We start from the raw sequence: 50476 nt of genomic DNA, 5'->3' as shown, positions 1-50476 counted from the left end.
ATTCTCCGGGCTTCTACTGAAGCACCTTTATCCGCTGAGCCACTTGGTGGCCCTCATGAAGTCCTTCTGAATGTCCCCCTGAAATTCCTCCTGTTCCTATAGTTTCTGACATCCCACTTCGCTTTTCCTTTCTCTGGTAACCTAACAGGCCCTGAGCTCCTGGCCCTTTAAGGTTGCCTTCGTCCCCCCACGTGCTGTCTGGTTGGGCTGGCGATGCTGACGCACGCTTGACGTCAATAGCAGCTGGTGGAGTTTGGGCACGAGGAGAGAAGTTGGGATGGGGGTTGGGGGGGAGCGGAGCAAGAAGGCGAATCATTTGCATTTAAAGGGGCCTCTCTTGAGTTAATTCGCGCTTAACAGAAATGTGTCCTGGTTAAACTTTCTGCCCTAAGCTGGGAATAGGGGCGAGAAAATGGCGTGGTACAACTTAAGTCCTAGGCGACGAGTTTGGAATGTCCTTCCGCGGAAAATGAGAAATAGTCCGTCGGTGCCCAAGCTGAAAGCACGTGACTCGGAGGGGGTGGAGGCAGGAGCTGTGGGGGAGACTACAGTAGGGTTGTGTTTGTCTGCCCCCACCCCCACATCCTGCCCACCCAACTGCAGCTGCCACCACATCCTGCCCAGCCGGGGGCAGGGAGCTCCTGTGGGGGTACACGGACCCGGGATCGCTCTGGCACCTATCGCTGTCCCTCAGCTCCAGGGGCCTCTGCTCTTCCCCCCCCCCAGGTCTGGTCCCAGGCACCCGGGTTCTCAGCGTAGGGTACTACAGTGCCACAGGGACCTCAACAACTTTCTGGTGGGCTTTGCTACCCTGCACCCCAACTCTGACCTGAAGTGGAGTTGTAGGACCCCAGACTCGACCCTTGTCCTTGTCTACCTTGGTTATCGATGCAGAAATGAGGTGTTCAGCAGAGTTTGCACAATTCTAACTCACACGGCTGTGCGAATACATTGGCTAAGCGCGTACCACGCCAGCTCTGCATCCTCGCAGGAACTCAGGAGCTGGTGACGAGTACCTTAGGAACCAAACAAACCCAGCAAGCTAGTGCGTCCTGAGGAGACAAGGGCAGCGTGGAAAGCCCCACCTTCACACGGAGAAAATGCACTCCCACCTGCTGAGGGTCCGGCTCGCAAGCTTGGAGGCAGCTGCCGGGAGGGAGTTGGGGGGTCTTTGCTGTGATCATCCAAAAACTGGAGGAAGAAGGATGACTCGGTGGCGGAGTCGCGGGTGGAGGTGGGGATTGAGAACTATCCAGATGGCGCAGGGGAAGGCAAGGTGAGCGGAGGAGGTCCTGCCAAGCAGCTCCCCAGACTAGAGGGGAAGGCAGGGGCACTTTCCTAGGTTGAGTAAGGCCTGCCAGGGTGCCGAGAGGGAAGGGGGCCAGCGGGAGGGACCTTTTCAAGCTCAGGAGACTCGGGGAAGCTTGAGAAGGGGCGGCCAGATAAAGGAGGGTTAAGTTTTGTTTGCCAGATAGGCTTGTGAAGATGACGCTACGGGTGAGTTTACAGGGTGTTCTTTTTAGGACGTCGGTGGGCATCTAAGTGTCTCAGCCCACGGGAGATTTTACAGCAGGGCTGGAAGGTGACTTTTCTTTAGAACAGATGGGCGAGATGGCTCAGCCAGTAAAGGGCTTGCCATGCAATCCTGGGCCACGGGAGTTTGGGCCGGAAACCAATGGAAAGGTGGAAGATCCACTCCGTGGAATTGTCCTCTGACCTCTAAACACACAGCATGGTGCGCTAACACAACACATTGATTGATAAGAGATGGTGCACAGCCAGAGGAGCCGTGGAAGGAGAGGAGACCTTGAAACCCAGTCTTTTGCTACCCAGAGAATTCTGGGATGGGAAATTCAGGGGCCAGAAGAAAAGAACTCAGAATCACTTTCAGGAAGTCCAGTTTTCATCCACCTTCCGACATTATCTAGGTCCTTTTCAGTCTTTGGTGGAAATCAAGACCTCCTTTCCTAAGACGTTTTCAGAGTCCAAGTTTTGTCCCACTTGTAGTGTTACTGCCCCCTACTCTGGTCTCCTGTGAGTTGTCAAGTCAGCAGTAAGCGTCCAGGGCCCCACCTTCCCGGGGCTCTGGGCTTTCTCTTCGCTAGTCCTTTAAAACCTTCCCCAGGTGACTCACCTTCCTTCCTCATTCCTCTTTAAGGGACTCAACATTCCAGGTCTAGGAGGACCAGCCAACCAATCACAGCTCTGGACGGCCCACATTTGAGATCGGCTGGGATTGTGGCTCGCTGGAGGCTCCCCAAGTTGGTCAGGGAGAGGTTGGGGAGGGGGATTGTGGGAAAGAATTTCTTCTGGCTTTGGTTATGTTTTGAGAAACAATCTTCAAATTGAGTTGGGCCAGAGGGTTGGATAGTTTGGGTAGCCTCCAAGGCTGAGGCAGGTTGAAAACTCCTGAGGGCCTAGCTGTCCCGGGCCCATCCTGTTTTGTTTTCCTACAAGCTGGGACCCAATGGCCTGAAGGCTGCGTTCCCAGGCCTGTTCCTAAGACGTCTTTTACAGCAGCCCTGAATCTCTCCAGTCTCAACATTCTGCTTTTCCCGACGTCGGAAACAGCCGGGAAAATAAACACCCTGATGACTAAACGGTTTCTCCAGCTAGAGCCTGGGGAAGCACTAAAAATAGAGGCCACAAGTGAGGGGAGGTTCCCCACTGGGAGGGCACTTTCCCATTCTGCTCCCACCATAGCCACAAGCAGGAACAGAGCTATGTTCTCCGAGTGCTTGGGAAGGGCAGATGCCTTTACTCAAGTCTTGGGGGCAAACCAGAAATACCGGCAGCTCTGTCCTGGGAGTGCCCCCGCCCCCAGTATTAGGAAGACTAGGGGGCAACATTTGGGAACCATGTGTGATACTATATAAATCAGGCAGGAAGGAGGGGCAGAGTGGAAGGGCAGAACAGGAAGACAAGGGAGCAGGAACCTTTCTTCCTGTTGAAGAAGGTGCATATATACCTCCAAGCTCTTTGCACAATAGTCCTATTGAACTCGTCCCCATGGGCCTTTTCTGGACTCACCCAGAGCCCAAAAGGGCTCATTTTCAGCTGAGTAGCCTCTGGGTCATACAGTGCAACATGAGGCACTGTACTAGTCTACTGGGAACTAAACTCACACCAAATCCACAAGTTATGTACTCGTCCTTACCACCTTCAGCTTACCCAAGAGGATGGAGAATTAAGAAATGAGCTTTGCTCTCTCCATAAATAGTGGAAAATTTTGAACCCAAACAGTCTGACTCTGAGATTAAATTTTCTAACCCACCACTTGTCTCCTCATCTCTCCCACTCGAAGCCAGAACAGGGACTTTGTTCAGTAAAGCAGACCCTAGCTTGTTGAAGAACCTCTTGCTTCTGTTTTGTAAGGCTTTGAAGTCCACGCCAGACTCTGTCATTTCCTCAAGCTCCAGGTTGAGCCAGCGGAGGACTTGTTAGTGACAGGATGCTGGACAGGAAGTCTGACGGGTTAAATGTCCAGAAGCAATGGAGCGCACAATCTTGTTGTGAAGCACTTAAAAATTCACCACGCCCAGAGGCCATCGGGGATTTTAAAAGATTTTTTTCTTTTTAGAGAGTTACAATTTCTTCAAGACAAGGTTTCTGGATGTTTCCTGTGAGGCAAGGGTGGTGGTGGTTGGGGTCCCGCCCCTTTAAATTGCCCCCTCGGTAGTTAAGAGAGCTGGGGCCCGCAGGCACTAAAAGAAGATTAGATCACTCGAGAATTATGCACTGTCGCTTTAAATGTCTGGGCGTCAACCGAGCCGGGTCAGGGGAAAGGAGGGGACCTGTCACAGGTAGAGGGAGCAGCGGAGCTCCCCAGGTAACCACGAGATAAGAGAGCGCGATCTGGCATCGGAGCTTTGTCACACAGTAAGTGTAGGAGCTGGGGCCTCCCAACACTCTCATCTCCCCAGAACTTATTTACTTAGATCCCTGCCAACTCTGGGGCTGGTGTGCTGAGGTCCCCGCAGCCTCGTTCTGTCCCGGAGGCGGAGGGATCTGGGCTCCACACGCCGCGGTCGCGCGCCCCGGAGGGGTGGGGCGCAGGCCGCGGGCAGGAGGCGGGGCTGCGTCCCAGGCCCATGCCAGGCCCCGCCCCCCGCCCTGCGGGACCTTCCTATTGGCCCCCTGCTTGTCCATCACTCTCGTCTTCCCCCCCCCGCCCCCCGCCCATCTCGCAAGCTAGGCTGCGCGGTGCCTACGTCGGCCTCGAGTCTGGGGCTGGAGGAGTTGCCTTTGGAGCCCGAAAGGAGGAAGGAAGCAAAATATCAACAACCGTCGAGGCGGCTTGGGCGCTCGGCTGCGTCCCCGCCGCCCGCCGCCGTCGCCCCCGCGCACACCAGGGGGTCCCGGCCCTGTGGCGCCGCCCAGGCCGCGTGGACGCGGCGCCTTCGCTGTTCCCCGCCAGAGCTGCGGCTTCGCGCAGCCGAGGATTCCGCGGACCGCCGAGGCTCCGGGCGCCGTGACACCCCGTTCCCCCACGGGCTGGTGAGTCACGACGCGCGTCGGCCCCTTTAAGAACCCCTCCCCCACGCCGCGCGGCCGGGCTCAGGGTGGTCTGGAGCGCGAGGGGTGTACGGGCGCCCTGGCACGAGCGTCCCGGGCCGGGCGGGGCGGCGGAGGCTGTGGCGGTGCTGGGGTGTCTGCTGTGACAGCCGCGCCTGGTACCCGAGCCCCTGTCGCCTCGCGCCTTGGCGGGCGCAACGCACGTGGCTCCGGCCGCGATTTCGCGCCCGTGGGGGCCCCCTTGGTCGGGCGTGTCAGCAACGCCAGCTAGAGAACCCCTGGACAGTAGTTTGCAGCTGTTAACATCTGGCAGGACCTCTCCGGGCCTCTCTTGGTCGGCGCGGTGCGGGCCGAGTCCGTGCGAGTGGGGTTCGAGTGGTGAGGCTGGCCCACGGGACTACAGTGCTCCCGGCCTCCCACCTCAGAGATGGGACAGGGAGGCCTCCCAGCGATTCCATCGAGCCCTCAGGGTTCCCAGTGGCCCTGGACTACCAAGCTTGTCCTGAGTGCCAGTTCTGCCTACGACTGACCGGCGCATTGGGGCCAGGCTAGGGGAGTACAGTGGGTGGATCCGGTACCCAGCCCTACCCTGTGAGTTTCCTCCGAGGCCTGTTTGGCTGTGTGAGTGGTGGATCTTCCCCCTCCCCCTTGCCCTCAGTGGGTCTGAGCTGCCTGACTGTGGGAAGTTTGCCGTCTGGGACGGTGACCTTGGGCTGCTCTGGCCGGATCTCGGAGAGGAGCCTACTGAGTGCGCTTGGCCTTGGGAGCTGTCCACCTTCTGTTCCTCTCAGTATCCGCGGTAGGTATCCGCGGAGGGGAGCATTGGCGAGTTACCTGTCAGTGTCCTCAGACACCCAGCTTCTGGCCTCTGGCCACCAAGCCCCAGTGCTCAGCCTGGCTGTCCCAGCTCCCATGGCCTTGCCTGTGAATGAATTTCCTTCCTGCGTCTTCCAGGATGGGGGTGGGGTGGGATGATTGTGGGAGTGGCTGAGAACCTTGTTATGTAGGGTGGTTGGGGAATTCTGGAGCTTCTATAGAGCACTTTTCCCATAGACCCCAGAAATGGACACTGAGACGATGGGATCTGTGGTCATGTTCTTTGTTTGTGACTCCCATGCTCTTCATACATGTACCCTGTGTGTGACTGCTGCATGTACTTTTAGGGGGTCAGGAGCTTTCATTCATTCCCATACCTATCAGAGGGGTAGAGTATTTTACTTAAGATCACTCTTCAAATTTCGAATCAGACTTTAGTCTTCCCTTTTTCTGCCACATGCAGGGAAAGACTCTTAAGATTAAGAATGAAGACATACAAGCCTTGCTTATGCAGACATGATCCTAGAGAAGAAACAGGACCCAACCAGAAAGTATGGGAAGCCTTGTGTTGGGGGATGGGCGCAGGGCTTGTGCTGCCTCTGCTAAGCCCAGTGCCTGAAACAGGGTGTGGGGGATTTGGGCAGGAGGCAGGTGCAGGTTGCCCATCCCCCTCTGTGTGGTGCTGTGGGGCTGGAGGGCCCCAGCTCTCTACTCTAGCTCTCTGGCTTCTAGTGCACCTCAGGCTGGGCGATGTGACAAGCTGGCTGGCTGCCGTTATATAATCTCTCTCCAGCAGGTTTTTTTCTTTCTTCTCCTGGTCTTCCTTGGTGGTGTGTGGGGAAAGGTAGAGGGAGTCTCTCCAGGTTGGGACTGGGCCAGGGGATGGGGTTAGGCTGAGGCCCCACTCTGACCCTGCTCTGGAAAGGGGCCTCTGCTGCAGCACCCTTGGCCCCGTCCTTAGCCTGAACCTCTGTCCATCTTCCCAACTTTATCTTCTGTGCCAGCTGAGTTTCCTGTCCTCCGTGGTTGTTCTGGCCTAGCACAGGTCCTTGGGACACTTTGCCACCCACACTAGAGTTGAGTTGGTAGGCTGGGTTTTCTCTGTTGCCTCCACTTCTCTGTCCCCTACCTAGACAGTCGTGTAGCTACAGGAGAAGAGCTGCAGCCAAGGGGACACCAAGTCACAAGTACAGTTGGTGTTGTCCAGGTTCCCTAATGAGACTGATGATTTAAGGCAGGCCCAAAGCCATTGGCCAGAGTCGGATCTAGGGCTGTGAATTTGTGGTGATGGGTTCTCCTCACACCTGGAGACCTTGGCCAAGACTTTGTAGGTTCTCTGAAGCCAACTGGCCTGAGAAAATTATCTCCCTTTACAGGGAAGTGGGAAGGAGGAATGGTCGCATGCCGCACAGCCTCCGCATCGCTGTAATCACTGGTGGCTTTTATGAGGTAGTCATGGGGCCAGAGTCCAGCTAACCCTCTCTGTCCTCCTGTCCCAGTTTGGTGACTTACTCATTGGGGAGGGGGTGGCATTAGCTGCTAGAAGCTGTGCTATATAAGCAGACATCTGGCTGCGTTGTGCCTGACGTCCTCTACACAGTTAAGAGAAGGCTGGATGGAGTGTGGATATCAGAACGTCCCATTGAAGCCAGGTTAGGGAAAAGATAGCTCTTAACTTGGCCAGGAAAAAGAGGAGAATCTCAGGCATTCTCCAGTGACTCTGCTAAAAAGGCTTTTGACCTTTGGCCTAGTGGGCCGGTGCTGTTTGGCTCCTGGAATATTTTCTCATCTCTCCCTGCCTAGAAGAAAACGTGTTCTGAGGAGTTGTCCTGGAGCTGTGGGAAGACTGACCTCTGAGCCCCTTCCCCAGAAATCATGCTGAGGGTCTCCTGTGGGCCCAGCTGCACCTGGCAGTCTGCAGCAGGTCATGGGACACATGCGGAAGGTGTGCAGTGCACCCTTGGGGGTGTGACACCCACAGAGCAGCTGTTGCACTGTGGGGGGCGGGGGCAGCGGTGGTAAAGATGATTAAAGGATTGGAGAGTGGGGGGTGGTGCGGGACTGGAGGGAGGCAGGAAGGCGAAAGGCTCACAGCTCACAGAAGCAGAGAGCCTGGGCTGGAAGCAGGGGCTGAGGTCAGAGCACAGATGGGCAGGCAGGGCCTGTCTGTGGAGAGCATGCTCTGTGAGTCAGGGAGCGCTGGCTGACTTCCACTCTCCCTTGCTGCTCTGTTCCCTGGCCTGCCACTGCCCCCCACCCTGGCCTGAGTCCTTGGGTAAGTTGTCCCTTGTCCCACCTCAGCCTCAGCTTTCCAGGTGTGCAGGAGCTCCCTTTTGGTGGCATAGGCTTCTGTGTTTGATGGTCCATGCTGCTGTCTGTCTCCATCTTCCACGAGTGAAGCTACTCCACTGCATTTTGGGGCAAATCCTTGGTTTAGGATTTCAAAGCATTCACATCTACCTTTCCTTTGTCCAGGCCCAGGCCGCATGCCACTCCTATTCCAACTGCCAGTGACAGAGTTATGCAGTACTGCTAGCATGGCATGGATTGAGGTGGCTGACTAGCTGACAGCCCTTTCTGAGTTGGGGACTAGAGGGAGTGACCTGCTCCAAGCTCTGGCCTGTGGCAAGCCACACCCAGGCGGGACCATATTTACTCATTTAAACTTACCCTCCCGGGAGGCCCTGAGCTCTAGGCTTGGTCACTGACCTTGGCTTGGTGCCCCTGGTTGTTCTGGGGCCACTCCCCTAGCATTGGGCAGACCACATGCCACAGGGAAGGCGTGTCCTGCCTGTCCCTAGCTCTCCCCTCCAGCATCACCCATGCACACCCAGTTTAACAGGGTGCATGGTTCAGACACAAAATCAAGGACTTTTGGGATTCCCAGATCTGGGGGTATTGTTATCTCTGAAGATCCTAGTCTGAGCAGGATTCTGTCTACTACAGGTCTTTGGTATTAGGGAAACTGAGGCTGAAAGGATAAGGAGTTATTTAATGAAAGTCTATTTTGAGGGGCTGAGGGCTCTTGTCAAAAAGAGATCTGATGCCAGAATCTGGTGATTCGAGACTTCCATCCCAGTCTTGAGAGACAGAGGAAGGTGGATTTTGAGTTCAAGGCCAACCTGGTCTACAGAGCGAGTTCCAGGACATCCAGGGAGAGAGAGAGAATATGTTTAAGGGTGCATTAGAGAGAGAGAGAGAGAATATGTTTAAGGGTGCGTTGTTCTGACTCCTGAGACTGTAATTCCTTCAGTTCCCCATCAACGGAAGAGGCCCCAAAGCAAAGATCTGGAGCAGGCGTCAGCAACACACAGAGGCCCTAGACCAGCTGCTTGGGGCAGACAGGAAAGGGATTGAAGGTAGCATGGGGGGCGGGGGGGGGCAGCCTAGCTTCCTCCCAGACCCTGCCTTTTCTAGAGAAAGCGGTTCAGTGGGAAGTGTTATAGATGCACCTTCCATCAGGATCTTTAGCCAAGACTTAAGGTGTGGGCATAAGGAGTTGAAGGGGCTTTGAAGGGCCACCAGACCCTAGGATGGCATGGGAAACAAATGATCTTTCCATGCCACGCCAGCTGCCTCCTGTCCTTAAAACTTGCCCTGCAGATATCCTAGGTCCTAGGTCCTTTGCTATTCCTAGTGCTGGCCTCCTCCCCCAGACTGGGTTTGAAGGCTGGGAGAATAAAGACTAAGACAAGAGGTTTAGTGAGGTGGAGGTGGGGGCAGACGGCAGGCTAGGGGACTAGACCGCTTTTCTGGGTTCTTCCTGTTCCAGTAGATGGAATGTGAAGTAGGGGCTGTGAGCAAGGGAGCTAGAGGGGCTGACCGTGGGCCTGCCTGCCAGCCTGCCTGCCTTCTCTGCCTTGTACTGTAGGCGAGGGCCATGCTTCTTGAGGGTGCTTCTTGTTCCATCCTCCCCTTGACATCTGGACCCCTCTCTTTTTGCCCCCACACCTGCCTGGCCTCTTGTTGGCAAACTCCCCTGTGTGGTCCCCGTGTCAGGCCTTTGGCTAGGCATGGGGTGGGGACAGGTGGCCTGGCCCAGCTGCTGCTGCTCTTCTCCCCCACCTGTCAGCCTGCGGCTGGGGGTGGGGGGCTAAGGCGAAAGGACATCTTCACCTGTTCCCAGGGGTGGGCCAGCTTGTAAAAGCCCCTGAGAGCTTCCCCTCAGAGGAAGGCCATGCTCAGACACCAGTCATTGCTGACAAAGTCAGAGGGTCCCTGCTGTGTTCTGGCAAACAGCGAACCCTGTTTGATGAAGATATGTTTTGATGAGAGTGTGTGTGCCCAAGGGTGCTCAGGACCCATTGGGTTAGGCCCCATCCTCACCTGGTGTCTTTCCTGAAAGCAGTAAGCTAATCCCCATAAGAGCTACCTTGCCACCTTCTGCCTAGGGCTTAGAGACCAAGCCACTGCCCAAGGCCCCTTTAAACCCTTGGTACTCCTTGAGGTCACAATAGCAGGAGGATTTGCCTTCCCTGATTGGATTGGCCTCTTTCTGGCCTGGCCTGTTGGAGTGCGGGTGACCCTTCAGTCTGCACTGCCTCACACTCCCCCATGCCAGAAGCCCAGCAATTAGGGCTCAGCTCTTGGTCTGTTCCTAGATGCTTGAACAAAAAGTATAGTGGTCCCCAAGGAGAGAGCCTTTCTGACAGTCCCCAGCCTGCTCTGTGGCCCAAGTCTTGCTCAGATTTCCCTGCTCTTCTCATTTCTGTGGGAAGTCCTTCAACTCATCTAGCTAGCATCCACTTGCACTAGCAGGCAGCCCTAAAGCAGCACTAGTAGCATGCTCATGCCAACACTGCCTATCAAAATGAACTGTCCTCAAGGTCCCAGCTGCGACTTTCACTTCTGTCTCCTGAGACCCTAGCGGGAAGTAGGGGAGGGAGGTGGAAGGTGACACACCAACGGTCCCAACTGCCCCCACCTCTTCTCAACTAAGGCATCCAGTGGCCAAGATCCCCCAAGTGCTATTCTTGCTTAGATGGCTGAAGTGGGCTTAAGATTGCCATGGCAGGATTGGTATGAGAGAAGGATGGTAGTTAGATACTAGAAAGAACTTCCCAGAGTAGGTAGACTACGGGGCCTCAGTTTGGAGAGGTTAAGTTTCCAGGAACTCAGGGACTGGTTGTCTGCTAGCATTCATGGTAAGAGCAAGCACCTTCATGACTCCCATATGTCCTGGTCTTGGTTAGCTTTGGACAAGGTGAGCTCGAGCCCCAGAGTCTGCTCTGAGTATAGGGCCCAGTCTTTAAAGTCTTGTCTGAAATGTAGTTCCTGTCCACTGTGCTGCACTCTGAGAGCTCCACATAGTGGAGGATAGGAGCAGCCTGCTGCTGCCGCCCCACCCTGAGACTACTGGCTGGAGTCTCTGATTCTTTCTCTAGACAGGAATGAAGGTCCCAAGGATGGGAGCTTCAGGCTACATCCCTGGGCTGTTTGTGAATCGAGGGTTTCTTTCTGCAACAGAAGATGGAACCAGTTCTGAGGTCCTGAGGGCCACTGGATGGCCTGCACTCTGGTGTGGGAAGTTCAGTTTGGAAGAATAAGGGTGGAGATGCTATGCAAATGACCATGCAAATGAGCATCACTGAGTCAGGCTACTTGGCCTATTAAGCAGAGCTAAAGCAAAGCACAGGCTCGGATTTCAAAAATGGGGCACACTAGTGACAGTGACCTTGGGCCTAGCCAAGGCAAGGACCTTTAGAGGCCGCGAACTCTGGGTCCTGTAGGTATTTGGGGGGACCTTGATAACTCCAACTGTCACCAGGACCTCCTGTGCTCCACCTGCCACTGTCCCCAACAGAGTGGCTCTGAGCCAACTCTCCCTCATCTACTAGGGGTGACAGTTCAGAAAACTTCCTGGATAGGCTCCAGGAAGCCTCCCTCTGGCCTCAGCAGTGCCTTTCCTCACCAACCGAAGGGTGAAGGCTGGCGCATCTTCATGACTTGGCTGACTCTTCTTCCAGGGAAGCTCACCATTCTGCCCCTCTTTTATGGGGCAGTGGGGGAGGCTGGGCCTTAATTTGCCCATCCCAGCCCCGCACGCTCATCCTCTCTTCATGGCCTGACCTCACTCACTGCCTCCCTACCAGGATGAGTAGCCCCTAATAGTTCCTTTGGCCCAGCGGGTAGCTCTGGGAACCTTATTGTGGGTGGGAGGAATTTTAGCTAGGTGGAGGAGGCCTCAGAGAGCCTCCATGACTGAACTGCTACTGGGGGAGTGAGAGCTAGACTGCAGGAAGGACAGGGAGTGGGGCATGGAGGGGAAACAGCCCCTCCTGGAGAAAACAGGATAACACTTCCCCAAAAGGTTTGCTAGATGGGAGAGGTGGGAAGCTGAGGATGGAGGATGGGAGAATTGCCCGTTGGAAGCTAGGGGATAGATAGCTCCCGGGCCTCCTGGGTGCTCCTTAAGTCCGTTTCTGGTTTTACTGGCCCCAGTGCCTGGGACCACCCCGTCCAAGCCCTGCTTTCCTGGACTGCACCCCCAGCCCCCACACCAGCCCGCCCTCAGGTCTCCTGTTGGTGAGTTAAAATTAGCTCACTGCCCAGGCTAAAAATAGCCCCTGCCCAGCCCCAAGCTGCTGTCTGGGGGAGGGGATGGTGGGACTTGATGGGAACTGGGGGTTTTAGGTAGTCAGCCTGACAGAACTTAGGCTTGGGCCTGTACTTTTGGATGGTGATGGGAACTGTGGAGAAGAAAGGCAGCTTGGGGCCAGGAGAAGAGAAGGCCTGAAGGGTGCCCCCGGCAGGCTGCTGGGGCACCCCTCAGCTGCTCCCAGACTTGTGCCCTTGCCTCACTGGCCCCTTTCTGTCTCCTTCCTCTGTCTGTGCATCTGTCCCCACCTTGCCCACGCCTCCTCCCACTAGCAAGCAGGCTGCCCGACTGTGGGGGTGACAGGTGGATTGGCTTGTCGCCCCTCCCCCGGCACATGCTGCTTATTTCATGCCCTGCAGCCCTACCAGGGAGAGGGTGGAGGAGGGTGACAGCTGTCTTCAGTGCAGCCTGCCTTCCCTTCCCGAGTTCCAGCCTGAGGCCCCCCAGCGGCCTGAAAGGGAGGGGGAGCGTCTAATGAGAGCAGTTCCCTCGTTATCTCCCACTCCCTTCAAGAAGAGCTCAGGGCTTGGCCTCTCTGGCCTCTGCTCTGCTGGAGCTTGCTGGGACAGGGCTCCAGAATCGGATGCATGCAGCAGCTTCTTAGAGCCTCGGGACACCAGGACACAGTGCTCAGGGCAGAAAGATGTGAGGGAGCAGAAAATGGGGGTGCATTGCTAAAGAGTAAAGGGAGGGTGGAGACTGCTGGGGAAAAACGCTTCCTCCCTGGCTTTTCAGCAGTGGCTATAGGAACCTGTCTTGACCTCACTCCCATCTCCACCCAGGCCCTTCACACAGGAACTGTGATGCCTCATTCTGAAACCCCAGAGTGGTTTGAGTATTGCTCAGGTACCAAGAGGTGTGACATTAGGGAGCTGGGCCTAGTCTCCATGACCCTCCATCCAACACCCCTTCAGTTTTCACTTGCCTCTCTTTTGCATATAAACAGTGCCAATTGCCATAGGATCCTAGATCTCAGACTTCCCTGCCCCCCATGGCCACCCTGCTGTTGGCTTTCTACAAATCCCATCATCTAGTGCTTTCTCCTTTGCTGCTGCTGTCACAGCCTGCGGGTAACACCACACTGCCCAGCTAGAACCTGTTGAGGGGCACTGCTGCTGTAAGGTCAGGATGGGAAGGCCCCTGGGGCCTGGCACCTCACCATGATTGCCCAGGGCTGCAGACTAGACTTCGAAGAGCAGCAGTCCAGCCAGTGAACACCATTAACCCAGCACTCAAGAGGCAGAGGCAGGTAGTTCAAGGCCAGCCTGGTCTACAGAAGACTGAGTTCCAGGACAGCCAGGGCTACACAGAGAAACTCAGTCTGGCGGAAAGGGGCAGAGAGAAGAGAGCAGCAGCCCAAAGACTAGAGGCTCAGAAAAGAGGGGCTGGCAAGGTTTGGCAGGAGCAGAGCCTGCATCTGGAGAGCAGATGCCCAGGCCTCTGGCTCCTAGCAGTTAGTTAGGTTGTTGAACAGAAGACTAATTAAGCAGGTCCAGGTGTTCATTTAAACTTCCTGATAAGAGTAGGGAAGTTTGGGCAGGACAGCTCCACACCTTGAGTGGGCTCAGCATAGGTTACTTTGTGACCATCTCAGCTCAAGACACCATTCTTCCAGAATGAAGACTGAGTTCATATTCTTGCCCTAGGGCTTCCAAAGAATCTGAAGCAACATGGAACAGACAGCAGAGGAGACTGAGCCTGCTTTGTAAGAGAGCTTGTGGTTAGCTAGGAGGAAGGACTGGCCAAGGCAGGGTAGTCCTCTGAAAGGGTAGTTCTGGCAGAGAAAGGGTAGCAGTGAGTGAGACCCTGGGAGGCATGGGGTTCTAAATGGCTGAGCTAGCATAGAGGGAGTCAGGGTTGTTGAGGCTTGATCTCCTAAAACAGACAGGTTCCCTCTGATAAAGGATACTCACTAGGTCTCTCTAGCTTTCTTGCCTTCTCAGCCATGATCTCTCTCATATCCTAGCTCCCCCAGCATGCGGCAGGGATGGGGGGGGGGCAGTGTAGGAGATCAGCCAGGGAGCTGGTTGCCAGGCGACAGTTGCCTAAGCAACCCCATCCTCTCCATCTCCATGTGCTCAGGGCTGCTCCTTAGAAGACTTAGAGTCTCACCCTTTGCACCAGCTGAGCTGAGTGTAGGGAGGGATGAGGGTGAGGGTGGCAGGGTTGGTTAGAGAGTCGGTGATGTCTGAACTAATAGGCTTTGAGGGCAGCTGGTAGAAGGTTCTAATTCAATGGATGACATTGAGAACAGCAGGGCAGACAGAGATTAGACTACAGGAAGGACTTCTATAGGCTCATAATATTTTCTTTGTATAGGCATTTCCTGGGCTCTTTCTACAGAATAGCATAGTAAAAAGACAGGTTCGGTTCCTGCTTCATGAAGTTCTAACCTTGGGGAACCAGGCACAGGAGAAGCACAATTGATAATGCTAGAAAGAATGTTGGGTTAGATTTTTGGAAAACTGAAAACACTGAAAGACAGTTCACTAGAAGACAGCACTTGTCATAAGCAGGAGAGAGGTTCTGTTATCAAGGTCTGGTGGTAGTGCACATCTTTAATAACAGCACTTAGGAGGCAGAGGCAGGCCTCCTAAGTGAACTCTGTGAGTTCACAGTGATTTCCAGGACAACCAGGGCTACACAGAGAAACTGTCGAAAAACAAAGAAAAATAAACAAATAAAAAGGGTTTGTTCATGGTCTGAAGATAGAGAGCAGGAAACAAGAAAGGGACAAGAAGGAAGACAGCTACCTAGCCAGTGGGGAGTCAGGGCACCCTGCATTGTGAGTCTAGATTGGAGTTCTGAGGCTGAGCCAGAGAGGCCCACCTAAAAAGGCCAATTTGCCGTAGCCCCCGCCACAGTGTGCCTTCTTCCTCCCCAGCCCAAGGAGGGCAGTTGTGGGTAAAGCCTGGAGGTTCCGGATGGAGCCTCTATAGTAGACTGGGCAGGGTCACAGGTCTGGAGAGAGCCCAGATTTGGGTTACACAGGGCTCTAGGCTGCCACTGCTGGTCTGGGATATGAGGAGTGGCCAGAGGAAGGCCAGGGATTATGGAACTCCTCAGATACCAGAGCAAGAGAGGGGCTGGGTCCTCTTCTGGTGGCCTTCTATACATGCAGACAAATTATCCTTCCTTCAGGGCAAGAAAGCTGAGGTGCTCTCTAGATGCTTAGGCAGAGTGGAAGCTAGATCATCCTGAGGGGCAGTCCTGCAATCTGTGATGATCTTCAGCAGGTCCAGAGCTTCTCTTCCCCACCCCATCATAGTCAGGTACCCAGTGAACTAACTACTTCACTTACTCTGTAACCTTCAGGCCTGTGGAATGGGCAAGAGAGGCAAAGGCTCTGCCCAGCAGCCAGTGGCACCCAGCTGTTGCTGAGGGGCCTCTTACCTCCTTGCCTGTGTGTCTGTTCACCATGGATGTGCAGCATCCGTGGAGGCCAGAAGATGGATGACGTCAGACCCCCGAAACTGTAATTACAGATAGTTGTAACCCTCCAAATGGGTGCTAGGAACTGAGCCCAGGTCCTTTACCAGACCAGCAGGGCTCTTACTTAAATGCTAGACCAGCTCTTCAGTTTCCTCAGTGTACCCGCTTTGCACAGCTCTCCCCTCACCATTTACTTACTTATATTTTTATTTATTTTTATTTTTTGGTTTGTTTTGTCTAGGCTGGGGCCTCACTCTGTAGACCAGGCTGGCTTCAGTTTACTGACGCCTGCCTCTGCCTCTCAAGCATTGGGATTACAGGCCTTAGCTACCATACCTACCTACCCTCCCATCGTCTGTCAGTTAAGCTGCCTGACTTAAACAGTGTGAAAGCATGTATAGCCTGCAGCACTGACTCTCTGGCCTTTTACAGAAACATGTATCTGAATCAGAGTAAATTCCAAATGGAGCATTTACCTAGGGAGTGGGACTCTTTAGCTTCCATACTTGGCAATCAGAGAAAAAAAGCCGGGCTCTGTGATGTAGGCCTGTGACCATAGCTTATCGGGAGGTGGGAGTAAGAGGATCACAAGTATAAGCCCAGCCTGGGAAACTAACAAGACCTTACCCCAAGAAAGGAAAATGGACTTGAGGATTCAGCTAGGCAGAGCACCTTCTGAGCGGCCGTAGGACCACTGGGTTTAGTCCCCAGGGTAAGGTGTTCTGAAAATACATCTGCTGCCCTCTGGCCCAGCACAGCTTGTCTCTGTCTAAGCAGCAGAACACCTTTCAAACAAAACTGTACTTAGGCAGAGCAAATGAAATACACTAACGCACACAAGCTCTGATTAGGGGTGTGTATTCTATAACTCCAGCCTCCACTGTCCCCAGATTCTGGGAGTCTGCGTACGTAAGGACTGGGATGCCAGGCACCCTTCTGAGCATTGTGCATCCTCTCTCCGCCTGCTGCCTGTAGTCTGGGAGGCATCAGCTCAATATGTTCTCATTTTGTCTCCAACATAGGAGCCTCCACTGGTCAAGGTTGTGGTGGTGGGTAGGGCTTCTGGGGAGTACAACAGAGTACAGACAAGTTCTATAGAGAATAGGGTATGTGGCTGCTCTCCAAGAAGCAGACCCTCAGAGCTCTATATCTTCTGTGTGACTAAAGCCCAAAGACAGCAGTGACTTGGGGAATCAGCCTAGACCAAGCCCTGGTCCCAGTGGGAGCCCAACTTGTATCTGGTATGGGGAAGGGGGGCATTTCCTCTGTAGCCAATATTGTTGCAATTTGGGGATGCCACCAGTCTCTCGCAGGCTGTAATGAGCTTGGCCCACATCCCAAACAAGGCTTTGGGGTCTAACAGTCATCTTATGACCCCTCCTAGGAGGCTGTGTATAGGTGTTCTGCAGACCATGAACTGATCACTAGTCCCAGACATTCATGAGCACAGTGTGAGGCTCCTGATCACCACCCAGCAGCCCCTTCCTCTCTGGCACTAAGGACCCCCCGGAGAAGATGGGGAGGAAAAAGATTCAGATCCAGCGAATCACTGATGAACGGAACCGCCAGGTGAGGAGGTCCCAGAGCCCTTGTGGTAGGTGAGCAAGAATAGAGAGCCAGCTGTCACCCATAAAAGAGAGTTTTCTTGGGAACCCAGGGACTCACTGGAGGTTCCAATAGAGGGTGGGTCTAAGCAGAGAGAAGAACACTTTGTGTGCCTCTTTAGCTCGCTGGCCTGAGATGGACCAGGGCCCCACGCCATTGCCACACCTACAGCTCCTTCTCAGCAAGCGTTCTCCCTCCTCAACTGGGAGGTATGCAGCTCTCCTCAGCCCACTGCACACAGAGATGTGGCCTCCTTTCTTGTCTGAGGCTCGCTCTAGTGCTATTTTGTTCCTTTCTAGACCATGGATTTCCATCAACCGTGGCTAAGTCACCCTGAGAGTAGCACTCTAGGGTAGGTAGAGGCTATGTCTGTGGGCAGGGGGACTCTTATCAGACCTGGCCACGCACTGCTCTCCTGCAGGTGACCTTCACCAAGCGGAAGTTTGGGCTGATGAAGAAAGCCTACGAGCTGAGTGTGCTGTGTGACTGCGAGATCGCGCTCATCATCTTCAACCACTCCAACAAGCTGTTCCAGTACGCCAGCACCGACATGGACAAGGTGCTGCTCAAGTACACCGAGTACAACGAGCCACACGAGAGCCGTACCAATGCTGACATCATCGAGGTGCGCGGGCGTGCCCACCTCTGCCATGTGCACACCCAAACCCAGGGTCCACGGAGGGAGGGGCCTGGCAGCAAAGGCGTGGGACATATGGCCAGCACCAGGCCTCTACGCAGCGTAGGCAGTCTGGGATCCGCCAGGTCCTGCTGTCTTAGGCCGGTTTACTTCCGCCTTCCTTCATCCTCTTGATATTCTTTCTTGTGTCTACCTCTTTGTTGTCTCTCCTTTCCGTCCTGTTCCTTTGTGGGTCTGTGTGGTTCTTGTCTTCTGTTTCAGAGTCAAATGTGAGATGTTAAAGGATAGGAGCTTTGGGGTGCATCTCTGGCCTTCTCTTGCCATATGACTCTAGGCACGTGGTCTGGCTCCTCATGGCTGCGGTAACTCCACAGATGGAGCAGGGCTGGCTTAAAGGGGTGTCTGTGGGCAAACAGACAGTCCAGTTCGTGCTTCTCACTCCAGAGGTTAGCAACACTGGCTTTCTTCCAGTGGACCTGAGTTCAATTCCCAGCACCCATGTGGCAGCTCATGACTGCCTGTTCAGTTCCAGGGATGGGGTCCACCCTCTTCTGACCCCATGGACACCAGGCAGTCATGTGGTACACATATATGCAGGCAAAACATACACACATGAGATAAAGTTAAAAAAATAAAAATAACCTAGACAGTGATGGTACACACCTTTAATCCTAGCACTCTGTGAGTTCAAGGCCAGTCTGGTCTACAGAGCAAGTACCAGAACGGCCAGGGCTATGCAGAGAAAGGCTGTCTTGGGAAAAAAAAAACAAAATAAGTTAAAATTAAAATAAAGCAAAGGCTGACAAATGGCTTATTCGGTAAAGGCACTTACTGCCAAGCCTGAGTTTAATTCTCAGGAACCTTGTGGTAGACAGAAGAACCATATCCTGTAGGTTGTCCTCTCACATGCACAGATAGACAGATAGACAGACAAACTGATATGATATATGATATAATATGGTATGATATGATTAAAAAACTAACAAAGCAGGTCTCTTTAAAGTTGAGTGACCACAGATAGCTTGGGTGGTAGAGCAAAAAGCTCAGTGCGCAGGTCCTTTGTGCTTCCTTGTGTTGTCCTTTCTGTCTCCATTCAGTTTCCCTCACCTAAGTAGAACCTTGGGTTTGCATGTCCCCACCCCTAAGCACTTTCTAGGGAGCTGGCAGGACCTGGCTTCTCCCTAGACAGCTGTGGAGCATGCCTGCCCCTGGGAACACTGGAGGGAGGGGAGGATGGCTCTGGGTGGGGGTGGGGGTGGGACTAGAACATCTGGGAACCACGGAAGAGAAGGTTGGAGAAGCGTAGGGGATTTGTGGGAGGAGCTTGGAGGAGGCAGGAGGCCATTGCTGGCTGGCTGACTGAGTGGTCGGTTGCAGACCCTGAGGAAGAAGGGTTTCAACGGTTGTGACAGCCCAGAGCCGGATGGGGAGGACTCACTGGAGCAGAGCCCCCTGCTGGAGGACAAGTACCGGCGGGCCAGTGAGGAGCTGGATGGGCTCTTCAGGCGCTATGGGGTGAGCCCTCCTCACCTTTTCTCTGGCCCCCTTCCGGCCCCTCCCCCAGGCGCTGCACAAGAAGCACAGGGAGTGTGAGAGCCCCGAGGTGGACGAGGCGTTTGCCCTGACCCCCCAGACGGAGGAGAAGTATAAAAAGATAGACGAGGAGTTTGATAAGATGATGCAGAGTTATAGACTGGCCGTGAGTAGTCGCATGGAGGAGAGCCTCCTGTGCTGCATGGTGTGGCTTCACCCGGCCTTGCCTGCCCGCCCGGCCCTCGGCTGCCTCTGATGGATGTACTATGCTGAGCCGTCCTTGAGCTGGTACTGACCACTGAGGAACTGCTAACCTTGGTCTTGATAACCCTCTTGTAAAGTTCTTCTTGCATAAAGTAGAGACCTGCAGTATCCTCTCGCAGCAGAAAATGCAGGTGCTGGGAGTGTCCAGAGGGAAAGCGAGAAGAGAGTGTTCTTTGTTGTCCTATTGTTTTGAGGATCCCTTTGGGGTGCTTTGGCACCCCTGCCTCAGCCATTCAGCATTATGCAGAACTGCTAAAGGGATGATAGAGAAGGGGGCCTGAGCTGCTCCTAAGGGAGGCCGGATGGGGGTGGCCATGTAGTGGAGCATATCCTCAGTACCGTGCGAGTTCGGGTCTGGACCCAGGGCACTAACTTGCTCCCGGTGTGTCCTGCCTGGCTGAGGACTAACCTACCTCCACTGGGGGTATCTAGTCCCATCTGCAGTGGCAGAGCCTGGCTCTCTTGCCTTAGGTTAGAGCTGTATTGCAAGATGCTCTCACCCTTCTGATGGGAGATAGGCAGGGCTACCAAAGGGCTGAGGGCAGGGAGCCCAAGTTTCTGGCCTTCGGAGATATAGTTCAGGAACCAAAGAACTCTTGTGTCTACCCTCTCAGGCAAAATGGGTCTGGGGGAGAGACTGACCTGGTGTGACATTACCCTCCATCTTTCTGTCTAGTCATCTGTTCCGGCCCCCAACTTTGCCATGCCTGTCACAGTGCCGGTGTCCAATCAGAACTCCATGCAGTTCAGCAATCCAAGTAGCTCTCTGGTCACTCCTTCCCTGGTGACATCATCCCTTACGGACCCACGGCTCCTGTCCCCCCAGCAGCCAGCACTACAGAGAAACAGTGTTTCTCCGGGCCTGCCCCAGCGGCCTGCTAGTGCAGGTAAGTGGGCCGGGAGTGAGCCACTGAGGTGGAAGTGAGGTGTGGAAGGGGCTCTTGACGTCTCTTTTCAATGGCGGGTCTTCCCTTTGCAGCATTTCTGCATGTGTGTGACTCTTGAGGGAAAAGGCCTAGGGCTCCTCAGAGCCTTCTCTTCTTGTCCAGTCCCCAAGACAAAGCTCATGGTAGCTCTGCTTTTCTCCCAGGAGCCATGCTGGGTGGAGACCTCAACAGTGCTAATGGAGCCTGCCCTAGCCCCGTTGGTGAGTGTAGCTGCCTCCACAGGGTGGCTCAGTCCAGGGACCTAACAGAGGGGAGGGAAAGAGCAGGGCCTAAGCGGGATGCACCAGATGTCAGCCTGCCTCCCCCTCTTTTTTTTTTTTTTTTCCTTTTTCCTGAGAGGTCTTACTATGTAGCCTTGCTAGCCTGGAACTCGCGATGTAGACTAAGATGCCCTCAAACTCATAGAATCTACCTGCCTCTGCCTTCTGAGTGCTGGGATCAAAGGCATGCACCATCATACCTGGCCATGGTCCAGCATTTTCAGATTAAAATGGGGCATCTTGTTGAGATCAGGACTCGTCTAGATGAATTGTAGGCATTCAGACAGCACCCGTGCACACGGCCTCCGTGCTCCTATGGAGTTGGCATACAGATGTGTACCTATAGGCATTCCTACTGCAGTTACAGGAAGAAACCACCATTGCCCTGTGCCCGACACTTCCAGCCACTCTTGATCTGTGCTGGTGTTTGGCTAGTGACCTCCTTCTAATGTCACCATTGACGTCACCCTGTCATTCTTGCCATTCCCAGAGTGATCTTGGAGTTGGGATAGAAACAGCAGCACACTGTGCTCATAGGGGACAGGGAAAGGTGGCATTTCTCACTGTGGGACCACTTACATTCCTGGACCTCAGGCTCTTGCAGCTCAGTCTCAGCCGAGTGCTACCCGTTGCCTGTCCTGGTCATCATGGGTCCTGTGTAAGTTGGGTGGGCGTGAGGGTGCTGTGGCAATGGTTGTGCACTAGAGTCATGAAACCGTAGATTAAGGCATACCCTTTCTCTCCAGTGCTTGCAGGCCCTCGAGCCCAGCATTGGGAACTCTGTGAGATGGCCCTGGGTGGCTGTGGAAAAGTCATCTCTCAGCTAGTGCCATGCTTCCTCTAGTACCACGAGCCCAGAACTGATAAAATGTCTATCCCATGCCCTGCACAGGACTGATGGGGACATGTGTGAGATACTGTGTGTGGAAGACCTGTACATGACAGAGTGCAGAGCAAATGTAGAGGTTGTGATGCCTTTATCACAGCAGTAGTTACGGGAGTAACCATATCATCAGCCCCCAGTGCCAGCAACACCGTTACCCACAGTCAATGGCCCGTTCCCCATGGTGGCAGGCAGCTTGTGCTGATGAAAAGCACAGAGTTCCAGTTCCTGGCAAGGAAGTAATCTAAATGGTTAGCTGGCTCTAGTAACCAGGCTCCTTAACAGAAGACCAGATCACAGCCTGCCTACCACCTGTCCCGCTTGGGTCATTCGGCTCCTGTGTGAGGCCTATGGAGGGGTCTGAGTGCCAGGCTTGGGGGAAAGCATGGCTTCAGGGCTCTCTTAAGTGCCTGGGGCTGGCAGTAGCAATGGTTGCTTGTCAGTTCTATTTCTAGTGCCATCACTGTGGCTTAGAGAATGACTTTATGTCAAGTGATTGAGGACCAAGGCTTTAGGTGGTGTCAGGTAGTTCAGCATCCATGTAGAACCCTGGCGTGCCTCTTGAGAGCCTCGGGTGACAGATACGCTTGTCTGGGGCGGTTGGCAGGGACAGAGGGCAAGCCAGCATTTTTTGTTTCTCATCTCACTTCTCAGGGAATGGCTATGTCAGTGCCCGAGCTTCCCCTGGCCTCCTTCCCGTGGCCAATGGCAACAGCCTAAACAAAGTCATCCCTGCCAAGTCTCCACCCCCACCCACCCACAACACCCAGCTTGGAGTCGCCAGCCGCAAGCCTGATCTACGGGTCATCACTTCCCAGGGAGGCAAAGGGTTAATGCATCACTTGGTGAGTGAGTTTCTGGGCTCTGGCGGGGGCTGGGGGGTGGGAAGAAAAGCAAGAAGATGAAGGTAGGTAGCAGGTAGGACTTCCTGAGAGACAGCATGGCTTTGAACACTTTCTTCTCTGAGGGCCTTTGGACCATAGCAGTGCTGACCAGAGGGCAGTAAACATGAACAGGAGATAGGAGAAAAGGGTCTATGATGGAGATGATAAAAGGAATTCACACTGCACCATGGGAATAAGAAATGGCTGGCGATATCTGGCTGGTGGAGGCCAGGATTTTATGATGGATAGCATTTTATGGCTATCAGATAGACAGAATATCTAGATATCTTTTTGGGCCAGAAAGACCACTCTGCTCTTAGGCAGATAGGGGGAGTGGGGTGACCATATGGGAAAGGCAGGAATCATAGCCTGAACCATTTTTTTGGTTTTATCTCTGCTCCCAGACTGAGGACCATTTAGATCTGGTAAGTGCAGCTGAGATGTTGCAGTGTCTCTGAGTTCCTGCTTTGCATAGTGTCATTCATTCTGCAGCATGAGTTTGTGTGCCTGTCTTCTCCCTGTGTGTTTAATGTGTGGTTGTTTGTCAGGAGCTGTGCATAGAGTTGAGTGGGATACTAAGGAGAATGGGGGTAGCGGGAAGGGTGGTTGTGGCATGTGTGTGTCATCTGCACATGCATGGATGTTTATGTATTACCACACTTATTCATGTGTGTGTGTGTGTGTGTGTGTGTGTGTGTGTGTGTGTGTGTGTAAGAGCCTGAGGCTATCCCCCAGACATACCTGAATTAAACCCTTAGTTCCCATTGGCCTCCTGACTCCATGTAGGTCCACACAGCATTGCAACCTAAGACGCAAACCTGATCCTTAAAAGAAAATGTAGCAAAGTCTGAGGTAGTCAGTACTGGACTTGTCCTTAGCAAGGACTTCCCTGCCTGCCTGTTCACTCTCCTCCTACCCCAGCCCATCTCATTGGCACTTAAGAGACGTGCACAGCCCCTCCTGTGCTTACACTCATCATCAGCCAGGAAAGAGGAGTGTGCTTCCTCCCAGCTTGCTGACAGGAGGCCAGAAAGGCTGGGAAAGGCAAGCAGGCTTTGGCGGCCAACACACCGGCAGTTTCGGCCCCAGCGTGGAGTTGGAATAAACAAGTGACTCAGCAGCAGATGGAGCTGACAGCTCTACACACGTGTGTGCATACATGCAATCACATGCCACCCCAGATCCCACGTTTCATTCCCAGATGCCAGTATACATCTCCTGGGGCATCTGTTACTGTAATCGGTATAGAGGAGACTTCAGTGCTCTTAACCCAGGAAAGACCACATCTCTTCCATATGCCTCTCCACCCAAGTACCAAGGCAGTGTTGACATTGAGCTCCAGGCTGCCCCATGCCTTCCTGTCTGTATTAGTGCAGATGTGAATTTGTGTGTGCATGTTTTACCTCTATGAGTCTTGAGGCCTTCAAACATACCAGCTGTGTTTGTGAGTCTGTGGGCCTCTGCTATGGTACCTTCCCTTGGAATTCAGGGATCTAGTTCAGATGCAGTATGGTTGACCACCTTGAAACAGCCCTCCCATTTGCCATCTCTTGATAGACAGTTTTCTCCTACAGAACAATGCCCAGCGCCTTGGGGTCTCCCAGTCTACCCACTCGCTCACCACCCCAGTGGTTTCCGTGGCAACACCAAGTTTACTCAGCCAGGGCCTCCCCTTCTCCTCCATGCCCACTGCCTACAACACAGGTGAGTGTTCATGTAATTCGGTGTATTGTGCTCTTGTGCACAGGGCACATGAGTGACCAGAGATGGCCACTGGATGCTCCTTCCAGTCTGAGGAAGGTCCTACACTAATTAGAGTTGTAATTAGTAGATCAAACAAATAAAAAACAGAATCCTGGGCTGGGGGTGTAGCTCAGTTAGTAGAGAAAGGGTTTGCCTTGCAGGCATGAAGCTTTACTTGTGCTCAGTTGCTAGCACTGTTCGTAAGCCCGATGTGGAAGCACTTGTCTGTAATCTGAACACGGAGGAGGTAGAGACCAGACAACTAGAAGTTCATCGTCACCCTCAACTACACAGGGAGTCAAACTCCAGCTCAGTTACATGAGACTTTGTTTCCAAAGACAAAACAGGGGCTAAGGAGAGTGCGCAGCAGTTAGGAAAACTCGCTGTTCTCCCAGAGTACAGTTCAGTTCTCAGTACCACCTCAGGTACTCACCACTACTTGTAACTCCAGCTCCAGGGCCCAGCCTCCTCTCCGAGCCTCTTCTAGGACATGACACATGTGGCGTGCCTAAGTACAAACATGTACACATAAAAAACATTCAATCTTTTTTTTTTTAAGATTTTATGTATGTGAGTACAGTGTAGTTGTCTTCAGACACACCAGAAGAGGGCATCGGATCCCATTACAGATGGTTGTGAGCCACCATGTGGTTCCTGAGAACTGACCTCAGAACCTCTGGAAGAGCAGTCAGTGCTCTCAACCGCTGAGCCATCTCTCCAGCTCCCTAAATCTTTTTTTTTTTTTTTTTTTTTAGATTTATTTATTATATGTAAGTACACTGTAGCTGTCCTCAGATACACCAGAAGAGGGCGTCAGATCTCATTACGGATGGTTGTGAGCCACCATGTGGTTGCTGGGATTTGAACTCAGGACCTTTGGAAGAGCAGTCGGTGCTCTTACCCGCTGAGCCACCTCTCCAGCCCCTCTTTTTTTTTTTTAAAGTTTATAAACAGAAATAACAAAATTCTTGATTGGAACTTCAGATAAAACAAGTTCTTTTTCAGTCTTAAATGTATCCCAAAGGCACTATTTGTGCTAAAGTATATCCCAAAGACATACTTTTAAAAATGCATTGTTAATGTAAAATTTACTTTTAACCAGGTACCTTTTATTTTTAACATAGGTCCTTGTGGAAGAGTAACTCCTGTCCAGTGTGAGGGGACAGGCCAGAGGTGGCCTGAGCGGTTGATTCAGGCGTACCAGGCTAATAGAGTTATGGTTTGGGGACTGGGGAAGGGAACATGGTCAGTGCAGCAGAGTGGATTTGCTAGTTTCCTAAGCAGAAATGGCTCAGTACAAAGTGAGTGGGTGGCAGGCTAAGCCTGGTAAAGGCTGGAGAGGTCTAAAGGTGAACAGTACCTGGGGACATGGCAAAGGCCTCTGGGTAGAACTATGGGGCATACAGTGCAAGCTGGCATGGCTCTGTCAGCCTCTCACACCTTCCCCAGAACAGAGTGTGATGCCCTCAGACATTCTTGGCTGCATTCAGGCTGCTGTGTCTGGCCAGGAAGAATTTGCTAGTAGGGAAGTGCTTTGTCACCTGGTCATGGAGCTTTTGTGTGACAGTGAGCTCTTTCCTAACAAGGAGGCCTTTCTCAGCTCTTTCCCACTTCAATTAGTGACCCTCACACTTGAGTGACCAGTATTCAGGCTGTTCTGTGGTGACAGTAAACTAGAGCAGAACCCCTCCAAACTCCTCCACTTCCCCTAGTCCTTTTTGATCAGAAGCATGTTAAGGTACAGACTCCACCTTTGCCCTCTTTCCCAGCCACAGGAGAAGTGCTGAGTGGCAGGCCGCAGCCTACTGCATGCTTCTGCAGAAGCCAGGCTATTGATAACTCTGGGCAGATTTCCTGTTCCAGTGTCTCTGACCCCAGTTCCTTTGGTGCCTCACATGCATACCCACCCCCTGGTTATTGAATCTTGAGGCTGGAGAGGGGCTGGCTGCTTCCGAAGTGTAGCCTGTGGGCCTGGTTCAGGGAATATAGGTAGGCAAGAGGAGGCTCCCCAGCCTGTCCTGTCATCCATTCCCAAGACAAGGAGAAAAAACAACTTCCTGAGTCTAATGGGAAAGCAGGCTGAACACAGCTCAGATCTCCTCAGAAGCGTTGTTTGTTTGGGAATTCCACTGTGGTGGCTGTCTGTGCTTTTCTCATTCAGTCTTGTGAAGTAGGAGGGAAGTTAGTTCATCTCAGCTCTCTTTGTAGACTGCTTGTGTCTCTAGGGTGTGAAAGCAGCTTTGACCCTGAGAAAGCTCCAGCTCCTGTTGCTATAGGACTAGCTGAGCAGACTTGTCAGCAGCAGACATTTGTGGGTACCCATTTGATGTGAGCCAAACTCCAGTAGGTGTTAGGTGATGATCTACTATGATAATATCCTGCTTAAGAGATGGGCCTGGCCTTTGTGGACACTACCTCTAGAGGTCTGTCTGATGACTACAAGAGCAGCTTAAGGAGGTAGCCAGGTGCTCCGGAGGTCAACTTCTTGACCCTTAGGAAATAAGCCTCCCAGTAGACAGAGCTAATGTGCTGGCATGGGGCAGGCTAAGCGTTGGGTTCTGATTTCTTCCTGAGGTCCTTAGGTAAAGCACTGGCCTATTCTGGGCCTGGTTTTCTTGTTTGTAAAATAAGCATTGTATATAGTTAGTCCTAGAAGCCACATTTTGCATTTATACTAGTTTTAAAGATGAGTAACCAGGGGGTTGGAGAGTTGGCTAGGTGGTTAAGAACACTGGCTGTTCTTCCAGAGGACTCAGGTTCAATTCTAAACACTCACTGGTGGTTTACAGCTGTTTGTAACTTTAGTTCCAGGGGATCTGACACCCTCACACAGACATACATGCCAGCAAAGCACCAATGCACATAAACTATTTTTAAAAATTCTAGAGGGGGGGGGGGAAGACTATAAATAAATAAACAAATACAAACAAAGCTTACTAGTAACTGACACTGACCAGCTAGAGTGAAGTTTTAAGGTAGTGGTAAAGCTGGGCATGGTGGTACACACCTTTAATCTCAGTACTCAAGAGGCAGAGGCAGGCAGAGGAGCTCTTTTGAGTTCAAGCCACCCTGGCCTACATATTAAGATCACCCAAGGATGCATAGTGAGACCCTGTCTCAAAACAAACAAGAAAGTGCAGAGGGCTGCAGTGCAGGTGAGATCACTGGTGGGTGCTGCCCTGTGGTGTCTTTCATCCCCAGCACTGCAGAAATGCCATGAAGAAAGGAGCGCGGTATCAGGGCTCCGGGGAGTGCTGCCACCAGCCTAGCTTCTCCTGGGAGCAGGCACCTCCCCAGACCTCGGGCTGCATCTGCTCATGTGAGCAGTAGTGCTTGCTAGTCTTGGAGTCTTCACCAGGAGCCTGATGGTGTTGCTGTCCTACATGGCTTTCCCACACGGCTTCTCCTCGGTGGCTGTGCTGTAGGAAGGAGTGCTGCCTCTGCTCTAGACAGCAGCACTTGTCCAGGAGCTCACAGCCGGGGAGTGGAGGTTGCCAAGAATCTGTCATGGCTTCAGCCGTGAATGTTGCAGAGGTCAAACCAGCTTCCTGCACAAACAGGGCTAAAGCAAGTGAGCTTGGATTCACAATGGAACATGGGTTGGGTGACTAGCATGTCCTCCCGGTGTGTATACATCTTTATGGCTCTTCGGGAGGGCATTTCTAAATACCTCAAACAGTACAGCATGAGGCACACTAGAGCTGTGTGACTAGCAGGCAAGGTGATAATAGGTCACTTGTTAACAATGCAGACATCACAGTACCCTTTTTTTTTTTTAGATTTATTTGTTTATTATATGTAAGTACCCTGTAGCTGTCTTTAGCCACCAGAAGAGGGTGTCAGATCTCATTGAGGGCCACCATGTGGTAGCTGGGAATTGAACTCAAGACCTCTGGAAGAGCAGCCAGTGCTCTTAACCGCTGAGCCATCTCTCCAGCGCGATATCACAGTATCTTAGGAAACGTGCCTAGACAGGAAGTACCCACAAGTCTCCTGGCACCGTGGCCACTTGGCCCTAGCTTAGGCCTTGAGTGAAGCCCCTTATGCTTCAGGGACATGAAGACTGGGTGTCAGACCCTTCTCTTCTGTGTGTCTGTGGGAGCGTAAGCTCTGTTTAGGGAGAGCCGAGACATGTGGGGCCAGGGCAGAAGGGAGAGTGTTTGTGACCTCCTGGTCCCATTACCCCAGGGTTCTCAGAGCTCCCTTCTGCCGCCTCTCCACTGCCTGAGGCTGGGCTGGTGAAGGGATCAATACTAGGTCTTCTCCAGTTCCCATGCCCATTTCTTTTTTGTAACTGCCCTTACAAAAGCAATACTTACACATGACTGATTTTTAAAACTGATGATATCTTAAAAACCACTTGTCCTTTCACCCTGTTAAAGAACACATGCCTGTGATCATCAGGCTTGCCTTCTCTGTCATCTTCATGAATTCGTCGTTCTTCACATCTGTCCTTAGACACTGCCTTTCCTCCCGAAGGAGTGGGTGAGGCGCTCCCCACCCAGGTCCCCCCTTTCTCTTACTGCAGATTACCAGCTGCCCAGTGCAGAGCTGTCCTCCTTACCAGCCTTCAGTTCACCTGCAGGGCTGGCACTAGGCAATGTCACCGCCTGGCAGCAGCCCCAGCAGCCACAACAGCCACAACCGCCACAGTCACAGCCACAGCCACAGCCACAGCCACAGCAGCCACCTCAGCAGCAGCCCCACCTGGTCCCTGTTTCTCTCAGCAACCTCATGTGAGTCTTTGGGAGGTTTTCCATGGGAATGGTGGGGAGTGAGGGACAGGTCTCCTTGGAGTCATGTGTGTTGAGAAAGTGGCAGTTGTGAGCCCCTCCACCCATCCAGCAGGGCTGAGGGTGTAGGCTGTAGAAGATGGACAGAGTGCTGTGGACAGACTGCAGCTAACACTCATTTCTCTTCTTTCCCTTTGACACGCGTCTCCCTCCCCCGACTCCCACTCTCATTCTGTTGTGTCTACCCTGTCTGGTGACTTCTTCCCACTCTTTCTGTTACTGTCTCTTGTGTTCCTGAACTCCAGCCCTGGCAGCCCCTTGCCCCATGTGGGTGCTGCTCTCACTGTCACTACCCACCCCCACATCAGCATCAAGTCAGAACCAGTGTCCCCAAGTCGTGACCGCAGCCCTGCACCTCCTCCAGCCGCTGTGTTCCCAGCTGCCCGCCCTGAGCCTGGCGACGGTCTCAGCAGCCCAGCTGGAGGATCCTATGAGACCGGGGACCGGGATGATGGACGGGGGGACTTTGGGCCCACACTAGGCCTGCTGCGCCCAGCCCCAGAGCCTGAGGCTGAGGGCTCAGCTGTGAAGAGGATGCGGCTGGATACCTGGGTACTGTAACATTGCCCTTCTGTCTGCCGGTGTCTGCGTCAGCCAGGGATGCCCCACATGCACTCAGCCTGTTCCCTTTCCCCGAGGCCTTGTGGCCAGGCATTTCTTTTGGATCAGTACTCACAGCCCTCGACCCCGCCTCGCAGCAGTGCCCCTGCTCAGTGACCTCCAGCCAGCCTTGCCCTAGAGTGTTACCCTTGGGAGAGGGTTGGGCGCATCCTGTAGGCCACGCTGCCCTCACACCACCTTCTCCATCTCCTTTCTTCACAGACATTAAAGTGATGGTTCCCAGTCCCTCCTCTCAGCCTCCCTGATGAAGAGTTGACAATCTCACCGCCCACCCCTCCCTGTCCTGGGCTCCTCCCGCTCGACCCCACTTCCTTTCTTCTGCTCCATGTCCTGTTGATGGTTACATTTGTGTATAATTATATTATTATTATTATTATTATTGTTATTATTATTATTATTATTATATTTTTAAATTCGAATTCTCGCTTTAAAGAGAGGGATGCTCTTGCCCCTTTCTTGCCCCCACCATTTTCACTGATGGGGACTCTCTTTATTGCGGGAAAGGGGGACACTTTGCACGTTGTACACATATGCTGCAGGAAGGGGGGAGGCGGTAGGCCTTGGAGAAGGACAGGTGCCGAGCCCTGCATGTGGAGCCCTCCCATCCCATTCCCAGATAGACGTAAAGAACCAAAAACTACCCAACAGCAAAACCCAGACAGTGGACTAAACCCAAAGCTGGCTTGACGATGGGCTTGTGTCTCAGGGGATAGGAAGAGGCAGAATTTCTGCGTCTGGGCTGTTCACCATGGCTGATACCCATCCTGGTCCCTCCAGCTTCGCATACACACCACACTCGCTGCTCCTGTGTGCTACACCCCAAGATCTGGGGGATAGAAAGGCTGCCTAGGAATCTGAGGCCAGGGCAGGGGCTTGAGGTAGGAGTCTCTAGAGGTAACGGGGAGACAGCGGTAGAAAGAGGGCTGGTGAGGACAGGACTGGGTGTGTTGAATTGGGACCCCACCCCCAGCTTTCCCTTTAAGATGTGCAGTGCAATAGCTCCCTATCCTTTAGCTACCCCAATCCTAAAGAAAGCTGGCCATGTACTGGGAGAGTTGGGAGAGGACCTTCTGTGAAGTGGCCCCAGGGTGGGCCAGAGTTGTCCTTTGGTTCCCTGGGGCACTGAGAGCAGGAGGCCTGTCAGGGGCAGGGTGGGGAGGGCCCCTCTTGGCTTTGTGCACCTGTGTCCAGAAGAGTACATACTGGGCACATGGCACGGTCTGTGGAGCTAGAGGTTCCTGCAGATGAGGCCCTGGCCCTTCCCCCGGCCTCTGAACGCCTGCCCCTGACCCACCTCCCAGCTCTTTGCGTGCTCCTTGTCTCGCTACCTCCTGTCCCTCCACCTCCAGGCCACATCCCAAACCTGCCCTCTTGCTACTGTAATTGTAAATAGAGACCTTTCAAATGTTAGTGGTGTAACCGTCCAGGAAACTGTTGTGTTTGTTGTTGTTGTATTGATATGAAATGAGATTCTATTTTTGTCAAAGTATATTGTAATAATAATGACTCAAATGGCCCGTACTGTACAGATGAGATTCTTCTGCTGTGTTCTTGCCTTCCTCTCCAGACTCCTGCTTCGGAGCCTCCTCAGTGAGGCTGCAGCGAGCACCAGGGCAGTGGGAGCACTGGGTTGGTCTCTGGGCCTCTTGCTGGATCTGAGGTCAAACTGGAGGGAATAGTCTGCCCCCTCCCCAGCCTGCTCTGTCACCACCCTGCCCTTCCTCTGCTTCCCCACCTGGGGAAAGGGCACAGGAGACAGCACACACTCCCTTGGGGCTTCCTCCCAGCTGGAGGGTAGAGTTAGACAAGGCTCAGTGTTGTAGTAAGATGGCCTTTGCCCACCTGGGACCCAGCCTTTTGTAGTATTTTGACACTTGATGCAGGGAAGGAGCCAGAAGCAGAGGGGTGTGCGCATGCTCGTGGGGGTGTATCTGGGTTCACCCTGTATTTATGTGTTCGTGTGCAGCTGTGTGGATGTACCTGCGTGACTCACGCTCCCAGGGCCTCTGTGTCGGTGAGGTGTGTTTACAAGGGATAGGCGGCTTCTGACTGGCTTCACCTCCTCCCTGGCTGCTCTCAGTCCCAAAACATTTTACTTAAGTTATGGGGGAGGGGTGCTAGTTGGCCTCCTGCTTCTCCCCACAGCCTACCTCCACCAGGGCTTTCCATTTGGAGCTCTGCCTCCATATGGCTGTCCACTAGCCCCACCCAGTCCCAGTCCGTCCCTGGGTTCTGACTTGTTCATGGAGCCAACTCAGGCTCCTCTTCCCCTGGAGCCTGGCCTGTCATGAGGCAGGGATCCTCCTTTACCCCGATTTTTCCCCAGCAGCTGACAGGCATGGGATGCTCCCACATGCCTCACCTTCCCACCCCACCTCACAATTCCTAGAGGGAAGTTTGAGACTTGCTTACGGCCTTGAAAGAAGCCAGAATGTAGTCCTGTGCTCCCCTTGACGTAGCTGGCACATCGTAGGCCCTCAGTAAATGCTGAATGGTGGATGATAGGTGCTCAATACATGTGGAATCACGGCCCTCATCTGGGGCCCAGCCTTCTAGGCTGAGCTTGGCCACCATTACACACAGCTTGGGGTGAAGCCCCTGTAGTACACAGTGTGCTACTCAACAGTTTTCTGTCTGCTTCCCGAAAGCAAACCTGGCTTGTGATTGCCATGTACAGATGTGTGCACGGTGTGTGTGTGTGTGTGTGTGTGTCCCTGATAGTAGGGGCAGTCTGAATGAATATGTGACACTTCTGCAGTTCAGTATCTCTAGGTTTCTCCTGGGGCTATGCAGGGGCTTCTGGCTGGCCAGGTAAATGGATCCCTGGGAACCCTCAAATGGGGACTTATTTTCTTCCTCTCACAAGCCAAATTTGCCTCCTATCCACTCCCTCTACAGAACTGGGTATTTGCCAAAGTAGCCTCTGGCGTCATCCAGTGCCCTTCCTGCCCGGGTTCCCCTCCGCTTTCAGGGATAGTGGGACCAAGGGCCACCCCACATGCCTCAGTGGAACACATTTCCTCCATCCCCAGCAGTGTACCCACCATCCTCCCCAACTCGAACAGGAAGGAAGAGAGAAATGCACCTTCTCTCACTCGTTATTTATTTGTTTGAAGAGACAGAAAGGATGGGAAAGTATCTAAATCTCTCTCTCTCTCTCTCTCTCTCTCTCTCTCTCTCTCTCTCTCTCTTTCTCCTTCCCCCTCCCTCCCTCTCCCCCCCCAACTCTCTGGAACCCCCTGTGGGGGAATGTAGGCTCTCCTAGAGGCTGGGAGCTCCTTGTTCTACCCTGTCTGCCTCTACATGAGCAGCAGGGATGGGGCCTAACGGGGCAGGAAGGCTGAGATTCCCAAGGAGAATCTGAACTCTACCCCATTCAAGTCCCAGAAAGAGGGAAGAGGGGAGGTGGGCCAGCAGAGAGCTGACGCATCCCCAGACTTGACAATCACCCACACTCCTGGCTCCTGGGGCTCGGGTGAGTCCAAGTGTGTGGCTGTTGATTTGTTTTCATTATTTCTTTCCGTGCTGTACGGTGATGCTTTCTAGTATTCTGCACATTAAGAAAAGTCCTCGAGATTCTTACGAGTTTGGTTTGAAAACTCTTTCACTATATTTGTTGTAAAGAGGTTTACTATTAAAAGAAAAAAGAACATGTTTCTGATACCTCAGTTTGGGTTTTGATTTCTTTGGTGCGACGAGAAGGGGAGGAAGACCTGGTGTGCCCAGCAGTGAGTGGCCATGTGGAGGGAGGCTGTGATGCCGGGTCTCTCGGGTCTCTTAAGGCAGAACTGTGGGCATCTGCTCCAGGTAGAAGCCTGAAGGGCGCCTGCATCATGGGAAGAACGAATGTTCCCAGGCCCAGATCTAGCCTTCCCACTGCAGACAGCCATTCTTAGCAGACTTCCTTGGCAGTCAAACAGATGGAGTCCATCTTCACAGCCCACCAGTGTCCCACCGGCACAGTAACATACTCCTTCCCCTTCCTGGCGCAGCCAGGGTGCAGGCAGATTTCAGCGCCTCTGGAAGCCTTGATATACTGCCCTGTACCCAGTCTGTTGTGTGCAACCAAACAAGTGAGGGGTCTTTGCTCAGTGGCTAAGACTGCCCTATAAATGCTTTTGATGACTTGGTCTCCTGATTAGGGGTGTTGGGAGAAGAGAGGAGTCAAGTCAGGCAAGGCACAGAATGTCCTCTAGCCTCAGATTTCCATATTGCAAAATACTTAGCATCTGTGTTGGCCCCGCCTTCCTCACAAGGTCACTGGATTTCACCTCACTTCTCCCACAACAGTGGCAAGGAGATGCTGTCCAAATCAAGAAAGGGTTAATAGGATGTACTTCTCTAGGCAGGGGCTGTAGCTCAGTTGATCCAGTGCTTGCCTAGTTCAGTCTCCAGTACCACATAAAATCAGGCATGGTAGTGCACACTAGATGACATTCTAGGTATAGGCAGGAGGATCAGAAGTTCAGTCATTCTCAGCTACGTAGGGACCCTGTCTAAAAGAAAGAGATTACTGTCCTCCCACAATGGCCTCCCACCATCTCTGCCTGTGCCCACACTGAGTAACCAATAGAAAAAGGCAAGTAATGGCATTGCTTTGAAATGGGAAGGGTGGCTTCTGTTTGTCTTGTTATCTGCCCCAATACTGTGCTATCCACCAGCCCTGTGGAGAGCCCAGATGCCAAGGACCAGCGGCCTCCTGCCAGCTGCCATTTGAATGAGCTCATCTTCACAGTATATCCCTAACTTCTCCAGACATTGTTCCAGGGGACAGCGGACAGGCGGATGTATTGCCCAGCTCATCCGTGCTCATGGGAAGGACTCTTCTCTGAGGAGATCTCAGATTCTTAGCAAAACCTTTCTGCTCAGTGCGTCTCCCACTTGCCTGTCTGTCTTGCCTCTTCCTACCAGCAGGGATCGTTCACTGGGGTCTGGGGTAAGCTTTACTGTTGCTCACAGAACCTTGTGTTCCCTGTCGCTTCTGGTGTTTTCTCAGCCCCTGTGTAGTTCAGGGGGGCTTGGGTTGGTTCTGGCCAATGGACTAATGAGCTGTAATGTGTGTCCCTTCTGGAATACAGGTAGTGCCCTCCTGTCCAAGTGCCGTTTTCCCCTGTCTGGAGCATGTCATTGTGAAGTGCCCTGGGTCAAATCAGCCCTGGGGGCAAGGGGCGCCTGATGCCCTCTTGTAGCCTATGCAAGCACTGCATGCAAGTGGTGTGCTAACATACCTGCAGGCAAAACAAAGCAGTCTGGATTGCCAAACCACCTCAGGGTAGTGTAAGGACCACTTTATGGAGAACTTTATGTGATAGAAATGAGACTTGCATTGTCACTATACTATCCTGGCTAGTGTGGTACGTTTCCCACTCAGTCGTGAAGCCCTGCTTAAAACACTTAAAGTGTGAGACAGAGGTCCTTGAACTACGCATAGTGTAGAGTGTGGTCTAGTTCTGACACTTGCTGGATGTTCCTATACATCGTGAACAGCTGCCTGGTTCTTTCATTTACACCTGCCCTTCTTAGGCTATCCCCCTATCTTTGGCTCTGTTGCTAATCTGACCCCTTCATGGTACTCCATAGCTCACCGCGTAAAGTATGAAGGCCTTGCTGGTTCTCAAGGCCTTTAATGGGCCAATACAAGCCTCCCTCCCAGCTCACTCCATGCAATTCCTCGGACTCTAGGTGTACATCAGAACAGAAAGGAATCAGTTGGTTCCTACTGCTAGTAGGAACAGGAGACTAAAGAACCAGCAAAAACTGAGCTTTTGAGATGAGAGACCAGGCACATCCACTCCAAACTAGTGATCTGGGAGGTATCTTAGAAGAAGTGTTTGAACTGAACATTTGAAGGCATATAGGTTCTTACAGAAATCAAACACTGGTGAAAGCCAACAAGAATGCAGTGCTGAAGGGGTAGGCAGAGGCCATGTGAAGGGCCTTCCTTAGCAAGTGAGGCTTTATTCTCCACATTCTAGGTCTTCAAAATAGTTTTAAGTAAAGAAATGACTGCGGTAAACCAGGAGCTGGAGTGACAGACAGGAAAATGGGGAGCTCAGGGCAGTTTCACAGTAGGACCTGTGTCAGGATGAACTCTGAAAACTAAAGCAGGGCAGAGATGTGTGCCTGCAATCCCAGCATGGACAAGTAGAGGCAGGAGGATCAGGAGTTCAAGGATGTCTGGATTACAGAGTGAACTGCAGGGCGGGCTGGCTTACATAAGACACTACTTCAGAAAACTGAGACAGAACACTTGCTAGCAAAAACTGACAGCAGTGCATTTTAGAAGGATTACTGAATCAGACCAGAGGCCAGAGGCCTAGTCAAGAGTCTTTCCCTCCCTTCCTCCATCCCTCCCTCCCTCCCTCTTTCTTTCTAGTCAGGAGTCTATCATAGGGTTTCTTTTCCTTCTTTCCTTCTTTCCTTCTTTCCTTCTTTCCTTCCTTCCTTCCTTCCTTCCTTCCTTCCTTCCTTCCTTCCTTCCTTCCTTCCAGCTGTTTGGGACAGGTTCTCTCTGCTCTCCTGGAACTTACTCTACTAGACTGGCTCTGAATTTACAGAGATCTGCCTGCTTCTACTGGAATCAAGTGTGTCTCACAACAAGCTCACATGGCTTCTTAAACTTTCTTTCTCACAAACCTCTCTTCAGCTGAATTTATGTTTTGTACATCCAGAACATGAAATGTGCGAATCAAACATTTGCTGGAAATGATAAGTTTGCATTTGTGTATGTGGGTGTATGTGTATATGAAGGCCAGGGCTAGTGGGTGTCCTCCTCTGTCACTCTTGATTGAATCTGGAGTTTGTCATTTTAGTCATACTAGCTAGCCACAAGTCCCAGTGATCCTCCTGTCTCTGTCTCCCCAATGTGGGGTTATAGGCACCCACAACTGTACCCAGCTTTGCTGACCTAAAGGCATACTTGTGCCATCTCCATAGCACCAAGATTTATTTTAAACAAAATTCTTTAATACACTTAAACTATATCTGATCTATATTTATAATCTTAACAGTTATTAAAGACTAAAGCTTCCAGCCCAGCTAAGACTACATGAGACCATGTCTCAAAAAGAAACTAAAGCAAATTTTCAACTAATGAGATAGATTTATTTTTATGTAACTCTTGGCTGAAGGCTAGGTATAGTGGTGCATGCCTTTAATTCTAGTACTTGGGAGGCAGAGGCAGGCAAAACTCTTTTGAGTTCCAGGCCAACCTAATCTTCAGAGTTTCAGGATAGCCCAGGCTACACACAGTGAAACCCTGTCTTAAAAATCCAAAAAACATAATCAACTAATCCTAGCTGGATATTTGACAGTTCTCCATGTAGAACCTCTTCAATATTTTTCAGAATTAATATTTTGATTTGACTTGTCAGCAGACTTGTTAGCACTAAGTCTGCTGCTTCACATATAGTACAACATGGCTGGTGTGGCCTGGTTGGTTTTGTCAACTTGACACAACCTAGAATCACCTGGAAAGAGACAACCTCCATTGAAGCGCTACCTCTAAGGGCTGCAGAGATGGCTCAGGGGTAGGACGGGGCTGTAGCTACCCCTGAGCCATCTCTGCAGCCCTTAGAGGTAGCGCTTCAATGGAGGTTGTCTCTTTTGTTGTTGCCCCCAGCAAACACTCTTAATCCAACACCCCTTCTGATCTCCTCAGGACACACGTGTGTACACACACGCCGATTTTTTTTTTTTTAAATAAAAAAATACTCCCAAGTTGCAACTTTTTGCAGCTTCTCACGGTTTTAGCTGAAGGACGAGCGCCTTGCGTACTGCTATACAACAGAACCAGGGTGTGGGTCTCTTGGACTCAGCTATCAAGGTCAGTGGTTCTTAGGAGCAATCAGCGTTGTCTTATTGTTCATGCCACGAGGTCAGTGGTAATTGTGTTCTGACTCATCCTTAAGTCCCATGGGCTATCTTTTCCAGCCTTGTGATTGTATGGGAACTTGTTCAAGGAACAGCAGATGTGGAAGGGACCCAGGCGATCCCATTCAGGCTCCGGACTTGAATGGTTGCAGCCTGAAATCACTCACCACCAGGACGAAGAACAAATCCATTCTCCTGTCCTATTTCACGGTCTTGGGTCTCAAAAGATGGGGTAGCCCTAGAATAGTTTATAGTCCTCCCCCACCCCACACCTAGCGAAGTGTTCTTTCCACCCAGCCTAGCGAAGTTCCTTGGTAGGTTTGCAGCAGGTCAGTTCCGACCTCTCGGGTGAGTCAGATTTACCCCTTAGCCCCGCATTAGCTCAGCTCCGCCTCTTGGTGTCTGTCCAGTCTCGGGGAGCGTCTCCACCCTCACAGGGTACGGGCCCAGGACTGCTCCTATTTAGGACATGTGCTGCCACGTGCCCAAAGCATGCTGGGTGCTCCTGGGGAGGGGAAGACCCTCGGAACGCCAGGTCACGCGCCCGCCACGCACCGCCCCCACGTGGCCTGCGGTGTTTCCGGAGAAGAATTGCTTCCGGGTTGCGAAGCAACCCTCCATTCTAAGGCGAAAGGGGGCGGGTATAGAAAGTAGGCCGTAGAGTCGCCTAACTCCCATTTCCGTATGCTCTGCCCCCCAGAGGTGTCGCTGGGCGCTTGGCTGCTTCTCCGGGGCTTAACGGGTGGCAGAACACGCTGCCGAGCCTCTCGCAAAGTTCCGCCGCGCGTGGAACAAAGGCCTTCAAGCCACACCCGGCGCCGCCTGCTGTTCGGGGAAAGTAGGTGACTAGGCTCATTCCATTGGCCCTTCGGGTGAGTGATGGACGCACCGGCCAACCGCTGCCTGCACAAGTCGCGTGCGTAGTGCTCAAAAAGTTCAGCACTGGGGAAACTGTGAGTGCAGCACCTGCTTTCGGCGGTTTCTCTGGGGCTTCGAGAAGGCGCGCATGTGTAAACCACCGTCGTCAACTTCCTGCATAAATTGAGAGAGAATTAGCACCCTCAGCCCTCTTGGCAGTTTTGCTCAGATTGACAGCACTGCGTAAGAGAATCCGACAGGCGAATGCAACGACTTGTCATTGTCAAAACTGTTAACTACAAAGTTCACGCTGAAAAACTGCGTGATTGAATTATAAAAACAAAAAGAAAAAAATCGCAGGGTTGGGGATGTAACTCTTTTGGTAGGCTGCTCCCCTACCATGTACAGAACCTGGAGTTCGACCTGGTGTGTGCACATAATGGCGCATGCCTGTAATCCTGGCACTTGGGAGGTGGAGTGAGGAGGATTGGGAGTTCAAGGCCAGACGACCTAGTGAGTTCAGGCTATCCCGAAATTTATGAGACTCTTGTCTTTAAAAAAAAAAAAAAAGCCTCAAATGATTTTGTTTGGGGAAGTATTCACAGATACCCTCCGCTCAAATGGACCACAGGTTGGACATATACCTGGCTGTGTTTTCCTGTCTTCTGGTGGTAAGATTAGCGAATAGCCTGAGAGCGACTGGCCGGAATCTGTGCAGGCATCCTACTACGGTAGTAAGAATATTTATTTAGAGAGGATGTTTCACAGCTTGTCTTACATTCTTTCTCTCAGGAGGTCTTCACATAACCCTTCTGTTGGATGGAGGTATAGCTTAGTTTAACGGCAGAGTACTTGCCTAGCAGGAGTTCAGTACCCAGATTACAATGGCCACCAAATCCTGTAGACAGGTCCCAAGTTGAGGATTAGGATGTTGGATTCCCCAAAACACTGTCCGGGTGAAGCAGCTGAGAGGCCCTGTCTCCCCACCCAGGGGTCCTATATTGTTAGGGACTATTACTCACAGTGTCAAGTTGGGATAGTTACTCTTAAAAAAAAAGATTTATTTTATTTGTGTAAGTACACTGTAGCTCTCTTCAGACACACCAGAAGAAGGAATCAGACCCCATTGCAGATGGTTGTGAACCACCATGTGATTGCTGGGAATTAAACTCAGAACCTCTGGAAGAGCAGCTGGTGCTTTTAACTACTGAGCCGTCTCAGGACGGAAGAGCATAGGCACAGTTAAAGTTCTTGAAGTTCAAATATAACAGAATAATAGAAGGACAGGCAGAGCAGAGGAATGGTAAAGATGGGGTCTCCTGGGGAGAGCTGGAGGCGGGGATGGCAAAGAGCACAGGCAGGGGACATGGGCCTGGCAATGGCCTGCCTTCTGCCTAAATGCTGGGGCTCTGGTGTCCATTTTATATCTATAAAGTATAATTCAGACAGTGGGCCTAGTGACAAAAATACTTGGGAAACTAAGGATTGTGAATTCAAGGCTGGCCTAGACTGCAAAGTGAGCCCAAGGCCAGTCTACTGGTTTGCTTTCTAAAGTTGTGATAAAGCATTCTAGCCAAAAGCAGTTTGGGAAGGGATGGGTTTCTTTCTGCTTACAAGTTAACATCACCAGAAGAAGCTGGGACAGGAGCTAAAGGCAGGAAGCTGGATGAAGGAAGAGAAGGGAAAACCATGGAGAAACACTTTACTGACTCCCTTCAGCTAGTATCTTTATGCTGTTTTAAAGATTTACTTAGGGACTGGAGAGATGGCTCAGCAATTAAGAGCCATCTTGTTCTTTTGGGAGTCCTGGGTTCAGTCCCAGCACCCACATGGTAACTCACAATCATTCCAACTTCACTTCCAGAAGATCTGACACTTTTTTGACCTTCATGGGCAGCAGGCACAGAAGCAATGCCCAGACACATGATGCAGGCAGAACACTCAAACACATAAAATAGATAAATCTAAAAAAAAATAAAAGATTTATTAGGTGTATGTATACCACACATGTGCAGATACCCAGTGGAGGCCAGAAGGCTGCATGGGACCCCCTGGAACTGGAGTCAGGCAGCTGTGACCCACCTGATGTGTGCTAGGGTCTCTCCGATCAGCCTCTAAAACAGCAGCAAGTGCTGGTAACTACTGAGTCATCTCTCCAGCCCTAGTTACGACTCTTTCCTTCTTTCCTTCCTCCCTTCTCCCCTTCTTACTTTCTTTCCTCCCTTTCTTTCTTTTTTTCTTTTCTTGTATTTAACTTACCTAGTTAATGTGTCTGGTTTTTGTGGTGCTGGACTAGAACTCACAGCTGTGTCCTTGCTAGACAAGCATTGCATTGCTTGTCCCACAGGCCAGTATGATGGCCGCAGTTCTTCAACTGAGGATCCCTCATTGTGTGAGCTGACAACAAAGGTTAGCTCTCACAGCCAGTCTGGGAAGTTTACCAAGACCTTATCTCAAAGTCTCACAGTGAGTTGGGTGGCAAACACAGCAAAAAGCAAATCATAGTCACCTGCTGTGGTCAGTCAAGAGCAACCCCACATGCCCATACCTGGGATCAAAACAAAATCTCATTCCCATAATACTTCTGAGTTTTCAAAGGAACCACAACTCCAAAATTGTTACTACAGTTGTGAACCACTGGGTGGATGCTGGGGTTGGAACCCAGGTCTTCTCAAGAGCAGCAAGCACTATAGACTGAGCCATCTCTTCAGCCCATACACAGATCTTTAAAGAGGGAAAAGGGGGGCTCTGGACTGTCACCAGATGGGGGTGCAGGTAGGCACTAACATAGGCCGCAGTCTTCTCAGGATAGGGCACCACAAGACCACCGCGTTCACAGATGTCAGGGAGTCAGGCGGAAATACATCTTTGAGGGTCTCCTGAAAGCAGTTTTTGAGAATCAGTGGCTCATACTGTCTACCCCCTTTCTGCCCCCCTTCCAGTTTAGTGAAATACTAAAATACACAGGGAACAGTATTGATCTCTGAGGTTAAGGATTGATTGGGACAATATTAATGAAGTTGGCAATAGACCTACTTCCCTCTTAGAGGTGGAAGCTGGCCTTGAATCGCAGTGAGTTGACAAGTGAGGTTTGTTCCCAGGACCCCACTTCAGACAGCTCACAAACACCTGTAACCCCTCCTCTGACCTCTGCAGTATCTGAATTCATGTACACAAGCCCACACGCAAACTCACATACACTTAATTGAAAATAAATATTTCAAATAATTTGGATTTCCAGGTTATTTTTTTTAATGGAAAATGGGGCTGGAGAGATGGCTCAGTGGTTAAGAGCACTGACTGCTCTTCTAGAGGTCCTGATGTACCTACATATATAAATAAAATTTTTTAAATAGATAAAATTATTTTAAAAATGGAAAATGAGACTGGTGGTGCGCACCTATATAATTCCAGCACTTGAGGCAGAAGCAGAAGGATCACTGTGAGTTCCAGGCCAACCAGGGCCAAGATCCTGCCTCAAAAAAAAAAAAAAAATCCAAACAATCAAAGCACTGGAAAATGGGCAGAACTAGAATGGGTAACTGTCCTGGTTAGTTTTAGCAGTCAACTTGATATAAAACTTAGAATCACCTGGACAGAGGGAATCTCACTAAAGAGTTGCTCAAGGGGCTGGAGAGATGGCTCAGTGGTTAAGAGCACTGACTGCTTCCAGAGGTCCTAAATTCAAATTCCAGCAACCACATGGTGGCTCACAACCATCTGTAATGGAATCTGATGTCCTCTTCTGGTGTGTCTGAAGACAGCGACAGTGTACTCATAATAAATAAATAAATAAATAAATAAATCTTTGAAAAATTATTTTTTAAAAAGACAGAAGAAATAAAAAAGGGAAAAGGAGACAGAAAGGGCTGCATTGGTGGCACAGGAGAGGCTGTTGTAGCAAAGCACTCTTTGCTGCAGTGGCTGAGGGCACAAGATTGCTGCTGGCCTGCGGGAAGTACTTCTCTTTTGGAGAGACAACTGTTCTTTGACAGCCTTCTCTTTACAGGGTAGTATCATCAGCTCCTGATTTTAAAGCAGTCCTTAAATTCCAGTGGCTCACGGTCTGTTGTATACAGCCTGAAACTCTCTAGAGCTTCACACCCTTGTATTCGGCCACTGTGGGGTTGTATTCAGGCTGTTTCACTGGTTATACCTAACAGGGGCACAGGAGCTTTAGCATTGAAGACAGCAGTTTCTCCTAAATTCCTTATTATAGTTAATGGTCACACTACTTTCTTAGATGCTCAAATTATGTATGTCTCTGTTTCCAAATGTGAGTGTGCACAGAAGTGTGCATGTAGCAGGCAGGTATTGAAGATTAGGAACAGCAGCAGGGAGATGGCTCAGGAGGTAAAAGCATTTGCTCTGCAAGCCTCATGACCCAAGCTTCATTCCTGGAACCCATGTAAAGGTGGAAGGAGAGAACTCAGCTCAGTATCATCCTTAGACCTACTCTCTCTCTCTCTCTCTCTCTCTCTCTCTCTCTCTCTCTCACACACACACACACACACACACACACACACACACACACACACACACCATATCTCAGTGGTTAAGAATACTTGCTGCTCTTGCAGAGGACCTCGGACCCACATCAGGCAGCTGACAGCCGCCTCTAACTCCTGCGCAGTTCCGTGCAATCCCTCTTCACTTCCTAATGTCATATTTATTTTGTCACAATAAGTACTTTGCTACATCTTTTTAAAGAAATATTTTAATTTTGTAGGTATGAGTGTTTTGTTTGCATGGGTGCTTATACATCACATGAATGAATATCTTGCACCCATAGAAATCGAAGGAGGGCACTGGATCCCCCAGGACTCGAATTATCCATGTAGGTGCTGGGAATTGAACTCAGGACCTCGGGAACAGCAGTCAGTGCTATTAATTGCTGAGCCATCTCTCTAGCCCCTTGTTTTTTAATTTACTTACTTAGGGTTTTTGTTTTTTTCTTTAATGTAGGAGTGCTCTGTCTGCATGTACACCTATGTGCCAGAAGAGGGCATCAGATCTTTTTATAAAAAAATGATTGTGAGCCACTATGTGATTGCTGGGAATTGAACTCAGGACCCCTGGAAGAGTAGTCAGTGCTCTTAACTGTTGAGCCATCTCACCAGCACACATTTTGAAGTTCTTGTGAAGAAAACAGAACCCACCCATGACTCAGTGCAAGCCAGTCTGTCAAAAGGCACAGTACACTTCATACACAGCCACAGTGAACAGTGCTCTTTCAGCTCACTTGATACAAGGGTCCAAAGGATATTTCTGATAAAAGCAATAAACAACTGCTACTCACACATAGCGTCACAGCGCTGCTGGCCTCACTGGCGGTTAACCTGAAAAGCCGTAAAAGCATCACTTTGTCTTCCCGTGGTAGATTACGCCTATACCCCAGCACTGGGGAACTGAAGCAGGCTTGGGAATTTGTGGCAAGTCTGGGCTAAAGAGTGAGACTGTCTCTGAAAACAGTGAGAACAAAACCAAACTGGGCTGGAGAGACGACTTGGTGGGTAAGAATATTTTCTGCTCTTGTAGAGAACCCAACTTCAGTTCCAGGCACCCATGTTGGATTGTCCAGGACATCTCCAGCTCCAGGAGATCTGACAAGGTTTCCTGACCACTGAACTCACATGCACACGCACACAAGCACACACACACACACACACACACACACACACCACATTTTTAAAATCTCTGAAAATAAACACACATTGTATTAGTCAGGATGTCTATTGCTGTAGTGAAACACCACGACCAATAACAGGGAAACAAAGACTTTATTTGGCTTATATTTCCATATTGCTGTCCATTATCAAAGGAAGTCAGGATGGGAACTCAAACAGGACAGGAACCTGGAGGCTAATGCAGAGGCCATGGAGGGGTGCTTCTTACTGGTTTGTTCTCTGTGACTTACTTAGTGTGCCTTCCTGTAGAGCCCCAGCCTGTAGGACCCCAGCCTGTGACTTACCCCACCCACAATGGGCTGGGCCCTGTTCCATCAGTAACTAATCAAAAAATGCCTTACAGGCCTTCCTACAACCAGACGTTCTGGAGGCATTGTCTTACCTGAGGTGGTTCCCTCTTCTCAGATGACTTTTGTTTGCGTCAAGTTGAATATACACACTTACACACACACACACACACACACACACACACATTTAAAAATAGGCTGGGGTGATAGCTCAGTGCGAAGAGTACTTGTATAACTATGAAAACTAGAGGGTTTTTTGATAACAGTACCCACATAAAAGCCAGTCATGGCAGCAGGGATCTGCAGCCCAGGCCTGGGAGCATGGGGACCTCTGAGGCTCACTGCTCAGTCTAGCTGAAACTCAGCATTCAGCTTCAGTGATAGAGCCTGTCTCAAAAAGACGTGTGGAGAGCAAGTAGAGGAAGACTCCTAGCATTGATCAACCTCTGGCCTCCATCACACTTTCTCTCTCTCTCTCTCTCTCTCTCTCTCTCTCTCTCTCTCTCTCTCTCTCTCTCTCTCTCTCTCACCAGAAAGAAAACACAGTAAGTGAATAAATGAATACCACTCTTTGTTAGTATGTCTGTCTTAGTTACTGTTCTATTGCTGTGAAGAGACATTATCACCAAGGTCATATAAGGTCATAAAAGAAAGCATTTAGTTGAGTGGTTTACAGTTTCAGAGTGTTAGTCCATGATCATCATGCTGGGAAGCATGGTGGCAGGCAGGTGGGCATGGCATTGGAACAATGGCTGAGAATTTGCATCCTGATCTTCAGGAAAGAGACAGAGAATGAGAGACATAGACAGACAGACAGACAGACAGACAGAGGGTATTGTGGAATTTTGAAACCTCAAAGCCCACTCTGATAGTTTGTATATGCTTGGCCCAGGGGGTGGCACTAATAGGAGATGTAGCCTTGTTGGAGTGGGTGTGGCCTTGGAGAGGGTGTGGCCTTGTTGGAGTGGGTGTGTCACTGTGGGCGTGGGCATTAATCCCTAGTCCTAACTGTCTGGAAGCCAGTCTTCTCTTAGCTGCCTTCAGAACAAAATGTGGAACTGTCAGCTCTCCCAGCCCCACGCCTGGCTGGATGCTGCCCTGCTCCCACCTTGATGATACTGGACTGAACCTCTGAACCTGAAGCCAGCCCCAATTAAATGTTGTCCTTTATTAGAGTTGTCTTGGTCATGGTGTCCACAGCAGTAAAACCTGAACTAGGACACGCACCCTAAGTGGCACACTTCCTACAACGAGGCCACACCTCCTAATCCTTCCTAAACAGTCTTTCAACTGGGAACCAAGCCTTCCAACATCTGAGCCAGTGAGGGCCACCTCTCTCAAAGCATCACGGTTCTAAACAGCTGCTGTTGAGGAATGAGGTTCCGAGCTTTTAGTCCAGCACCCAGAGTGCTCCAGGCTCCCCTCCTGGCTTCAGTGTAGCTCAGTGGTGCGCGCCTGTCACATTCAGCCAAACATCCCACAGTGTCCCTGTGAATCTTTCATCCTTTTGGCTGAAAAGAGCATCTTTAACAAGCCCCGTCCGTCTGTTCTTGGCACTGTTCCCTTCTTTAAGGCACTCTTCCTCTACCTGTCTCCCGCTGTCAGACACATCTGTTGAGATCCTGCCTGCAAGGGCTGATGAAGCCTTAGCCAGGGAAAGCACCCCAGCCTGACAACCTAAGTTCTGTCCCCAGAGCCCACGTGGCGGAAGCCGAGAACTGGCTCTCATGTTGTCCTCTGACGACTACATGCATAAGTAGCATGTGGGTGTACACACACGTTCACGGGAAGTAAATAAATGTTATAATTTTTTTTTTTTAGGCCTGGCAGTGGTGGCGCACGCCTTTAATCCCAGCACTTGGGAGGCAGAGGCGGAGGCAGATGGATTTCTGAGTTCAAGGCCACCCTGGTCTACAAATGAGTGCCAGGACAGCCAGGGCTATACAGAGAAACCCTATATCAAAAAAAAAAAAGTTATAATTTTGTTTTTTAAAGACAGGGACTCACTAGGTAGCTGTGGCTAACCTGAAACTATGTAGACCAGCATGGCCTTAAACTCATCAAGATCCACTTGCCTCTGCCTCCTGAGTTCTGGGATTAAAAGCAGAATTAAAGGTGTGTACTGCCACACATTGCTCCAAATGTTGTGATTTAAAGATTTATTTACTTTTATGTTTGCACGTGTCTTTCTGCATGTCTGTCTGTGTGTCACATATATGCAAATGCGCCAAGTCAAGAAGAGGATGTCTTGTCCCCTGGAACTGGAGTTGCAGATGGTGTAAAAAGCCACATGTGGGTGTTGGGAACCAAACCCAGATCCTTTTTAAGAGCAACAAGTGCTCTTAACTGATGAGCTGTTTTATCAATCCTGTTATTTAAGACAAACAAATAAATGAAGGTTAAAGAAATAATCCTACTTGTGCACAAAGTCCAGTCCAGATTCCCCCGTTCCATAAACTGCCTGTTAAGGCCCCTTGGGGCATCCACCTTCTGTTCCCATCATCATCACTGGGCTATCCTGCCGATGCTTGTCTTTCTCTGCAGTCTCCTACCTTCTCAGAGGACAAGGACTACCCCTGAGTTACGTTTGAACCAAGAATATTCTCTCCTCAGTGCCCATGGCTTACTGAGGGGATCTGAGTGATGGGGTGAGTACAGGGTCCTGGACTCAAACACAGCGGAACACGGAACAAGAATGTCGCCACGTGTGAGGCCTGCCTCTTAGCATGACAGAATTTTAATGAGCCAGAGAAAGTCACCAGATCTCATTAATCTGCTAACATCTGCATTTGGGCTCTGTAAGGTGAGCCGTGGTGCTATGTTTTTGAACTAATTGCATTCTGAACTAATTGTTGGAGGTGGACATTCTGGGGGGTACTGGAATATATTAGAAATACCCCTAAAAAAAGAGGGTAATTTTTCTTTTGAGCTCTGATGATAATAACTCTTGCCCTTGCTTTTCAATTTTAATTTCACTAAGCAATATTTACTAAATTTGACTATTAATTTATGTGTTAAGTTTTTATGCTTGTTTTACCTGCACATATGTAAATAAAGAAAATATCCAATAAAAAAACAAAAAAATAAAGAGAAAGAAAGAAGGAAGGAAGGAAAGAGAGAGAGAGAGAGAAAGGAAGGAAGGAAGGAAGGAAGGAAGGAAGGAAGGAAGGAAGGAAGGAAGGAAGATGGCTAGTAAACCAAGGAGTTTGAAAATTCTTAGGAGTGCAGTAACAGGAGGTGGGTTTATTAACTTCCCCCCAGTCCCAGCCTGTCTGCCTTCCTGAAGCCGAGTTGGAGCTTCCTAGTGTCCACTTCACTAGCCTCATACATCCCCACACACCCGTCTTACCAGAGGACATTTTTGTAGTCCTGGCCACCAGGAGGCGCATATGTGCCACAGAAGGCAATTCAACTGCCTCATGACAAAAAGCCAGCCTCAGTCTCCCGGACACTTCTGGTCTCTCTGGGAGGACTCCATCAGCGCCTTCCTGCTCTCCCTCTGCCCCCACTACTGCCCCACCAGTTGTAGGTTTAGCCCACTGAACAAGGGATGGTGACTCCCTTACTTTCCCTAGGAAGGGTGTGCTCCTTCCACGGAAGGCTTAGTTAAGCCATATGATAGTGAAATGACTTGACATAAGCCTGGGGTTCTGGTGCACACCTCTGATGCAGTACTCGGGAAGCTCTGGCAGGAGCTTAAGGCCAGTGGGACCCATCGCTAGGTCCAGGTTTGTCTGGACCACAGAGTGAGAGCCTGTCTCAAACAGACAAACAAGCAGCAGATATATGGGGAGGTGGATACCAAACAAACAAAACCACTTCGTGAGTTATGGAGTAAGTACCCAGAAGGTTAGACTCTTGAGGTCTCACCCCGTGTCCTCCCTCCTACCTGAGGTCTGGTTAGTGGATACTCATGCCTGTGCCTTGGGCTGGAAGGGATCCCAGACCTTGTCTCAGCTTCTGCAAATAAGAGGAAAGGAGCATGGATTCTACGTAGCACAAAGGATTGGGACACTCTGAGGGCAGAGGCTAGACTCTCTTTCCACGGTGCTGTCAAGAATGGGCAGACAGCAGACAGTTACAGAAATATCTGGACTCGTGAAATGCCTCACCTGACCAGAGGGAACGTTCGGTGTTTCTTTTCTGAAAGGTTGAGTGAATTGGCAAATAAGATAATGGATGAACTAGGGTGTGATGGCATATGCCAGTAATCCCGACATTTAGCAGGTGGAGGTTGAGAGTCAGGGGTCCAAGGCCATCATTAACTACAAGGTGAGCTCTAGGACAGCCCCAGCTATGTGAGATCTCTCTCAAAAATTAATAAGTTAATTGTGAACGAGCATGTGAGCGAATGAATGTGTGGAATATTGGGATGTGGTTCCTCCCTAGGGGATGCTATTTCAGTTTTTGTACACTAGGTGGCAGCACAAAGCAACAGAAGAGGAAACCAAGGCTTCTGAACCAGGCTGGTCCAGGGATGCCCTAGGGGAGAGCCTCATTTGTGTTCCCTGGAACTTTGATTGAGCCCAGCTTCCCTTCCCACAGTGGGTCTTCCACTCCACTCCAGTGGTTTAACACCATGGCTTCCAGTGGGGAGAAAAACCTGGCGGGACCAAATACTTAGGGGTTCTTCTCAGAACTCCTGAAATTAAAGTTCTCAAACTCTCAAGAGGAAAACTAAGACCTTGCATGAGAAATAGGAATTAGAAATCATTTAGATAGAACCCCTAAAGTACGCTGATGGGGCAGAATGAGCAACAGAGGTTTTTAAAAATCCAACAGTGGCTCCCTGGGGAGGTGTTTCCTTGGCAACCCTGCCTCAGGGCAGGTACCTTAGAGCCTCTCTTCTAATTTCTTCATATAGATAGACCATAGCTTCACTAGCCGCATCCTCCAGGGAACTTCTTCACATCGTATAGTGGACTTTGCTATAGATGAGAAGCCAGAGGCCACTGAGTAAGTTCGTCATGGCCAGGAAACTCTGAAAAGCCACACTTGACTATAGGCGGCCACAGGGAATTGATCCAGCCACCTCTGCCTTCTGAGTCACAACACAGCACCACTCCTTGGCTTCACTGTCTGTGGGCTTTGGGACACTACAGTGAAATCATCTCTTTCCCGCCCCAGCCAGCCAGCCATTATACAGACTTTTCTAAGACATCCACTATGTGCTCGGCCTGAGTTAGCCACCTGATAGAGGAGTGAACTGAAGGAGCACGGTCCCTGCCTGCACAGTCCCTGCCTGCACACTGCCAATGAAGAATAACAAAAAAAAAAAAAAAAAAAATCCTTGGAAATTTCTTCTTCAGACCTTACTTGGCCACTTATGGTCTTTTCTGGTGGCTTCTGTGGTTTTTGTTTGTTGTGTTTTGAGACAGAGTCCCATGCAGCCCTAGGCTGGCCTTTGAGGATGTCTGTCTTAGTCACTGATCTGCTGCTGTGAGGAGACCACGACCAAGGCAATTCTTATGAAAGAAAGCACTTAATTGGGAGCTTGCTTACAATTTCCGAGATCTAGTCCATTATCATCATAGCAGGAGCGCGGGTGGTGGCAGGCAGGCACAGAGGAGCTGAGAGCCATATCCTGATTCACAGACAGAGAGAGATTACGACTGGGCCTGGCGTGAGCTTCTGAAACCTCGAAGCCAACCCCCAGTGACCCACTTCCTCCAACAAAGCCACACCTCCTCCAATAAAACCACACCTACATGAACCTAGGGGGGCAATCTTATTCAGACCACCACAATATCCTAGCTTGTTTTCTATTGTTTGTTAAACACCATGACTGAAAGCGCCTTGGGGAAGAAAGAGTTTATTTGGCCTACACCATCCCCTTCACAATCTGTCACTGGAAGAAATCAGGACAGGAAGTCAAAGCAGGAATCTGGAAGCAGGAACTGAAGCAGAGACCACAGAGAAAGGCTCTTACTGGCTTGCTCCCTGTGGCTTGATCAGTTTGCCTTCATATATACCCAGGACTACCTCCCTGGGGTGGTGCAGCCCAGTGGGCCAGGACCTTCCATATCAGTCATCAATGAAGATAACCTCCACAGACTCACCTTCAGGCCAAGCTATTGGAGGCCTTTCCTCAACTGAGGTTCTCTCGTCCCAGATAACACGATCTATCTCAAGCTGACAGAAAACGAACCAGCACGGAGGATGACTTTGAACCAACATTCCGGTAACCTCCATTCTCCAGGGCTGGGATCCCAGAAGTGCGCCACCACAATGCTTTCGTGTT

At 51.1% G+C, this 50476-nt stretch overlaps 1 protein-coding gene across 9 annotated transcripts; it reads left to right on the top strand.

Annotated features, from left to right (window-relative positions):
* The first annotated feature begins 3769 nt into the window (after window positions 1–3769).
* Mef2d (myocyte enhancer factor 2D) lies at window positions 3770–31057 on the top strand. Of its 9 annotated transcripts, none has more exons than XM_052180149.1 (13): window positions 3772–3879; window positions 4196–4497; window positions 16746–16930; window positions 17388–17591; window positions 18981–19118; window positions 20077–20287; window positions 20491–20547; window positions 22145–22335; window positions 22779–22799; window positions 23949–24078; window positions 28646–28853; window positions 29156–29462; window positions 29733–31057. In XM_052180149.1, exons 3-13 carry the CDS (start codon window positions 16877–16879, stop codon window positions 29742–29744), a joined length of 1533 nt encoding a protein of 510 aa, XP_052036109.1. In that variant the 5' UTR covers window positions 3772–3879; window positions 4196–4497; window positions 16746–16876; the 3' UTR covers window positions 29745–31057. The 9 variants fall into 9 exon arrangements, with proteins under 9 accessions (XP_052036116.1, XP_052036115.1, XP_052036118.1 ...); XM_052180150.1 differs by having other exon boundaries at window positions 3774–3879; window positions 4192–4497; XM_052180155.1 differs by lacking the exon at window positions 18981–19118 and having other exon boundaries at window positions 3771–3879.
* Window positions 31058–50476: the final 19419 nt, after the last annotated feature.

Source organism: Apodemus sylvaticus, chromosome 4 (assembly GCF_947179515.1).
Source record: "Apodemus sylvaticus chromosome 4, mApoSyl1.1, whole genome shotgun sequence".
Classification (NCBI taxonomy): domain Eukaryota; kingdom Metazoa; phylum Chordata; class Mammalia; order Rodentia; family Muridae; genus Apodemus; species Apodemus sylvaticus.
Note: the sequence above shows the minus strand (reverse complement) of the source record. Positions and strands in the feature narration are given on the sequence as shown.

Excerpts from the sequence above, each read along its gene's own strand:
- Mef2d (XM_052180149.1), top strand. The coding sequence starts at position 16,877 with ATGGGGAGGAAAAAGATTCAGATCCAGCGAATCACTGATGAACGGAAC. Across the intron at positions 17,592-18,980 it reads CCAATGCTGACATCATCGAG|ACCCTGAGGAAGAAGGGTTT; the intron begins GTGCGCGGGCGT and ends GGTCGGTTGCAG. Across the intron at positions 19,119-20,076 it reads GGCTCTTCAGGCGCTATGGG|TCATCTGTTCCGGCCCCCAA; the intron begins GTGAGCCCTCCT and ends CTTTCTGTCTAG.